Genomic DNA, 72,089 nt, shown 5'->3' with positions numbered 1-72,089 from the left:
CAGAGTCGACTGCGAGCCTCCGGCTCCCTCGACCTCGCGCATGATCCTCCGACCAAGTTCGGGATGCCCTGCTGCGTCGACCGCGAGCCTCCGGCTCCCTCGGCCGCGGGAAGCATCGTAGAGTCGACCGCAAGCCACCGACTTCCTCGACCTCGCGCATAATCCTCCGACCAAGTTCGAGATGCCTCGCTGTGTCGACCGTGAGCCTCCGGCTCCCTCAGCCTCGGGAAGCATCGCAGAGTCAACCGCGAGCCTCCGACTCCCTAGACCTCGCGCATGATCCCCCGACCAAGTTCGGGATGCCCCGTTGCGTCGACCACGAGCCTCCGGCTCCCTCGGCCTCGAAAAGCATCGCAGAGTCGACCGTGAGCCCCCGGCTCCCTCGACCTCGCTCATGATCCTCTGACCAAGTTCGGGATGCCCCGCTACGTCGACCGCGAGCCCCCGGCTCCCTCGACCTCGAAAAGCATCGCAGAGTCGACCGCGAGCCCCTGGCTCCCTCGATCTCGCGCATGATTCTCCGACTAAAGTCAGGATGCCCTGCTGCATCGACCGCAAGCCAAGTCTCCCTCAGCCTCAGAAAGCACTGCGAAGACCCCGCTGTGTCGACCACGAGCCAAGTCTTCCTCGACCTCGGGATGCCCTGCTGCGTCGACCGCAGGCCCAAGCCCCCTCAACCTCGGGAAGCACTGCAAAGCCCCCGCTGCGTCGACTGTAAGCCAAGTCTCCCTCGACCTCGGGATGCCCCACTGAGTAGACCGTAGGCCCAAGCGCCCTCGACCTCGGAAAGCACTGCTGGGCGCTGCTGAGTCGACCATGAGCCGAGTCTTCCTCAAACTCATGGCGACCTCTCCATGACTTTTCGATGACATTCAGTGCCCCTGTTGAATGTCATCAGAAAATCATGGAGAGGTACCTTGCTGAGTCGACCACAGGTCACCGAAGTCGATCTCGGAGCAGAGTCGCTTAGCTCGACTCAGACAACTCGACCCGAGACACTTAGCCCCAACTGCACGAGAGGTATATCCTACTCGGCACATGCGTCATTCTATGCTTATTTGGTTATATTACAGAACGGTCAACGAATGAAGTTTGCCTCCTACATGTATCTCTGATGAAGCCCCGACCAGGCTCGGGACCTCCTGACCAAGGTCGGGATGCTTTGCTGAATCGACCATGAACCGGGTCTCAATCGATCTCGGGAGGCATCGCAGAGTCGACCGCGATGTTAGGAATTGTATCCTAAGAGTCAATCGTCAGTGCGCTGATGATTAAATTTTGTAAATAAATTAACAAATTAATAAAATGTTATTTGGCATTGTTCATCATTTCATTGTACATCTTAAAATGAACTCTTATATAATGAAGTCTATAGGACTTGTTTTATGATAAAGAAGGATTTATCTTCAAGTCTTTAAAACTGTTCGCGATCAAATGATATGCTGTTACTAGGATGACAGCATTACCGAGATTAGGTCGTTATGTGACATATACGTTAGTTGTCCTCTTAACCAAGAAGTGTGGAGACACTGATATGTCACACAGGTGAATTGTAGGAGTACATTTTACTGAACGTGACCAATTTCGGAACGCTCTACTGTCAAGAGATGTTCCGAATGGATATGGGTATAAGTTTGGCCATTTGACCTGAGACTGCAACCTGTGACTAGCAAGCAACTCACTGTACTTTGGTACCGGACTACCTGAATTTCTAATTCAGTGACGGAAGGTCACTGGGTATAGTCAAGTACTTGCGTAGTCAGTTGTGAGTCAAGATGGAATTGACCCCTCCTGGAAACAGGAGAAAATGCCTTGTGTTTAATTTAGCAAAACCTTGGCCAGGGTAATCCTTGTGAGAAGTCACAAGATTTCTAAAGTTGAATCACATCATGGATGCACTTATTACAGAGTTGACAGAACTTTGAAGTCATCCTGGCATTTAGGAGTCATAGGGATAAATTATACGGTAATCATAGTCCAAGGATTCTTGAATGTTGCTTTGCGATCATTCGGCCTATCCGAACGTCGGGTACCATTGCTAGATGGTCATTTCGATTAGTACAAGAAGTTGTTCTTGTGCTACCGACTTAGGTTCGAACCTATGGGGTCACACGCATAGAAGTTTCTAGGTTGATCAAATGGCTGAATAATGATTAAGAATCATTTAGGGGTAATTTGGTCAATTCGATTAACAAATTATCCTAAGTAAAAGTTGCATTAAAATAATTATTGAATTATTGGAGGGTTAATTAGTAATTGGATTACTAATAAATTCAATTTGATTGAATTATTGGACTTTAATTAAGCCAAATTGAATTAGATTCAATTTGGGCTAAATTAGGGTTTGACTTAATTCGATCGGGTTCGACCCGAGCAGATTGGGCATAACCTAATTGATCGGACTTGACCCAATTGGATTGGGATTGACTCTAGTCAATTAAGAGTCATTATTATGAAGAATTAAGTGGAATTAATTGCAATTGGATTGCAATTGGGCTGATTTAATGAGTCAAATCAAATTGCGTTCGACCCAAATTAATTTGGATTCATGATTGGGTCAATTTGATTAAACCAAGGTTTGTGCGAATTTTAAAGACCACATGTCGTTATAGGATGAATATGACTTAAGTCATGTTCACACTATGCATATTTTAAAGTCCATATGGCGTCGTAGGATGCATGCTCCCAAATCAATTAATTCTCCTAATGAGATTAGGAATCCTAATGTGATTAGAAAATTAATCAATTGATTAAGTGGACACATGTCATGCATCTATGAGCATAAGGATTGGATACTTGGCATTAATCCAAGGGTGGGTTATAGTTCCATACTCCTAATAAGATTAGGAGAAGCCCTAAACCCAATCTATAAAAGGGTAGCAAGAGAGACATTATGAATTAATTCTCTCCTCTTCCTCGCCACGCCAAGGGTTTAGTGATTATGATTTTTTAAGAACTTAGAATTCTAAAAAAATCAGAAAAGGGTTATTTCATTACTTCTCCTCTTCTCCTTCTTCATCTTCTTCCTTCATCTCATAAGATCAATCAAAGGTTGATTGATTTTAGGAAGAACAAAATCAGCCACAGCAGGGTTCCGAGCAAGCTAGCACTTCCGTGGGATCAGATCAACCCGGAGCTTCGCGTGGATCATCCGTAGAGGCTAGACACGTGTGTGGCTACGAGGCTCGACTTTCAGATCTTCAAATCCAACCTCTTCATCATAAGGTATGAGATTTATTTTATCTTAGTTAGGTTTAGAACTTAACAAGGATTGCTGATTTTCTAATTCTATGATTAATCATGCTTATAGTTATTTTTACATAAATAGTTTAAACATTTCTGTAATTTATTTTTGAGATATGATCTCCCTTGCATGCTTGGAATGAAAGAGTTTAATTCTATCTTTCCGCTGCATTTTTTTGAAAATTTTTAAAATTACATGGATGCAAAAACCAGCTTTTTCCTTTCACGCGAGCCCAGGCTCCCTCGACCTCGTGCGCGATCTTCCGACCGAGTCCAAGATGTCCCGACCAAGCTCGGAATGCTTCGTCTCGCCAATCTCCAGCTCGATCTCTGCCCACTTCAAACTTCTCCAAACAAGGGCAGCCAAGTTCGAACGCCAACCTAGGTCAAGATGTCCTGCAACAACGACCTCGAGCTCTGCCCGATAATGTCCTAGCCGGGCTTGGGGACGCCAAGTCACTGGCCGCAAACTCAAGTTCCGCCTGATGGCGCCCCGACCAAGCTCGAGATCAAAGAGCATGAAAGCTCTGACGGCAGCTCAACCGCGGCCTACGCTGCCATTAAGCCCGAGCTCAAAGTTTTAACAAGGTTCCTCTGGAAGCCGAGCCCAAGGACTCGGCGGAATTTTTACGGAAGATACGCCTAAATGCCTAGCGGGACTTCTTCGGAGCCTGAGCTCAAGGACTTGGCGAGTTCTTCTAAAGTCTAGGCCTAGAGCCTTAGCATAATTCTTCTGTGAGCTGAGCCTAAAGACATAGCGAATTCTACTGGAACCTAGGTCTAAAGACTTAGCCGAGCTCGAAAACTTGGTGAAATTTGCCAAATAGGAGTTTAACTCAAGCAGCCGGGATAAAAGTTCATCAATTATGCAAATAGAAGCAAACACAAATACACACAGAGTTTGAAAGGAAGATACTTCATTAATTGAAAGCCCGAAGGCTATGTACAAGGTTTGATTTTGAGGCCGACTCGTCTGGCTGTACAGTGGCCGCAAAGGCCGACCTCATTTACAAAAGAAAAAGAAAGAAAAAAGGAGGTTAAATCCTAAGGGGAAACAGCCGCTTCGGCTTCGACCTCAGGGTCATCCACAACAATCACGTGGGCATCCTCGGCGAAAGTTGCCTCAGAACCATCTGCAGTGGCCTTGGACGGGGCTTCACTAGTAGCCTCGGGAGCACCCCCAGCGGCTTCCCTAGAGAGAGCCTCCCGCGCCGTCTGCTCGGCCGCATTAGTCTCGGCCTCAACAGTCTCCTGCTCGGCCTCGAGGCTTGCGGCGGCGTTGTCGGTCCCATTGTCAGAGCTTCCAAGCTCGCTCTCGTCTTCGGAGATCCCCATCTTGGGTCGAATGCCCTTGAGGTCAAATTGGGGACAAAACTGTTGCATTTGTCGCCAGAAGTTCTCGAAGCCGCGGATGAAACCGTCCACGGCCTCCTCCTCCATCAAATTTCAGAACTTTTCCGACTCCTGGAAGAGTTGCACGACATCTCAGGTCTGCTCCAGCGCCCTTCTTTCTCAAGCCATGAGCTACTCGATCTTCAGGCGGAGGACCCCCTCCTCATACTTACGGCCATCAATCTCGGAGCGGGCCTCGACTAGACGCGCCTCGGAGGCGCACAGCTCCGACCTCGCTGAAGCATGCGAGGCCTTCTCCTCTTCAAGCTGGTCGACCGCCGCTCGGCCTCGACAGCCTCCATCCTCGCGATGGCCTCCCTCCACGCGGCCTCGGATTCGGCAAGCCTCCTCTCGGCCTCCTCCTGCTGCCTTTGGCTTCTTCGAGCCTTACCCTGGCACTCCGATGCTATGAGCACCAGCATGTCGATCTCATGAAGATGCTGTAAAAAAAAAAGAGAGATGACGATGAGTAAAGGTCAAGGAGATGCCAACAATCGAGGCAAGAAAACAAAAACAAGGAGACGGCTTACTCGGATGGCAGTACAGTAGGTTTGATCGACAAGGCTGCCGGGATCGATGACCTTGAACTCGGCCCGGTTAGCTGGGAGCAATACGTGGCAAAATATCTCGCGCGCGACATTGCTATCACGGAGGGCCGAATCGCCCTCGCTGGTCGGAGACTCTGGGCCATCAGGCCCCCTCTCGGAGCGGTCTCCGACCCCGGACGAGCTCGGGACGTTGGCCCTCGACGAACTTGGCCTGCCCGAGCTCAAAACTGCAGGACGAGACGAGCTCGGGACCCCAGAGCCCCTGCTCGGCTCAGGGCCTGAGTGCAGCTGCCCTTACCCTCGTGGTGCGCCGAGCTCAGGTCAACATTCACCAGGGCCTCCTCGCTCAGGAGGTCGTTCAGAAGAATGTCTCCTCCGAGGCCAGGAAGAGCGTCGACGACTCTCTGCTTGTCTGCCGAAAGTGTGGAGAGCTTGTTAATGGCCCTGAGCTGGGGATGCCCCCATCTCGGGTCAAATCCCCACGAGCGCTCGGAGAAAAGAAAGAAAAATTTTCCCTTCCACCCACGAATGGAGGAAGAGGCACCTCGGAAGAACAGCCTACCGCCCTGAAGGGCGAAGTAGAGCCATTCCCTATCCACCGGGCTGGACTTCAGCATGAAGCACCGGTGGAAAACATTTACCGAGGTCGGTATCCTGTGTTAGATGTATGCCCTAGAAGCCAATCTGGCTGACACATTGTTAATTCTAGGGACATAATTTTGTACTTGACTATTTATTATTGAATAAATAAAAGGCATCTTTTTATTCATATTGTTTATGTGTCTATGAATCGTCCAAGAATTAATAAGATGATGATGCGTATTCTTAAGAGTTAAGAATTTGAGCCATGCATCATTGGTGATTAATTTCTGAATGCTCCTGATCAATGGATCATCACAAGGACGGTGATCGATCCGATCAGTGCACACATTGCTTTCCTTATGGATGGACGAGACTCGAGTCCATAGTATGGCGACACTGAAGTAATAGTGCAGGTGCTTGTTAAGAACAAGGATACTGAGCGTGACCAAGACAAGAAGTCACTTGGATGTCTATCCACTCGTCAGTGACTTGCTTGATGTTGCAGTAGTGTGACTGGTCCTTTGACTTGCGATGCTTCGGCTACTCACAGTGAGGTTATTGTAGTTTGATTGCACATATACATGGTCTCTAGCCATATGGGTCCATGCAGTGTAGATTGGCTGCAGTAGGTTCACTGTAGGAGTAGGGTATGCACCTATAAGGAATCTATCGACCTTTAGATAAGAAGAGATCCTATGTGATTTATAAGACTGAGTTTGTAAGACCTCGACCAGGGTAGATTGCACAGTGGAGAAAGAGTTCTCCGCTCTCGAACTTAAGTCGAATAAATCCTGACATATGACAGACGAAGGGGTTTGACGAGTTATCCATGACCTCTGTTTTGTAGGGATCCACGATAGAAGGACTGTATCACATAATAACTGCACCTAGAGGTTCATCATTCTATTCTACTGGGTAGCCACTACATGCTGCTAGGTGTCATTGGTGGATGGTGGGACTCACAGGGATTATCTCGATGATCGATAAACCCTAATGAGTTGGAATCGTTCCAATCCATTGAAAGGAGTTTTCAATGATATTGTGATAGAGATCACAATATATCTCACTACCAGTCAGAGTAGAACCTATGGGGTCACACACACTAGAGGCATTGACCGATCCGATGGTTGAATCGTGATTAAGAATCACAAGTAATCAATTCGATTGATAATAAGTTGAAGAAGGAACAAAGGGAATTAATTAATTGGACTTAAAACAAGAATCCTACTTGGAGTAGGATTCCTAGAGTCCTAATTGGATTAAGACTAGGATTCCTACTTGGACTGAAATTTCTACTTGGACTGAAAATCCTATTTGGAGTAGGACTAGGATTTCTACTTGGAGTAGGATTCCTAGAGTCCTAATCGGATTAGGACTTTGAATTCAAATTAGAGTCCTAATTAGATTAGGACTAGAATTAAACAAGTCCTAATTGGATTAGGATTTCTTAAGTCCTAATTAATTATTAATCTAATGAATCAACATAACTCCTAATTGGATTAGGATTGAAGAGTTCAATTGAGTCATGGTTCATTCAAGTTCTAATTAGATTAGGACTAGCATAGATTGAACCCAATTGATTCATGATTTGGTTAAGACCTAATTGGATTAGGACTAAGTCATAAGAGGAACACCTAATCCTCCTTAGGGCATCACAAGAAGGAGGGGATCACGCCCCTCCTCCTTGATTCCTTTGGTGCAGCAAGAAGAAAGGGAGGCGCCCCACATGGCATAACAACAAGGGCTCCTAATTTGTAGGAGCCCTAGATGCTTTAAAAGGGGGTAAAGAGGAGGCGCCCTAATTCATTGAAGCCTTCTCCCTTTCCAGCCGTGAGACACCCTCCTCTCCTCTCTTTTCAGCCGCAAGCAAGAAGGGATCAACAAGAGTGGTGGCGGCCTTCTTCCTCCCTCCATCCTGGTTCCAACGCAAGGAAGAAAAAGAAGGCTGCGGGGCTTTGTTCCTCTTCTTCTCTTCATCCTTCTTTTTCCTCCTCCCAAGCACAATCAAGGGTTGATTAAAAGGGAAGACATCAGCCATCAAAGTTATCTCTGCAAGAGAGCTAGCACCCCGTGGAGATAGAAAGCTTGGATCGGTTCCTGCTTCGTGTGGATACCCGTAGAGGCCGGGCACTTGAACGGCTTCAAGCAAACCTTCATCCAAAAACCACGATCATTAGTTTGCGGTGATCATCTACCCGCACAAGGTGAAGATCTGATCTTCTAATGTTTTTAAAAAGTTTAATCCTTATCTATCTACGAACGATTTTAAACAATGTTCATGCGATGAACGGTTGATCCCGCGCATGCCTCTTCTACTGCATCTGAAATTTTGAAATTTTTCTGCGGCATGGGCGGGTTCCTACCATCCCGTGCGTGAGGTAAAGGGACAGGAACCCGATGATGGTTCTCCACGAGTTCGGAGCAAACTGTGCTGGGATGAGCTGATATGCCACCAGGAGCTCATTCACGAACTCATGTAAGGGGAACCACAGGCCGGCCCAGAGTGTCTCTATGTACACCCTGATCCGACTTGGAGGAGGTCTCGTCACTCGGTCCTCTGACCCTGCGGGCTCAAGATGAAATCCGCTTTGGAAGAAGAACCGGGAGCGGATCAATTCAAACTCCTCCTCGGTCAAGCTGGACCCAACTTCGTCCGGACCGTGACCCATCCCCGGGAGAAAAATGGAAAGAAAAAGGGGGGGAAACAGAAAAACAAAAGCCCTTCGAGCGAACGCGGGTAGAAGACCTACTATGGATTTCACTGGGGATGCCGACGGCCGAAAGAAAAGGAACAGGACGATCACAGGCAATCGCCTTGGAACACCGCCGGGAAGACTGAGTAATAGCTGAAAGAAGAAGGAAGGAAGAAAACTCCAAAAGAAGAAAACAACAGCTGCAGCGGCCAAATAAGAGCTTTTAGAGCCAGGTCAGAGGTTTATATAGACCCCCCTGACGGTCCAAATCGACAGAGCCAAGTCCCGCTCTCCATCCAAATCGCGCCACTTGTCGGCCTCGAAAACCAAAGCGACGAATCAACTTGGATCTGCGCTTTAAATGCAGAATCAAAGCAGCATCTTGTCGAATCCTGGAGCCTCATCATGAGTCCGCGCCTCAAAACCGCCTTGAAAAGCAAAGGGGCGTCACCTCGTACCCTCGAGCCTCCATTAAAGACGCCCCAAAGTGCGCGGAACGGTAGGGCAATTTAAAGCTGCCTGGCCCCACCAGCGTAATAAAGGTAACTACATCCTTCGTCCGAGCTCGTAAGCGGCTCGAACTCGGAAGTCGGAGGATAGTGTAGGGGGAAAAGTGGATTGCCCTGAAGTATGCGAACACATTGCCGGCACGTGATGACAGGCGTCCGACCTCGGCGCATCCGACCGCAAGGTGCCCGACCTCGGCGCGCCCGACCCCAAGGCGCCCGACCTCAGAGCTCGAAGCCTTGCGGCCCTGGTCTCGGCCAAGCCGACCCCGATCGACTTCAACCCCGAAGAAGACCCGGTCAAAGGACAAAGCAAACTCCCTCACTTTACCGGGAACCAAGCCCCTCTCCTCCTCATCCGGGACCCAATCCCGCGATCTCCGCCTGAACGACTGTCAATAATTAATGCGCATGGTCTCCACTGATGATAAGTGCTTAATAATTTATAATTTAGTTATCTTTCCATAGCACTTATCAATGTTTTTAAACTGATAAATACATATTTTACCATGAAATTGAATAAACATTGAAATAAATTTAAAATATGGTAAGAGGTAAATAATTCTTTTCTCAAAACAGACTCTAAACTTGTCTCTCTCCTAGTTGTAATCTTTCATGAAAACATATAAGGAGGAGATGGTGTTGATCCGGTTTAGTAACCTGATGGAGTTGTAATCAAGCTAAGGCTCTGATTAAATAGGTTTTGATCCTGATTAGATAATTATTTTTGTATGAGGAAAAAGGTTTGATTAACCCTTTTTATTAAGTCACGGGCCTGCTTTTAGCCTTGTTGAGTTCGGTCTGAAGCAGTTTAGCAAAAATTAAATTTAAACGACATTGGGCTCGAGAGTAAGTTCAAGCAAATCAACGATCATGACCCACCTCAAATCCAAAGTCAATTTCCAACCAATTCCTAACCTGCCTTCATATAAAATTTATAAATTTAAAAAAAAAAAAGAAAATAATGAATATAATAAAATAAATAAAAATAATTTCGGAAAGAATCACTGGATTCACGGTTCATATGAATAGTGTCCCGTGAAAACACTATTCATATGAACAGTGTTACAAAAAAATATATAAAATAATAATAATAATAACAATAATAATAATAAACTATCTCACTGTTTATCTCCTTCCTCCCGCTGTCTATCCTTCCCAGTTTTCCAACCGCGTGCCCACCGCGTTCATGCTGTCTTCCTAGCAGCGGAGATCCAGCTCCTCCGCCATCAACCGCGTGCGGCATCTCCTCTTCCGGATTTTCAGCTCCACGCCGTGATCAGCTCCTCCCAAGCATCTCGCCCCAGCTGCTCGTGAAATCAGCAAACCTTTCGCATCAGCCCTCTTCCTCTTCTTCCGCAATGTAATCCTTCCAGCGTCCGCGAGTCAAGCACCATCTTCCCAAAGAATTCCTCCCAGCATCTTTCGGGACCCCTCTCTTAGCCGTGAACACCGACATTCCAACCATTCCCAGCATCCCACTGATTTGCAAGGAGAATCATCCACATGAACCCAGCGTCTACGGATCTCGCCCAGCATTCAACCACGTTCGCGATCAGTATTCCCGGATTTCCTCCCAATTCGGTAACAGCCAGCTCCATTAATCCAGCCATTCAACCTGGTGTTCACAGATCATGCTTTAATCCCGATATCCAGCCATTCGTCGTCCGCGATCTGCCCTCCGGCATCATGCCCCAGAATCAGGCCCGTGACCTCTTCTCCCTTCTCGAAGGAGCACCCCAAACGAGTATAAAGAGAGGAGGTTGGCCATCGGCTGGAGGAGAGCTCGGTTGAGGAAAAACAGGGGAGACCCCCTGTTTTGATGAAAAGAAGAAGAAAGCCGAGAGGGAACCAGAGAAAAAAAATAAAAAAAAAAAGAAAGGAGGGTGGGGGAAGAGAATATTTTGTGATATTTTCGGAAGAATGGGAGGGAAAGACTTTCACTTAAAGATGGGAGGTCGTCCGGAAGCCATGCGCTGCTAACCATCTAGTCTAGGGCTGGATGAAGCCCTAGCAATGTATTAGGGCATTGTAGTTCTCATTTTTTTTTTTATTTTGGAGCTTGTTTAAATTCTTATCTTCAATGAAATATTTTTTTTATGATATTTAAACCTTGAGCATGCCATTTCCTATTCATGTTTGCTAAAGTAGTCTAAGATGATCCATGCCTAGGAAGAAGAGATGTACTACACCCTAGGTTAGAATAATTAGGTAGACACTTCTTGCTATATCTAAGATGGATTTTCTTAAAACTCTTTATGCTTTTATTTTAAAAGGCTTGTAGCCAATATTGCATGCCTCTCCAAAAGATAAAAAAAATAAAGGACACAGACCCTGATGCAATGCTATGTGGTGGACTCCAAACCCTAGATCCATTTAATCTGAAAAATTTTAATTTGTACTTATAGTTTAATTTAGTTAATTCAAGTTAGCAAATTCTTCTTCTTGATTTATTTTTAAAAGAAAAATAACTCATTCTTCAATTCCTGTGGACCGACACCCATAATCACTATCCTACAGGATACGTGCTATTGCGTGGTTTATTTTTGAAATTGAAAGAACCGATCAACCGATCTCCGGCTTACTCAATAATTAATGCGCATGGTCAACAATTAATGCGTTGAAAGTTATTCCTAAGTTCTTCGGTGTTTAGCATGCTGAATTTTTTTTTTTTGAAAACCATGGCTGAACCTGATCGGGTTGCCTACGTACCCCTTCACAAGGGAAATTAAGCCACATGTAGTTCTTTTAAAGTTTAAAAAATACAGCAGAAAAATAAATCAAACAATTTAATTCATGCATGCTTACAAGATCAAATCTAGAAATCAGCACATTAAGAACACATAGGATTATGCCGGAATCGTTTAAACAATTATGCTAAAACTTTTATGTATGATTAACTATCAGATCTGAAACTTAAGAACTCTATTCCAATTAATCTCCGAATATCCATCGAATGGATTCTGGAGATATCTCCGTGAGGAGCCCCAAAAGAGGGTAAAACCTCGAGGAATCGAACCTAGACCTTGACACCATAATAAATGATTAATGCTAGATTAATACCTTTTATGATGGATGAAAGTTGTGAATCTGATTTTTGACTTCGCAACCACGCACACGAATGGCCTCTACGAGAAGTACACGCGAAGTCCTGAAGGATCTTCTTCCGCAACAGTGCTAGCAGCTGCAGAACACTTGAAAGCTGAAATCTGCCCGCCGGGATTCAATCAACTTTTGATCAATCGTCTTGAAGCAGATAGAGATGAGGTTTGTAAGAGAAGTAGAGGACTCAGATCTGATCTTGAATCTTCTAGATATTCACCCTGAAAACTCTATCTAAAATGGAGAAGAAGAGGAGGAGGAGGCGGGTGAGGAAGAAGGCTGCAATGGATCTGTTTTCGGCGCCCATGTTTGACCCCTTTTAATGGCCTCCGAATTTTCATTCAAAATTCGAAATTTATTTTCAGAAAACCTCCTTTAGTTGGCGCATGCAAAGGAATAGGAACAACCCAAATCAGATCTCAACCAAATCTGATTTAAATTCAAATTTTAAACACATGTGCAAGAGGGGAGGAATTTGAAATCCATGCACCAGAATTTTCCTACCTCTTGTCGCATATATTTCATTTGAAATTCGAATTTAAATGATTCAGAGGTTCACACGCCAGCTATGGAAGTTATTTGATGTATGAAATCATTTAATATATTGCTTATTGTTTGAATTCAAATTCAAACAACAAACAATGTCGCCATGTGTCAAGCAATGGGTCCATGCGCCATGCAATAATTTTGGTTTATTTCAAATTCATGAAATCCAATTCCATGTCACCACTAATTGCCACATCATCTGAGCCTAATCCTCTTGGGTTGCACCTAATCAAATTTGGTCAAACCCGGATTAAAACAAAGCAATTTGGTTGAACCCAATCTAATTAGGTCAGACCCTGATTGAGCTCAAATTGAATCCAATTCAATTTTTGGCTCATCCAAACTCAATCAAATTGAATTAATTACTTTGTATTGGACCTAATCCAATTAGGTCAATCCCCAATTAAGAACAAATTAATTTAAAATTAATTTGATCAGCTTAAGTCCTTTTTGGTTCTGACCTAATCCAATCAGGTCAAAATCCTGATTGAGCCCAAACTTGAATCCAATTCAATTTGGCTCATCCTTAGCACAATTACTCAATCAAATTGAGTTTATTAGTAATTTAATTACTAATTAATCCTTCAATAATTACTTTAATTATTTTATAAGATAATTTGCCAATCAAATTGACCAAATTATTTCTGAATGATTCTTAATCATTCATCAGCTTTCTTGATCAATCAGGAATCTTCTATGCGTGTGACCTCATAGGTTCGAACCTAAGCCGGTAGTATAGGAATAATTTCCTACACTAATCGATGTGACCATCTAGCAATGGTATCCTGAAAGACACATCATTTAGACCAATATTGGTACATTTTAATGATAAGAAAAGAAATGTTTCGGATGCGTATCGGAGCAATCAAAATAAATTCTGTTTTTCTTACATTAACATTTTATTTAGTAATCATATGGAGTTTAAGCTTTTATACAAAATCAAATTCTGAATTTCATAAAGATTTTCAATAGAGGCCTTTTAAGTCATAATTTGAGATATGTATCTTTCACATTGTGGCTCATCTTAAATTATTATGATTGAAAAATACATATTTCAATACCATTAAAGCACTTTCAGAATCTTTGTGTTTAATTTTGAGTTTCGATACAAAATAAAGGATATTTTAACAAGTATTAGGACATTATGTATCAAAGTTAGGCGAGTAGAAAGATAGATCAAAATCAATTTATTTTTCCTAAATAGAGATATTCTTCTCTTCTCCTTTCTACAATTTTATTTAGCTTTCAGATTTTAACAATGATTGTGAATGACAAATCTGAAATTTCTTTTCAATAAAACTAAACAAAAGATGTTATGTAGCAATTCATGCATTCAATCAAATTGTCCAAGTATGAAACATTACAAAATATTGAGAACCCATAAATCAAGACATCATACTATATGCAAAATATATTAAGTGTTAAGTCATGCATTAAAATAATAATAACAAGCATGTCAAGGATCAAAGTCAATTCTTTTCAAATACACTCCCCCTATTTAAATATCATCTTGCATTGACTTCATCCTTATGGTGTGTTTCCAAGTGACTAATAATTAGACTTGATTCTTCTTATATATTTTCATTTACTTTGTCTTTCTTTTTCAACTTTCTTATGCTTTATATTCTATTTGCTCCCTATCCGGTGGAGTTGGGAAGGGGCACGAGGTACTACCACTAGCCTCCCTCTTGTGCCGTCCCTAATATGCCCTACACCGAATAGTTGGGTCAAATAGTGTCGGGTACTACTACTAGCCTCCCCATTGGCACCATCCCTATGATGAGCAATATAGAAGGATTAAAATGTTTGCTTCGAATTCTTCCTGTTTAAGTGTAATTAATTATGGATTTTATCCCTTCCAAATGTGCCAAATATATTATGCTTGTTTTACTTTTCCTTAAGATTGGAGTATTTGCCTTTGCTTAGATTCTACACCTCTTGAATAATATTCATTTTCTTTTCTTTATCTCTCTCTCTTTTTGTTATTCTCAAGTAATTTACATGAAAGAGCAGAATAAAGAATTAATCTTGTGTATCATATATATGTATATCATGCAAACAACATTTTTATTATGCTCATGGATTCATAACTTCTCACAAGTTATTTTACATCAAACTTTTAAGCATATACTTGTGTATTTCATGGTTATGATATAGGCAAAGAAATCATTTAGTTTAGGCAAACCATGAAACAATTTCTAAGAGCATAAGTCAATCAATATGTATAGAGCCATGATATCAAAAGTTAATAATTAAAGAACTTAATCATGTCGTAATAAGACTTAAGTTATTGACTTTGCTCAATTAATTTATGAGAGAAGTATCTAGAATTACCATTTCATTCTGCATTCTTCAGTCAAATACCTACTAGATTTCTTATGTATGAACTTTTGGCTGAAGAAGGTCCTCTCTCTTGTTTGCATGTGAATGTTTATTGTATCTTACATGGAGATATCCTTCAAGTTGAGATCTCTCATTTTCTTGCTCAAGGATCCTGCATTATTAACAAACTCCTTTTCTTTCTTGAAAGAAGGTCATTAGTTTCTTCAAGATACAAAACATTCAACCAACATATTTTTATTTAAACTAGATGACTCAATCATAAGATATGACAATAATCAAATGTTGAATCACTTTACTCAAGAGATTGCCTAAATATAAGCAAGCACATTTCACTTGAACTAAAGAGATAGTTTCATTAACCAAGATAGTTCAAGGACAAGCATGTGAGGCAATAGAAGATTTATCAAGGTCAATTCAATTTCTTATTTTCAAAAATAATTTAGTTTAGATTCTATTTGTTTAAGATAATTATCAATAAGATATTTTAGCTAAGTTTTAATCAATTTTATCTTAAACAGTTGTTTCTATCAGAAATTCAGATTATGATTTATTTGTTATCAATAAAATAAGATTCATTAAAGTTAGATTGAAGTCTTGCCCAAGTGCACATAATGAGCATACATTCTGGTCTATTAGCTGTATGATGAAATAATTATTCTATCAATCTTCAATACAACTTTAAACAATAGATCTACTTTGCTCATCCTATTCAAATTCTACAAGATGGGGTCTTAGATGTACCTTCTTCATGCCAATCTTCTATAAGAGTGTTCTTGTGGACTAACATTGGTCAATGAAGATCCCCTTTCTTGTTTGTCTTAATTTGGAGTTTGAGAGAAGATGTTAATTCATTCATCACACATATTTCAAACTCACCTTACATGAGCTAAGTAAAATCTTCATATAACTCTTCATTAGTAGAACCAAAACTGATGTCATCAATGCATTCTTTGAGCAAATAAAATATTACAAATTCTTCTTTTTGATCCATAGATTTATCACTATTGCTTTCTATCAAAAAATTTACTTAAGCTTTTATATATTAAGTTTTTGATGCTTGTATCAAATCTCATATTGCTTTATCATATATGTAATGTGTATTTTTAAGTATGGTGGTTATTTTACATAGATCTCCTTTTTAATGAAATAACCACACAAGAGTGTGTTCTACACATTCATTTGATAGAAAATAACGCTCGTAAAGCAAATAAATGATAAAGGTGATTTTTACTTCTAATTATGCAAGAATCTTATCAAGATCTATTTTATCTTTTCTTAATTTAGTCTTTTAATAGTCAAAAATTTTTTTTTTATTAAGAGCATATCTGAAAAATCCAATTTGGTTCTAATTGTTAACAAGTTTTTCAGATTGTTATATGTAAGAGATTAACCATATACATACATAATTTAATTTTAGTATTTTGATAATAAATCAGTAGTCTCATAAAGAATAAGATACCTTGATATTTTTGCACCTAAAAACTTTTCATTGAATACTCTATATGCATTGCTTGATGAATGATATCCAAGGGTAGACATATCTCTATCAGATTTGGCATTATTTTCATAAGAGCATATTAAGCATAACATGTACGACTGAAAAATATGAAATGGTTCATTTTCCATTTTTCAGAAGATCAAAATTTTCATCAAAAATAGATTTAATAGAAGTCATATGTATGACAAGCAGTGATGATAGTCTTTTAAAAATTGTTTGAGTAGATGACTATCATACATAATTGTCTTTTTCATTTCTTCAAGAATTCTATTAATTCTATTTTACTTATGGTGTCCTTGGTGCTGAAATCATTGGATTTAATATTATTTTCTGTATAACTTTTATCAGGATTTTGGTTTTCAACACTGTGTCATGATTCTTCACAGTTTGGAAACCTTTTTCATTTGAAACACTTTTACAGGATTTAGCAAATACAGAAAATACTTCAGTTTTATTTGCCAAGAACAAATCCAATGTAAGCTTTTGAAAACTCAGTGATAGAAACAACATCTTTAGATTTAGAAATTGATTCTTGTTTGTTTCCTTAGTTAACATGCATAGCAAACTTTGACCTTTCAGAAGATACTCTAAGTAAGCCAATGCCAAAGTCTTTTGAAATTAAATCCATACTCGCATGAGTTGATATTATATGCCAAAGATGGTTTCTTTAATCTTGGTATTTATAGTGCAATATTCAAAGGCATACCAAGTACACATTTTCATATCTATGATCAATAAACAATAATGCCATGGATAAAAGCTCTCAATCAAGCATATAGAGAATTCATAGAGTTAATCTTAATAAATTGATTAATCATCTAGCAACTTATCCAACAATAAGTAAAGTATAATATAGAAAGATGGAGAAATTTGAAGTTATTTCTTCTATTTTAATTATTTTTCTTGATTACATTTAAGTTTTATTCTTTAATATATGTCTAGAGCACCCAATGTCCAATTTAACATCTTTTGTTGGAGCCTTGAGTGCTAGACACACCTGCAGAAAATATTTAGATTTTCAACTTAGGAACCCAAGCTCTTTTGGGTCCTTGCAGGTTAGCTATTATTGTTCCTTTTGGAACCCATATTTTCTTAATAGCTATTTTGTCCATAGGCTTGCAGATTTTTGGACTACAAGAAGTGTATTTCTGCATCTTCTTATTAAATTTAACAAACATGGATTTAACATGAGTGGTAGATAATCCTTCAGTTTTCTGTTTTTGCCTTTTAGGTTTATCAAATTTGTAATGTACAGATTTAGGAACAGAAGAGATTTTGCATAACCTTTGTTCCTGTTTATCAGCATTATAAGAATCTATTTTAAAATGATTAGAAACTGTTTTAACAAACATATTCTTGAAAGATTTTTGGGTGTACCAAGGTTGACATCCCAATCCAATATTATCAAATTCAGCTCTTTGATTATTTATCATTAGATTCAACTTTTCAGAGCTCAAAGTAAATCTTTCAACAACAGGTTTTAATTTGTCAACTTCTTTAGTTAATCTTTTGTTATCTTCTGAAAGCAATTCATTATTTTTCTTAAGTTTATCATGGCTTTCAGTGAGAAGTTGGTTTTTCTGATTTAGTTCTTGATTTTCTTTAATTAAGATTTCAGTTTTACTAGTTAGTTTCAGTTTTTCATCTATTAGAATTTGATTTTCATTCTTCAAGTTCTTGTTCTTACAAACAAGTTTCTTATATTCTAAATACAAATCAGAAAAGGCATCGTGGAGTTCATCAAATGTAAAATTGCTTTCAGTTCCAGCATGTACCTCATGTGCCACCAAGCATGGATTTTCAATATGATACTGCTCTCCTTCTACACATGATGTTTCAGATTTGTTAGTGCATTCATATTTGTCTTCAAGCATATTCCATATTCCTTTAGCAGTCATGCAAGAAGATATGCAATTAAACTCATTCCTATCTAATGCACAATATAAAAGGTTCATGGCATCAGCATTCAATTGTGCTAAATCCTTTTCATTAAAAGTTTGAGAGAGTGTGTGAAGATCATTTATTATGATTTTCCATAAATAATAGTTTTGTGATTGAATAAAGATGCGCATGCGTATTTTCCAATGTGTATAGTTTATCCCATTAAATAGTGGTGGTGTATCAATTGATTGTCCTTCTCCTAGAAAACTATCTATTTGAGTTGTCATGATCTTTGGCTCTAGTCGGTTAAGACTACAAATAATATTTGAGCACCTGCTCTGATACCACTTGTTGCCCAAGGTGACAACCCAAGAGGGGGGGTGAATTGGGTCTTTTAAAACTTTTAAACTACTTCTAAAACTTTTTGATTAACTATGCTAAGTTGTCTAGATGCACAGTGAAAGTTAAACTTAGCAAGGGTTTGATGTATAGACTTCGACTTGATTAAATATGCTTGCAACTAAAGGATGTGCGGATAAGAATTAAGCAAGCAATTTATCTAAGTAAGTAAGTGTGTTAGTTAGACAATAACTAGAGGCATTACAAACACAAAGGACATATAGTGGTTCGGTGCACCCCAGCACCTACATCCACTCCCCAAGACCTCTTGGGAATTTCACTATAATCCTACCGATTACAGCCGGTTGTTTTACAAGCTCACAACCCAACTTGTTGTTTTACGAGCGCACAACGAACTCGGTCGGTTTTCCCAGGCTCACCGACTAGAACCACTCCGATTGTTTTCCCGGGCTCACAATCAAACCCTTACACGTTGGTTTTACCCTCGGCTCACCAACAAACCTATACCCCGTTGGTTTTCCCTTTGGCTCACCAACAAACCTTTAACCCCTTGATTCAATCCCTTGATTGAATCAAGTTACAAGATATTAAAACAAAGAATAAAAACAAATCAAAGCTTCTTAAACAAGCAGATATGACAATATAAACAAATAGAGTAAAGAGAAGCCCTCAAACGAGTTTTGAAGATGGAGGAGCTCGGCTTCTTCTTTACTTGATCCTCCTCTGATTTGGCATGAAGTAGAGGATCCCCGAGGCAGCACACGGATGGAGAGGAAGCTTTCGGATTCACTTGGATGCTCTTCTTCTCTCTATTTCGTTTTGGATGGCCCTTTTGTGCTTATGGGAGATTTCCTTTGTAATCTCTTTGAGATCTCTTTCCTAGATGATCTCTCCCACTTCCATAAGTTCTCTCCTAGCTCTCTTCTTGTTTTTATAGCTTTTGATAACGTGGAAACAAGAATATAGCCGTTAGAGACAAAAATAGAGCCGTTGGAACCAGTCTGCACCTCCTGACAATATGACCGTTGGGATCGGAGTCGACTCGCGCGATCAGGAGTCGGCTCGCCTGTTGCAGGAGTCGGCTCGTGTTTTACCGGAGACGACTCGGCCACTGTTCCAAATTTGAATTAATGTGCTTGCCTCGACTGGGAGTCGACTCGTCTTAACCTGGAGTCGACTCGCCAACTTCTGGAGCTGACTTGGCAATTTCGGAGTCGGCTCATCCACTGAAGTCCGTGGATCCAATTTTGAATTTTGTCCTCTCGAGTCGACTCGACTGTCCTGGGAGTCGACTCGAATCTCAGAGCCCGAACTCCCGATCCTCTGTCTTTTGGCTCGTCCAGTCTTGGAGTCGACTCGAACTTTCTTAGAGTCGACTCGGCTCTCAGTTTGCGAAACACAGCCTTCTGCCATCTTGGTGTAGCGCTGCCTTGGAGTCGACTCGAGCTGTCTGGGAGTCGACTCGAATCTCAGAGGCAGTAACTTGGTTTTTCTGTCTGTTGATGGTCGCGGAGTCTCGGAGTCGACTCGTGCAATGCGGGAGTCGACTCGAATCTCAGAGTCCCAAAAATGCTCTCTGACTTTTCTGTCTGTGACTCCTAGGAGTCGACTCATACTTCCCCGGAGTCGACTCGGTAAACATTGGAGTCGACTCGAATTCCTCAGGAGTCGACTCGAAGACTATTCTTTCGAATTTTTCCTTTGATTTTACTCCTCCAATTTGAACCTTTTGAACTTTAAACTTGGGCCAATGAATTGTAGCTTTCTTCTAACTTTTCTTGAGAGCTTTTGGAGGCCTTCTTGTGTTCTTCCAACTTGCTATGTTCCTTGCAAAATAAATATCTTTCTCCTTGCAACATAAACATTAGTATCCATACTTCAAGGTTTTGTGATCATCAAAATCAATCTATGAATCAATCTTTGGGTCATCAATGCCAATATTGGTCTAAATGATGTGTCTTTCAATGATCTTGATTGCGAGTAAATATTTTTAAAATATATGACTTTATTTTAATATTTAAAAATTTATTGAGTTTCATGTATACATTGCTGAAAAATTGTGATTAAGAAATTGAGTTCTATAAATACATATACTTCCATGGTCATCTATATGTTTTTTCTCTCCTATATCATTAAAGACTTTCATCAATAGAGTGAATGATCTAAAAGAAAGAAAATGTAAATGCTTTTGAAAGAAACTAAGCTTCAAATGAATTACTTTTGATTAATATTTTCATACATTTTCTCTAAGATTAGGAGAAAGCATAACTTGTTCTTAAAAGATTAAAAAGAGTGATTACTATAAATTGTGAATATTTCTAGATCACTCTACATTCTTGATATCATAAAGTTTCAGCTCTATTCACGTTTATCATTAAAATCTGAAATTCGACAAAAGAAAAGAAAGATTAAAGAAGAATGCATCTTTTAAGGGGGAGCTTTAGATATTCAGTATCTTATCCTAAAGTCACTTCAATTTGATGCATACCTTGCACTTTATGGATTGATTTTGATGAACCTCCTTATATTGCAAGACATGCTTTAATTACCTTGAGATGAGTTCTATAAAGGTTGTCTTATCTCAAACCTTGAGTCTTGTGAAAATAAGCTGAAACTTATAGAAAATATATTTTTGAGATTGACGATTTTATTGAACATTATCTTCAAATTTTAAAACTCTTAGATGGAATGATCAATTGAGGGGGAGAAAGAAAATTTCAGAAGGAGAGGTCTGATGGAACTTAATTGCATAAATTTATAAAGGAGAGAGAAAGAATACTAAATGAAAAGTGATCCTAATACTCTCCAATATGTATCATCTGAAAACCTTTATGATACACCTTGAGGCGTGTTATTTGGTTAGTATATCTTATGCATAAATCATGAACCAAATTGCAAGTTGATCTTAAGAGCCTTTAACTTAATGACAAAGGGGGAGAATAACGTGTTGAATGGTCTTGAGTATCTCTTAGAAAATTTATTTTGAAATTCACTAATAAGTCCTAATTAGCTTGCTCTTTAGAACGTCAATTCTGTGCCAATTCATATTTTTATATATGTATCAAATTGTGCTTATTTTCTAAAGGAATAAAAGAACTTTGAAGACATTAAAAATTAATGATCCAACATGATGATATGTCTCTCAAATATATAAGTTTTGATCTTTTACTCTGAAAATTAACTAAAATTGCTCTCATGTTTGATAAAATACTTAATAGATTGGGCAAAAGGTCTTAAATGAACAAGCTTTCATACTTATTATTGAAGAGAGGTTAGATTTCCACTCGTGTTTTCATTGAATATCATTTGTGGTACTTCTTGAATTAACCTAAGAGAGATTCCACCCACACTTGATTAGAAAACTATCTGTGGTATCAAATTAGAAAACTTCTTGAAATCACATTCAATGTGTTCTGCTCTGAAATTATCTTAATTGGCTCTGATCTGTGCTCACTAATCTGATTCCAATATTATTGCCTTGAGTTAAATGATTCATATCCTGGCAATAATATAACATTCAAACCAGAGTACAGTAAGGGAAAGAAATATTTGAGTGTTCTGATCTTTGTGCTTAATGTTTCACTATCTTTTTGATGCTGTCAAAAAGGGGGAGAAATATCTAAGTATATGCTCATAATGCCTTTATGCTTTGAATTGAATACAAATCAGCTTAAATTGAAATATGTTGATTGTGTTAAGCTGATTAAATCTAAAGCATTATCATGAAGTATGTTTTTTTTAAATATATATGTTTTCTACTTCATGCAACTTAGCTATGTATTACTTCTAGAAAACAATATCTTTTATATTGCATATACTCCAAGTTTTGTCATCATCAAAAAGGGGGAGATTGATGACCCAAAGATTGATTCATAGATTGATTTTGATGATCACAAAACCTTGAAGTATGGATACTAATGTTTATGTTGCAAGGAGAAAGATATTTATTTTGCAAGGAACATAGCAAGTTGGAAGAACACAAGAAGGCCTCCAAAAGCTCTCAAGAAAAGTTAGAAGAAAGCTACAATTCATTGGCCCAAGTTTAAAGTTCAAAAGGTTCAAATTGGAGGAGTAAAATCAAAGGAAAAATTCGAAAGAATAGTCTTCGAGTCGACTCCTGAGGAATTCGAGTCGACTCCAATGTTTACCGAGTCGACTCCGGGGAAGTATGAGTCGACTCCTAGGAGTCACAGACAGAAAAGTCAGAGAGCATTTTTGGGACTCTGAGATTCGAGTCGACTCCCGCATTGCACGAGTCGACTCCGAGACTCCGCGACCATCAACAGACAGAAAAACCAAGTTACTGCCTCTGAGATTCGAGTCGACTCCCAGACAGCTCGAGTCGACTCCAAGGCAGCGCTACACCAAGATGGCAGAAGGCTGTGTTTCGCAAACTGAGAGCCGAGTCGACTCTAAGGAAGTTCGAGTCGACTCCAAGACTGGACGAGCCAAAAGACAGAGGATCGGGAGTTCGGGCTCTGAGATTCGAGTCGACTCCCAGGACAGTCGAGTCGACTCGAGAGGACAAAATTCAAAATTGGATCCACGGACTTCAGTGGATGAGCCGACTCCGAAATTGCCAAGTCAGCTCCAGAAGTTGGCGAGTCGACTCCAGGTTAAGACGAGTCGACTCCCAGTCGAGGCAAGCACATTAATTCAAATTTGGAACAGTGGCCGAGTCGTCTCCGGTAAAACACGAGCCGACTCCTGCAACAGGCGAGCCGACTCCTGATCGCGCGAGTCGACTCCGATCCCAACGGTCATATTGTCAGGAGGTGCAGACTGGTTCCAACGGCTCTATTTTTGTCTCTAACGGCTATATTCTTGTTTCCACGTTATCAAAAGCTATAAAAACAAGAAGAGAGCTAGGAGAGAACTTATGGAAGTGGGAGAGATCATCTAGGAAAGAGATCTCAAAGAGATTACAAAGGAAATCTCCCATAAGCACAAAAGGGCCATCCAAAACGAAATAGAGAGAAGAAGAGCATCCAAGTGAATCCGAAAGCTTCCTCTCCATCCGTGTGCTGCCTCGGGGATCCTCTACTTCATGCCAAATCAGAGGAGGATCAAGTAAAGAAGAAGCCGAGCTCCTCCATCTTCAAAACTCGTTTGAGGGCTTCTCTTTACTCTATTTGTTTATATTGTCATATCTGCTTGTTTAAGAAGCTTTGATTTGTTTTTATTCTTTGTTTTAATATCTTGTAACTTGATTCAATCAAGGGATTGAATCAAGGGGTTAAAGGTTTGTTGGTGAGCCAAAGGGAAAACCAACGGGGTATAGGTTTGTTGGTGAGCCGAGGGTAAAACCAACGTGTAAGGGTTTGATTGTGAGCCCGGGAAAACAATCGGAGTGGTTCTAGTCGGTGAGCCTGGGAAAACCGACCGAGTTCGTTGTGCGCTCGTAAAACAACAAGTTGGGTTGTGAGCTTGTAAAACAACCGGCTGTAATCGGTAGGATTATAGTGAAATTCCCAAGAGGTCTTGGGGAGTGGATGTAGGTGCTGGGGTGCACCGAACCACTATATGTCCTTTGTGTTTGTAATGCCTCTAGTTATTGTCTAACTAACACACTTACTTACTTAGATAAATTGCTTGCTTAATTCTTATCCGCACATCCTTTAGTTGCAAGCATATTTAATCAAGTCGAAGTCTATACATCAAACCCTTGCTAAGTTTAACTTTCACTGTGCATCTAGACAACTTAGCATAGTTAATCAAAAAGTTTTAGAAGTAGTTTAAAAGTTTTAAAAGACCCAATTCACCCCCCCTCTTGGGTTGTCACCTTGGGCAACATATCCGACGTCCGGATAGGCCGAATATATGCGAAGCAAATATTCTGGAATTCTGAACTATGGTTACTGTATAATTCAATCCCTTTGACTCCTAATGCCAAGATGACTTAGAGCTCACTGTCAACCCTATAATTAGTACATCTATTATGTGATTAACTTTAGATATCCCGTGACTCCTCACTGGGATTACCCTGGCCAAGGTTTTGCTAAATTAATCACAAGACATTATCTTCTGTTTTCAGGAGGGGTCAATTCCATCTTGACTCACAACTGACTACGCAAGTACTTGACTGCACCCAGTGACCTTCCATCACTGAATTAAAAATTCAGGTAGTCCGGTACCAAAGTACAGTGAGTTGCTTGCTAGTCACAGGTTGCGGTCTCAGGTCAGAGGGCCAAACTTATACCCATATCCACTCGGAATATCTCTCGACAGTAGAGCGTTCTGGAATTGATCATATTCAGTGAAATGTACTCTTACACTTCACCTGTGTGGCATACCAGTGTCTCCACACTCCTTGGTTAAGAGGACAACCAACGTATATGTCACACAACGACCTAATCTCGATAATGCTGTCGTCCTAATAACAACATATCATTTGGTCGCGAACAAGTTTAAGGACTCAAACATAAATCCTCCTTTATCATAACATAAGTCCTAAAGACTTCATCATATAAGAGTTCATTTGAAGATGAAATAATGAATAATGCCAAATAACACTTTATTAATTTGTCAATTCATTTACAAAATTCAATCATCAATATGCTGACGATTGACATTTAGGATACAAATCTTGAGGATGATAGTGTTATTTTGATAATTAACAAGCAATAATCGAGAGTATGTTATAAGTTAATTCGATACTTCATTTATAAGTCTATTACTCTCAGTATATTTGTATAACAAGTTAAAGATGCATTTCATTATTTACTTGGATGAATCTAACCTTGAGTTGCAGCAAAGTGTGGATTGAGCCGACCTTAAGGTTGATTGGGTCGACCCCGGCATATCAAGAAAGCATTTGGCACACTTCTGCAAAAATGGCACAGATGAACAGTAAGTTGGGTCGACCCAAGGAAAGCATGAGTCGACCCAAACTTCAAGCTTCTCAACAACTCAGAAAATGGTTCTCTGAAAATACTGAGAGGGTCGACCCAAGATGAAGTTGAGTCGACCCAAGCTTGAGTCGACCCAAAGGCAAGACAGAACAGATGACAGAAAAGGTTCTCTGAAAACCCTGAGAGGGTCGACCCAAGAAGAAGTTGAGTCGACCCAACTGAACCTTGAGTCGACCCAAAGAAATGTTGGGTCGACCCAAGTGAAGGAAGGCTGAATTGCAAGTTTCTGTTGTTCTGAGAGGGTCGACCCAAGGAAAGTTTGAGTCGACCCAAGTGAAAGTTGGGTCGACCCAAGGACAGGTTGAGCCGACCCAAATACGGGCAGAAGCATAACGGCTAGTTCTGCAGAAGTACTTTTTCTCCTTCCAATAGTGAGTAACAGCTAGTTTTTGAATTCTAACTATTGGGGCTTGTCCAATGGATGAAGAAAACTATTTAAAGTGGCACTATTCATCAGAGACAACATCCTTTCCAAAGAATATCAAAGTGTACACAAGAAAGAGAAAGTGCCCTAATCTTCTTCATCCAAGTGCTTCATTCAAGAGTCAAAAGAAAGTGGTTGAGCAGATTCAAAGAGTCATTAAGAGCTCCATCCACCCTTGAAGAGTGAAGCATCCTTGACAAAGAAGAGAGAAGTCACATCAAGCGATAACTATTCTCTAAACTCTTCTTTGTAGATTATAATGTTATATTTGCTCATCTAGGAGCTTAAATCTTCTTTCTTTGTTTATTAAACTCATTGTAAAGGTTAGTTGGTTAGCCCGCAAAACCAACGGTATAGGTTGATTGGTGAACCCGTAAAACCAATTGTAAAGGTTCGTTGGTGAGCCCGAAAAACCAACATAGGTTTGTTGGTGAGCCCGTAAAACCAACATAGATTTTTGGTGAACCCGGAAAACCAAAGTATAAAGGTTTTTGGATTGTGAGCCCGGAAAACAATCCAACTGTAATCCGCGGGATTATAGTGAATTCCTAAGGGGTCGCTTGGGGAGTGGACGTAGGTGCCAAGGAGAGCACCAAACCACTATACTTCTTGTTGTTTGTATTGTGATTTGTTTATTTCACTAACTCATCAATTAACATAAGTAAGATAGTTAAAATTTAAGAAAAACCAATTCATTTTGTATTTAATCCCAAATAGTAACTTCTGTCTAGCCATTTTGGATGAGGTTCTGGGTTGTTACATTTCTTTTCTCTCTCTACCATCCAAGAGGGGAGAAGAAACAGAGAGAAGAAAATTAAAAGAATCTCGACCCTCCAAGAAGTCCATCTCCAATCCCCCAATCTTTCGTCCTCTACCCCTCGGTGCTTGACCTTTTGGGGCCAAATTTTTATAGAAATAAAGTCCTCCCAAGCCTACAGTTGTGGGAAATCTTGACAAAGTAAGGAAATTAGAAAAAATCTTTTGGTCAGAGTTAATAAACCTGCCGGTCATTTTCGCCCGATCGAAGTTATCACGCGCGAGAGGCCTAAGTCGAAGCCCCTCGAGCGAGCGAGTGAGTGGGCGCTCTACGCCAGAAGTGACGCCCCTGAGTCGTACCAACCCCGGGGCAGCTATTAAATCAATGACGTATCCACCCCACCTTTCCTTTAAAAAAAAATAAAAAAAAAAATTTCCATCAATATCACAGCTCTGTTCATGATTGATGCACGCAAAAAAAAACAAAGAAGGACGCACCTAATCACTCCCATATCCGAGCATGGTTGATGGGACATTAATAATTTACATGCTGCTGCGCAAGACAAGTGCGTGGTTGTTGGCATTCTTATCATCCTGCTTAAAAATATACATAATCTAGTCGAATGATATAAGACTAAAGGATCCATCTGACATCCACTGATAAATTGATTTCCCTTTGCTTAAGCAATACCCGTAAAATGACAGTCGCAATTACAAAAAAATTATGCAGCAATAAATAAAAGATATTAGGGGAGCAATCAAGGTTTGGTGGAGGAATCCTCTAGGATCTAATTAAATAGGAACCTAATTTTTACATAGGACGTGACCTTGTCCTCCTATTGTTTCAGTAATTATTTAAATAGTTAAAAATTAATTAGTTAGTTGTGACTTAAAGCAGCAGCACCGGTGAAGCGTTCTAAAAAAACTCACAAGCATGAACAAAAAAAATCCTATGATAGGCGCACCAAAAGCCACCTGGGAACAGCTTCCTTTTTTTTCTCTGCAGACCTTTTACACGGCAAAAGTGGAAGCTATCCCCAGGTGACCTTCTTGGGCGCACATTTTAGAAGGTTTTTGTTCTACAAGCAGACCTATTACTAATATCTTTACTCTTTTAACAACCTTTAAAAAAAACGGTCGGTAATAAAAACTGATAAAGTTACTTCTGCAGTAGCCTGTGATTTTTTTTTTTTCTTGCGTAAATTATGGGTAGCGAACTCCTTTCCATAATTATCCACGTGCAGCAAATGACAAAGGGTGCCCACCTACGAAGCCTTGACAAGATTTTAAATTATTGAAGTTTCTTAAAGGGGGACCACAAATTATCCTTGCTTAGACAGTGAGGGCCTTCAGATTTTTTTTCCCAGCATTTCAGATTTTTTTCCCACCATGGCTCTTGGATTTGGTATTCTTCCTCCTCTCCTCCTCCTCCTCCTCCTCGTGGCCTTATTGAAGAATTCTGCTGCATCGCTCGACCGGAGTAGTTTCCCCGCTGGTTTCATTTTTGGGACGTCCTCCTCGGCTTACCAGGTTAGCTTCGATTTTAAAATTAATGAATCCAAAGGAAAAAAAAAAATCTAGAAGGATTTGTTTGATGGCGTGCTAGCTTTCATTTTAGTACGAAGGTGGAGCTAGAGAAGGGGGCAGGGGGCCTAGCATATGGGATGCCTTCACCCACAAGCACCCAGGTTTCTCTCTTTCTCTCTCTCACAAATTAGCAACAAATAAATTTCTAATAGATTGATGAGAAACCAATTTCTTTTTTAGCTGTTTAGGCTAACGCCTCGGTAGTTCAAGGTTCCATGTGCGGATAATTTAACAATATATGCAAACGGGTAGAAGCTAGAAAGATAGCTTATAGATTCAAAAGCCTTGCTCCACTGCAATTGTTTTCCAATTTGGACATGGTGCGTTTTGAGGCAACTACTGTCCGCCAAATATATTCACCAACCTTTTCAAAGAAAAAATGCAGGGAGTTTTCTTTGGAAGTTATACAATTGAAGGAAATGAATAGAAATGAAAGAAATGATTTAATGGCTTCACACACAATTTTACAGAGAAGATTCTGGACCGAAGCAACGGTGATGTAGCAGTGGATTCCTTTCATCGTTACAAGGTAGCTCCCAGCAGCCTCTTTCCATTTTATCATTTTTCTCTCTAACATTTTCTCCTATTCAGGCTTGGTCTTTAATCATTTTACTTTAAAAGCTTCTGACAAAGTAAAACACAGGAAGATGTAGACATTATGAGGGACATCGGCATGGACGCTTACAGGTTTTCCATCTCATGGTCAAGAATCCTACCTAGTAAGTTAAACCTCTTACCCGAATGTATTTGGGAAACAAATCTCATACAATTCGTCCAACTTGTGAATAAACATGTTTGATGTCTAATAATTTCCTTTTCCAGCAACAAATACATAGTAAGTGCAATGAAAGTTGTACAGGTCCTATGGTTTCTTCTGCTTTGTATGTATGTGAGGATTCGTGCTGATTAAACACTCTGATTATCTGCTGGATAGATTTTGGGTACTTATACATGATCAAAAAATTTAAATAATACTTCTGGCTAGCCTTTTTGAGTAAGGTCCTGAGTTGTTACAAAATGGTATCAAGCAAATCCAACCTATAAACTATGTGGACTAGGGAACACTGCAGCACGAATTTATTGGGGTTGATTATTAGCCGATCATGGTGTTTGTAATTAGATTTGAATCTTTAGGTTGACAAGGATATCAGGGCTTAAACGAAGGAGTATGTTAGGATCTATGAGGACGTGCGTATAATTCCACATTAGTTATTCACTGGGTAGATCTTAGGTATTTATATAGGACCAAAGAATCCAAAAAATACCTTTCGGCTAGCCTTTTTGAGTGAAGTCCTGGGTTGCTACAGTATAGGACTTGGACATGCAATACGAGAGGGCTTTCACTTGCTCAATTTCCAAAAAATTATTAATAAAATGATTGGGCGGGACTGGTCGCATACCTTTTCTCTAAAGAAAAGAAACTCCTTTGATTATTTTCCCTCAAATAAACTCCTTTATTCATGGCTAATATTATCGTCTAACGGCAGATGGCAGCCTAAGTGGAGGAATCAACCGAGAAGGTATCGTGTACTACAGGAAGCTTATCAATGAGCTCATATCCAATGGTATTGGTTCAACCATCTCCATTTCTTGCCTTTGATTATTAGGCCATTTCGTTGTCAACCTTATTATTCTACAGTTGAAAATTTGGGCAGGTGTGCAACCATTCGTGACCCTCCTCCATTTTGACCCTCCCCAAGCTTTGGAAGAGAAATATGGAGGTTTCTTGAGCCATCATATCGTGTGAGTTGTTAATTACAAGCCTCACTCCTAGTGTTCATACACAGGGCTGCTACTGTGCTGCCGTTGCTGTCCAAATCTTGCATCTTTTTTGACTTTAGGATTTGCTCTGCCCAAGCTTAGCTCGAGACAGTGGAAGAAAGACCTATAAAGATTTATAGTATGGTACCATATTTTACTGTGATATAGTCATTAAAACAAATCGAATTCAACGAAATAAAATTTAGGCCCCTCCATTCTTGATAGCAAAACCAAGAGAGCATTGCAAAAAACTTAGAAGCTATGCGCTAGTATCTTGAGATGTGCTACGAAGTGTCACCTTCTAATGTGTCCTACCTATTTTCTTTAAGGAAATTGAACACATACACACGTCCTTTGCTTGACTACTATTTGATGGTTATTCCTTACAAAGTTCGTTACTTTACTTTAGTCCTTTGCCAAATACCATATTAATTTGTGCTGGTTCTAGTCTGGACCATTCAAAGATTTGGATTTCTCATTCGAAGCCCAGCTGTGTCTCCTTTTTATATAAAATGAATCCTGACCCAGCTAAACTTCCTTTCAAGTTGAATGTAAAAATTGGGATCCGACAACTTATCTGGGCCGTTGATGGACCTTAAGCTCTACGTGTTTGTTTGTTTCTGGCTCTAATACTTCTGAAACATATAGGGTATATTTCTGAAACGGCCCATTTCATTTTTCCCATTTCATTTTCATTTTTTGATATTTGGGCCATTTTTTAAAATTTAATTTGGAAGAATAACTTCATTTTGATAATATTGAATGTTTTTAACTCTATTCCTGCAAATACTCTGCATCTATTTTAATATAAAAATATATGAACCCAATAATTAATATATACGTTCAGCCTATAAAAAGTATGTGACGGCAAATCATCCTATAAGATATTTACATGCACTTCTGTTAGACGCAAATATAGAAACTAAAAAATTATTTTAAATTTTATTTTTTTGAAAATTAGAGGATTTTATTTTTATTTGGCTAGAATTGTATAAGGATTCTAGTTCTTTCGTTTTATTGGACTCCTATTATGATTTTGAGTCCGTATAAATCCATTGCTATGTACTTAAAAACACAAGTTTGCATTACTAAGATTAGAGAATATTAAGTTGCATTCTCCTCCTCCTTTCTTTCTTTGTTCTTCTTCTTGTTTTCTCCTTCTTCTCCCTATATCCTCCAGTAGTTTGGTATTGGAGCACCCTATGTTCTCTGCCTCTTAAGCCTTTCCTGAGCCAGTATGTATGGAAAATATAAGCATCCGACTCTGCTTAAAAATACAATCAATCGTATCTGCTTATGGAAAAAGACAAAAGCCTTCAAAAATTTTGAAATTGCATAAGCTAGCAAGCTATGATAATTTTCTTTCCAAAGACAAATGCATTGAACTTGAGGTCACATATGGTCATTTCATAAGGATAATTTTGAAATTCCATAAGCTAGCAAGCTATGATAATTTTTTATTTTTTGCCCTCAAAAATAAAGAATTTGGGCGCAAAAACTAATTCAAAAAATAAAATGTATATTCTTGCACCAATGTTTGGCAGCCCTGGCTTGGTTACTTCAAAGAGATATCTTGACCCTACTTTTCCCTTTTGTTTTTTGTCCAAATTGTGATATTTATGCAGGCGGGACTTCAAGATCTATGCCGAGATTTGCTTTGGGGAATTTGGCAATCAGGTGAAGAATTGGATCACAGTCAATGAACCATGGACATTTTGCGCCGATGGGTACGGGGACGGCACGAAGGCACCAGGCCGGTGTTCCCCATGGAAGGAGGAAAAGTGTGATGTTGGTGATTCGGGAACGGAGCCATACATGGCCTGCCATCACATGATACTAGCTCATGCCGCTGCCGTACGGCTATACAAAGACAAGTATCAGGTGACAACTCGGAGCCCATGATCGCCATTTCGATTTTGATGTTATTTTTATAACTCCACACAACGCAATATACTGGGTTATATATTCTCAAAAACAAACAAACAAAAAGAAAAGGCCAATATTAATATCCTAATGGCCTTAGCACTAAGATTTCCAATTTGTGAGTTGGGTCTTGTCTCCAAGTGATACCTGAAGTCATAGGTTAAAGTCTTGGATTATCCAACCGTACTTTGGCCTAGATAATTATAGTACAGATGGATTGATCTTCCTTGTTTTTCTCTCCAATAAATATTAAAATTTTTTGGTTCAACAAAAATTAAGATTTTTATTTTGTGCAAGATTTTCATTAGGATGCTCAATATGGCTTCATAATCATTATGCGGCTTTCTGATTAAGATTTTCATCGTGTTAAAGGTAATGATATGGGATTTTCAAACTCTTGATCTTCATTACTATTATTTCTTTTTTTGAGAAAAATGAGTGTACGTTGCGACCCATTTCAAGTTATCATAAGATTATATAATACAATAAGATATAATACGATGGCCAATATTTTTGAACTCTTCTTTCAGTTTACCGAATGTGCTTTTCTAGTAAGTAATTGTCAAAATGAACTTTATTATATAATATATTGGCTGAGATCTTGGATTATCTTGATTTTGATACGAACAATGCTTAAGGGTCGCGTAGCAGTACTCTTTCGATATCAGTCACTAGCTAAGATGAGTAGTATCTCAGATTTGAGATTTCAACAAACTTGCTTCTGATAATAATAAGATAAAGCGCAATTACATGTATTGCCTTGACGCAGGCTACGCAAAATGGAAAAATAGGTATATCATTGGACTCCCGCTGGTTTGTCCCTCTCTCTGATTCGGAGTCCGACGAGGATGCAGCCAACAGGGCCTTAGATTTCAGGCTTGGATGGTGAGTCATTGACAAATCCTACACCAGTAATCTGCTTAAGAGCGCATGTGAATCGTTACGGCTTTACCGCTAGATATGTTTTCTGAAACTCCTATAGGTTCATGGACCCCTTGACTCGAGGAGATTATCCATTGAGTATGAGGATATTGGTTGGAAACCGTTTGCCCAAATTTACCAAACAGCAGTCAAGAATGCTTAATGGATCATTTGATTTTATCGGAGTTAATTACTACACCGCACGATATGTTTCTGAACTTCCTGCGTCCGAGAATGTTAGCGCAAGCTATGATACCGATATGCAGGCTCAAGCGACAGGTAAACAAATATAAACTTCACTGTCATTTTTTCAGTCAATCAACAAGCTATTGCATTATGTCTCTGATTAAAAATCTTCGTAACCGTGTGATTCGTTTGCGATAGAGATGCGTAATGGAATTCAAATAGGTCCTAAGGTAAGAATCCTTCTTTTAGAACTTCCCCATATGTCATAACTATTTATGTGCTCATTATCTGTATGTTTTTGCATGCATATAATACATATAATGAATGACCTGAGTTGCGTTGACATATCTTGTTACGGAGGCCTGATTGCATGCCTTTTATCATTTCAAAAAGATCGGCATATGGGGTTGCCAAGTCGTGTGCATGTACATAATACGATGACCACTTGGGTTTACTTAGTGATTTACGAGAGAAGATGCATCACAGGCTGGTTCGGACTGGCTGTACATCTACCCGCGAGGAATAGGAGATCTCTTACTCCATTTAAAGACCAAATACGACAACCCAATTATCTACATCACGGAGAATGGTAAGATGGTCCTTTAAGGTTCAGCTATTTTCAACATTTTGCACGCAGAACTGCAATATTTATCACTGATCTACGTACAGATGTAGCATCTTGGTAGATTGGAATTGTCTCGCATTGAACACGGTTCCCATGTTTTGTAGGTGTAGATGAGTTCAACAACAAGAGCGTATCGCTTGAAGAAGCCTTGAAGGATGACGCCAGAATAAACTTCCATAGAGAGCATCTTTTAAATGTTCTGAGAGCCATCAGGTCTGTCAATCCCTGCATACATGGAATGTTATCGTAGGGAATCTCAAAAAACCTACATAAATGATTAGGATGAGATATGAGTGGGCATGGCTATGGCTGTGGCCATGAGCCACAGATATAACTCGATCTATTCTTCACGACTATGATTTCTTTTCTCGACAGGAAAGGAGCAAATGTGAGAGGATACTTTGCTTGGTCATTGTTAGATAACTTTGAATGGGCGGAAGGCTACACGGTGAGGTTTGGTATTGTTTTCGTGGATTTTGAAAATGGTCTTAAGAGATACCCCAAAAGTTCTGCTCAATGGTTCCACAAATTCCTCAAAGGAAAGATCCATCAAAGTGTAAAAATGTATTCCCTTGTGATGTAGTTGGTAATACTTTGTTTTGGGGGATTTAGTATAATACAAAGCACATAGTAATAGATGCTTATTATATATATACTAGACCTTTAAATTTCCATTGCTTTTCTTTAACGAGAAGGATATTAAGTGTACATGCCTACAAAAATAACTTGTTATTTGGTTGTTATTTGCACTATATGTAATCAAATAGAATTTTTTATTCGCAAACTTGGGCTTGCACCAGTGGGCATATATCTCTGTGGAGCAACTACTGGGTCCGATTTCAATTTTTTAGCTGCTTTCATCACCGAAAATCTTGAACTAGATAATAACAAAGCTGGCTGTTTTCCCTCATTTTCTATTGAAAAAGAAGAACCATCTTTTATGTAAGAGATTAGTTTTATGTTTAAATTCTTTCTTAATGCATGGATCTCCGGTTCCTTGCAAGGAGGAAGTTGCTGACCGAACCAAGAAAATATGATGCATAATTTGCAAGGTCTTCCTTGTCAATCCTCATGTCTTAACTGATCCACCTAATTAAAATTTGTAAGACATTCAAGTTAATGCTAGTAGCAACAATGTGACAAGAACGACTGTCACGCCCCGAGCCCGAAGCGCGACAGACGCCGTACGCCCACACGGCGGGCCGTACAGGCGTGCAAGGCAACTAATCATATCGAAGCAAATACAAATACTTAAAACTGACATAAATATTTAAGTTGTTCAAAGGCAGTCTTACAAAATTTCAAAATAACATATGCTGACGTAAGTCAAATACTCTAACTAATCTAACTAAAATACCAATAATCAAATAAAATCTCTAGAATCTAGCGCACTTCCCAATCCCGTGCGATTAAGTCTCAAGATCTGAAAAAGAGAGAAAACATGATAATGAGCTACACTAGCCCAGTAAGTAACAAAATACCCCAGAGTGGGGTCAAGGTATATCAAATCAAAATACAAAATAATGACTGGGAATTAAATCATAAATAACATCATTTTTCATTTTTTTCAAAACTTATTTGTTGGACATATTCTACCGCTGTGCGGGCCATACCTTGCGGGGTCCCTGAGTAGCACAGGGAGGGTCACTGTCAGCATGTCCTGCCGCCTGCCAACGGCTATGGCTTGGTTAGTAGGTGGGTTATACCCGAGGGTCCCTGAACCTATGGCGAGGCCAGGTCGGAGTCCGGGGTGGGCGAGGCCTGGTCGGAGTCGACTCGTGGCGCTGCCTTTGGTGGGGTTTAAGGAAATAGAGTTGCGCCTTCACTAACACCGGTCGGTTTTGGTGTAATGGTAGCGCTTGATCCTGACAACTGGTATCAGAGCCAGAGGTCTCGAGTTCGAAACCCAGGCATCGCGTTGGGGGGGAATGTTGGACATATTCTACCGCTGTGCGGGCCATACCTTGTGGGGTCCCTGAGCAGCACAGGGAGGGTCACTGTCAGCATGTCCTGCCGCCTGCCAACGGCGATAGCTTGGTTAGTAGGTGGGTTATACCCGAGGGTCCCTGAACCCATGGCGAGGCCAGGTCGAAGTCCGGGGTGGGCGAGGTCTGGTCGGAGTCGACTCGTGGCGCTGCCTTTGGTGGGGTTTAAGGAAATAGAGTTGCGCCTTCACTAACACCGGTCGGTTTTGGTGTAATGATAGCACTTGATCCTGACATTATTTTTATTTTTACCAAAATCTCAACATAATAGGCTACGGCCACGTAACCCAGTGGCATGGGTTGCACAAGGTGCCAAATCCACTATTTTTATCCATCGATGGCAGCCGGTGTTGCACAAAAATGCCAAATCCACTATATTTACCCACTGATGGCAGCCGATGTCCAAATCTACTATTCTAATCACCGGTGGCGCGGTGTCGAAACCGGTTTCTCACAGATTATAAGTTGACAGGTCTAACATATAATCCCCATTGGCGGGGCCAGAACAGAACAGATCATAGCAATGCTGAGAATGCATATATATAAAAACAGATTTTCATGAATTGCCGAGTCATAGTTTACGGATTTCAGAGCATATAACATAATTTTCAAATAAAATTTAACATGCTAGACCCATTTTACTAAATACAAAACATATTTCAAAATTTGATCCACTAATAATTATTTTAGAAAAATGCACTTTGAAGCATTAAATTACTTACCTCTTCTCGCTTAACTCCTACCTGAATAAGCGGATCCGGTTCACCTGTTTAAATTTAATTAATCTTTGTGTTAATTTTAGAGCTAAGCAAAACCAAAAATAATACTATTGGACACGGCCCATAGTTGGCCCATAATGAGCATGGCCCGATAGGGCCCACATCGGACACGGTCCAATGGGCCCGCATAGACCTGGCCGAATAGGGCCTCCAAAGTTGGCCTCTAAATGGATCATTTATGCAATAAAATTCATTGCAGGGACTAATACTTAATTAGAGGGTACTGTTGTATAATAAAAATTGAGTGAAGGGACTAAATAAATATATTTGAGGACTTTAGGTAATAAATATTTTCTATAGGGATCAAACATAAATTGCAGAAGGCTCTTTTGTGAATAAATATACTGTCAAGGGCTTAACTGCAAAATTTCATTTTATTGGCCAATCGAATTCGAGTATCGGGTTTCGGGTTTCGAATTTGAACTAGGCCCAAGTTAGGCCCACAAAGGGTATGACCCAAATAGGACCAACTAGGCTGAACTGGGCCCAAGTTGGGCCCCCGGCGAATAGGGCCCGAGGCCCAGTTTGGCCCATGATGGGCCTCCTCCTTCCCCAAACCCCCACGGACAGGGGAAGAAGGGAAAACAAGAGAGGAAGGGGGCCGACGGGGTGGCCGGCCTGGGTGACCGGAGGCCATCCCCCAATCGACGGCCAGCCATTGCGGCCGGCGGCCGTTGCGGTGGCCGAGGTTGAGAAACAACCGAGAAGGTCTCGGTTTATGAGGTCGAAACAGGGAAAATATAGCATGATTAAGCTTGAAATCGAAGAGCGGATGGAGCTTACCAGCGGTGGCAGAGGCGGTGGAAGGGAGATCTCGACCGTGGCTGCTCGATCCAGCGATCAAGCGGCGGCGGTGGCGGCGTTTGGTGGGTGCTTCCAACAGCGAAACAAATCTTAGAACATGGCTTGAAAGAAACAGAGAGAGAGAAGGGAAAGAGAGCTTATCAGATGTCAAGGCGGTGGCCGGAGGTGAGGAAGGAGGAGGATGAAAGGGAGGAGAAGAAGAAGGCTTGGTAATCAACAGTATTCACCTTCTCTTATTAACAAAAATCTTCATTATTAAAAAATCTAATCTTCCATCATAACATATTACAAATCACAGTCAATATTTTTGACCAATTTAAATTGACTCGGTCCACTATACTTTCGCTATGCAACTCTGATCAATATTCTCCAAAATTTCTTAATGATCCCAAATCATCATTATTCAATCATTTTTTTAATAATATCCAAGCAATTTTTTTTTATTCTTACTTTCCATATATGCTTATCAAGATTAACTCTCGAGATAATTGCCATATTTGCATCGTTCTATGATCAAGCAATCATATTCTAGATCCAATATAAACTAAACCAACTCTAGATTTTCTTGACAATAAACAATTTGCTATTGACTTCCCTTTTAAGAATATCAATTCTATGCCCCGATGAATTAAAAGATTCTAGATTAACTTACTCATGAGCATATTCAACCATCTCAAACTTTTCTTTTTGAACAACCCAAAAACATTTAAATCCACCAATATTCTCAGAATTTATTAATTGATTTTCTATCAAAATACCACTCTTGATTGTAAACTGAAAATATATAAAATTTTAAGTCTCAAGTAGAGCCAAAAAAAAAAAGAATTCTTAAGTCTCATCACCAAATATATTTTCCTTCTATATAAGACTTTCATGCATGATCCACATACAAATTTCAATCCTCGAAAAATATTCCAATGAAAATTATAAAATATTTTCTAGTCCAAACTTTAAACAACTTTTTATAAATGAACCTTAACTTGCCACCAAAATAATTAACTTCAACTAGAAGCAATATCCAGAGTGCCTGATATCAAGTAAAACTTCTAAAATAATTACATTGCACGATAATATCCCATGACTAATATTCCTTCACTTAACTTAGTCAAAATTTAATTAATCATAACTTGAAATACAAATTGCTCCACCAAAAAAACTCTCATAATAGCTTATTCATACTTTGGTTACGACCATAATTAGGTTGCATTCTAATTTCAGCATTTCAAAATTTAGATAAAATAACATAAATTTATCATTAGCAAAAGCAAATAAATACCTTCGTCTAATGGCCTAATGTCTACCCATCTCTCAAACTTTCTAATGAATCCTAAAGATCCTAAAACTTAAGCTCCATCTCACTATTTCAAACAAAATTCCTAGGAATCTGAAACCTAGCTTTGATACCAGTAAATATGTCACGCCCCGAGCTCGGAACGCGATAGACGCTGCACGCCCGCACGGCGGGCTGCACAGACGTGCAAGGCAGCTGATCATATCAAAGCAAATACAAATACTTAAAACTGACATAAATATTTGAGTTGTTCAAAGGCAGTCTTACAAAATTTCAAAATAACATATGCTGACGTAAGTCAAATATTCTAACTAATCTAACTAAAATACCAATAATCAAATAAAATCTCCAGAATCTAGCGCACTCCCCAATCCCGTGCGATCAAGTCTCAAGATCTGAAAAAGAAAAAACATGATAATGAGCTACACTAGCCCAGTAAATAACAAAATACTCCAGAGTGGAGTCAAAGCGTATCAAATCAAAATACAAAATTGACTGAAAATTAAATCATACATAACATTATTTTTCTTTTTTTTTCAAAATTTATTTTTATTTCTACCAAAATCTCAACATAATAGGCTACGGCCACGTAGCCCAGTGGCATGGGTTGCACAAGGTGCCAAATTCACTATTTTTATCCACCTATGGCAGCCGGTGTCGCACAAAAATGCCAAATCTACTATATTTACCCACTGATGGCAGCCGATGTCCAAATCCACTATTCTAATCACCGATGGCGCGATGTCGAAATTGATTCCTCACAAATTATAAGTTGACAGGTCTAACGTATAATCCCCATTGGCGGGGCCAGAACAGAACAGAACAGATCATAGCCATGCTAAGAATGCATATATATAAAAACAGATTTTCATAAATTACCAAGTCATAGTTTACGGATTTCAGAGCATATAACATAATTTTCAAATGAAATTTAACATGCCAGACCTATTTTACTAAATACAAAATATATTTTGAAATTTAATCCACTAATAATTATTTTAGAAAAATGCACTTTGAAGCATTAAATTACTTACCTCTTCTCGCTTAACTCTTGCTTCAGATAAGCGGATCAGGTTCACTTGTTTAAATTTAATTAATCTCTATGTTAATTTTAGAGCTAAACAAAACCAAAAATAATACTATTGGACGCTGTTAAAAGTGTGCCCTAGAAGCCAACGTGGCTTACGTATATTTGTAATCTAGGGCACAAATTTGTAATTTGACTCTTATCAATAAATAAGATTGGGCAATTTGTTTTTCATTCATGTTTGTATGTGTCCATAAATCGTTCAAGAAATTAATAGATAATGACACATATTCTCAAAGAGTTTAGAATTTGAGACATGTGTCATTAAGGATTAATTTCTAAATGCACCTGATCGATGGATCCATCATAAGGGACGGTGATTGATCCACTGAGATTAGTGCACAGATCACTTAGTCAGATGGATGAGTCTCGAGTCCATAGTGTAGAGACACTGGAGTGATTATGTGAGTACTTGTTAGAGAACAAGGTACTGAGCGTGACTAAAAATAGTAGTCACATGGATGTCTATCCACTAGTCAGTGACTACTTATGCTGCAGTTGTATGACTGGTCCTTTGACCTGCGATGCCTCAGCTATTCACTATGAGGTTGTTGTAGTTTGACGAGCATGGAAACTTGGGCCCTAGCCATTCGGGTCCTTGTAGTGCAAATTGGCTGTAGTAGGTTCATTTTGGAATAGGGTTGCATCTAGATGGGATTTATCGATCTTGATAGATTAGGAGTGATCCTATGTGATTTATAAGATTGAGTTTGATAAATTTCTGGCCAGGTATTTTGGAAAAAGAGTTTTCCATATCTCGAACTGAAAGTCGAATAAATTAGACATATGACAGACGATGGGGTTTGACGAGTTATCCATAACCTCCGTCATGCTAGGATCTATGATAGAGGGACTGTATCATACGCTAACTGCACCAAGAGATTCAGATATTCCATTCTGTTGGGTTGCCACCATATACTGCTAGGTGTCACTAGTGGATTGTGAGACTCGAAGGCATTCACTTAGTGATCAGTGAACCCTAAGAGTAGAACTGAAATTGTTTCAGTCCACTAAAAGGAGTTTTAGTGATATTGAGATGGAGATCTCAATATGTCTCACCACCAGTCTATATAGAACCTACGGGGTCACACACATAGAGGATTTAATTAGTCAGACTATCATAATTGTGATTTGGAATTACAATAGAAATCAATCATCAATATGATTGGTGATTGAATTAACCCACAAAGTGTTAGTGAGTTAATGGAAGAAGAATTAAGTGAAATTGATTGCAATTGGATTGCAATTGGGCTGATTTAATGAGCCAAATTAAATTGGATTCGACCCAAATTGATTTGGATTCATGATTGGGTTAATTTGATTAAACCAGGATTTGTGCGGATTTTAAAGTCCACATATCATCGTAGGATGAATATGACGTAAGTCATGTTCACATTATGCGGACTTTAAAGTCCATATGGCGTCGTAGGATGCATGCTCCCAAATTAATTATCCTAATGTGATTAGGAGTTAGCCTAAGTTCTAATTTGATTAGGAATTAGGCTTATCTAGGAAATTGATCAAGATCTAATGTGATTAGAAAATTGATTAAGTGGACATATGTCATGCATCTATTTGATGGCGCCATGAGAACAAGAATTGGACACTTGGCATTAATCCAAGGGCGAGTTATTATCCCATACTCCTAATAAGATTAGGAGAAGCCCTAAACCCAATCTATAAAAGGGTAGCAAGGGAGACATCATGAAGAAATTCTCTCCTCTTCCTCTCCACGCCTCCCTTTCTCTTTTCTTCTCCCTTCCCACGGCAGCAAGAGGCTTCTCCTCTTCCTCCCATGGCAGCAAGGGTTATCTTCCTCTTCCTTCTCCAAAGTGTTGAAAGAAAGAAGAAGAAGCAAGGGAAGAGAAGAGATCAACTCGCCAAGGAAGAAAGGGTTCTTCCTTCACGCCTCAAGCCCTCTCTTCTTCCTTCCTTCTCCATGGCAGCAAGGGGACTTCGTCTTCCTCTTCATCCACAGGAGAAAGGCAAGGAAGATCCATGCTTAAAGCTTCATCCCTCATCTTCCTCCATTGCGAGCAAGGTTGAAGAAGAAAGGGTTCTTCTTCAAAGAGGTATGTTGTTGTTTTTCTTCCAATATCATGATAGTCAAGAGAGGTCTTTGCAAGGAGCTAGTACTCCGGTAAAACCTATCTTAGATGATTAGATCCTCGTGTGGATATCTGTAGAGGTCAGACACATGTGCGGCTTAACCAGAAACCTAGAAAAATCATTAGGCTGCGGTGTTCTACACCTGCAGAATTTTTGAAGATGAGATCTTCAAATTTATAACTTCTGATTTTTGTTTCAGTTTTATGAATCTTAATCAACCCTTCTTAGATCCTCTTCTTCCCTTTCTAATGAGTTCAAAGATCTTCTAGATTTGGATCCAGAAAAATTTTTGAATTCATAGACGTCTTGTTCGAATTCCGCTGCGAACGTCGCATCGAACGTGGCGTATCTTAGCAGTGGTATCAGAGCCATGGTTCTAGGGAGCATGATTAGGACCTAAGGATTGGTTACCACATTTTTAATCTGATTTTTAAAAGAATTATGCTTGCTGGATTTTCTGCGTGCTGAAATTTTAAGTTGCTGAAATTTTCAGCATGCAGTTTTTTATTTACTATGATCTTGCAAATTATTTTAGAATTGCAATTAGATTACAATGTTTTAAACCAAGTAATACATGATCTGAAATTTAGAGAATAGCATAATAGGTTTAAAGTTTCAGATCTGAAAATATACATGAGATGTATGTGGTAATCATAATGTTCATATTTGTTTAAGGTTATGTTTAAAAAGATATATACATAAAATGTATGTATTAGTTAAACAAAATTTATTTGCATGAGATGTAAATAAAATGCTCAAACAATAAGACATTTACATAATATGTAAATTGAAACAATTATGTCATTTACAGAAGATATAATTACATAATATATGAAATGGTTTCATAATTACATAGGATGTAAACCTGAACCAATGTAACATTTACATAAGATGTAAATCGAATGACATATGATATGGGGTAGATGGTTACATTAGATGTAAATCTCAAGAGACCTAAAACCTTCCTAAATTAATCGACAATGAACGATACATTGAGCTAGCCATATTTGATTAATTGATCTAATTATTGTCTAGGAAAGCTTAAAGGTGGTTACTTAATTAGGACCTTACTCTCTGAGTAAGGGGAGCCTCCCACCTGCTTACCTGGCCAATTGATCGATTACCTTCTATGGAAAGCTCAAAGTTGGAATCACTAAGATCTAATTACCCAATATTAAGTCGATTGGTCTTCTACCATAGTAGAGTTGCTAAGATCTTTCCGGCGTTGATTAGTCTCGGCTGGATACAGTGGGCTAGTTGCATCAGAGGATTGGACCTCTCTATTAACATGAGATGTTGTGGGGTAAAGGTGGGGTTGGGCTTCAATAACTGGTAGGTGAGGACCCAATTACAGCTTTATTTTCACGGGATATACGGTGGGTCTGGCTTAACCAAGGAACGGGTCCAATAACTGTTAGGTGAAGTCCTTATAACTTGGAGACTAGGTTAGCTCAATATGCTTATACAAGAGTTGTACATTCATCGTCTATGTGTCTCCAATAACTGTTATGTGAAGTGACATGTAGATTGGTGGGACTGCAGTACCCCACTCGAAATTCTAAGTCGCCGGTTTTCGTATCTTTACCAGGGAAGTATGAGAGATCTGAGAAATAGTGGGAGGATTTGATCCAATATTGTTTTAGAAGTCCCTAAAACTAATTAATGTCAAATACAAATTTCTAATTAGAATCTTTACTCTCTGCAGATGTCAATGGCTTCCAACCCGATAGTTCGAATTCTAGATAACAATATGTTGACTGGACCAAACTACAAAGATTGGCTCTACAACTTAAAGATTGTCTTGAGTTACGAAAAGATAACTTATGTTCTTGACCATGAACTTCCGGTGTTACCAGCCCGTACAACCAATGAGCAGCGTGAGACGTATGCAAAATGGTTGGATGACGACAATAAGATTAGGTGCTATATTTTGGCATCCATGTCCAACGAATTGCAATGCCAGCATGAGAGTATGAAGACTGCTAAGGACATACTTGATCACCTACAAGAGTTATATGGTGAACAGTGTCACGCAGCGAGGTTTGAAGTGTCCAAGCGGCTCTTCTGAGCCATGATGCACGATAGGCAGTTCATCTATGAACATGGTTTGACCATGATCAAGGATCTTGAGGAGCTTGAGAAGCTTGGCATTACCATGCACAAGGATTTGCAAACGGATTTGATCCTACAATCGTTGCCATCTTCATATGGGCAGTTTATTGTAAACTACCATATGAATAAAATTGAAAGCACCAAGCTTGAATTGTTGAATATGTTAGTGACAACTGAGGGAGCCTTGAAAGGCTCAAGGGGAACAATTCTTGCTACTGAGCTAGCTTTTACTTCTAAGAGAAAGTCTACTAGGAAGAAAAAGAAGCCTGCGAAGAAGCAGAAGACTGAGAAAAAGATGAAGAAGGAAGTTCCTAAGAAAAAGGCCGAACCCAAAGGAAAGTGTTTCCATTGCAATGAAGACGGCCATTGGAAGAGGAACTGTCCTATCAACATGGAAAACATAAAGAGCTAGAAGGGTGACACGCCTTCTAAAAGTATGTCTAATATGCTTATTATTGAAACTAATCTAACGATTTCTTCTATTTCCAGTTGGGTTATAGACTCTAATTCTAGTGTTCACTTGTGCACTACCATGCAGGGTCTAAAGGAAAGTAAAAGGCTTACGGAAGGTGCGGTAACCCTACGGGTTGGCAATGGAGCAAGAGTTGTTGCTATTGCTGTGGGCACATTTCCTTTGCATTTATCGTCAGAATTTAGTTTGATACTTAGAGATTGTTATTTTGTACCTAGTGCTAGCAGAAATCTAATTTCTGTATCTTGTCTAGCACAGGAACATTATGAATTCAATTTCAATAAAGACTATGTTTTTATTTATTTGCAAAATAAACTGTTTGGACGTGGTTTTATGATTGACGGTCTCTATCACTTACATATGGATGTATTTGTGAACGTGTCTGAGCATACAGTGAGTACCATATGATCTAAAAGATCTAGAGATGAGATAAATCAAAAGTATTTGTGGCACCTCAAACTTAGTCATATAGGAGAAGACAGAATTAACAAATTAGAGAAACATGGGCTTTTGAGTTCATTGACTTCTAAGTCATATCCGATTTGTGAATCCTACCTTTAAGGAAAAATGACCAAATTACCCTTTGTAGGACACGAGGAGAGGTCCACTGAAATACTTGCCCTAGTACATACAAGATGGAAATGGGTTTGGGTCATCACTGGAACCAAACTAGTGGGCTATCTTTGATTCATTTGCTTCAGGCTCAAAACAGGATTGGATTCCAATTTTCAGAAGCTCAGTCAAGAGAGTTTTTGTTTCGGTCTAAGTGACTGGGTAACCCAAACTGAAACTGACCTGATCCCCAGCACATATATAATTAATTTATAGTAATTTGTTAATTTGAAGAAACCCATACTTTATTCAAAAACAATTATTTATTTTTTAAAAAAATAATAATCTATTTGGTCATTTGTTGTTAACTTTTGGATAATCCAAGAACCGATTTCCATTGGGTCGGTCTGGATTGGTTTTGATATTCCATTCAGTGGGAATTAGATAGGGTTTGGCTTAGTCTGAACAATGTACATAATGAATTTCAAGGAACCCCCGTGAATAATTGGGTCAGATATTCGGTTGATATAACTCGATCTGTTGTTCACTATTTATGATTTCTTTTTAAAAGGAAAGTAGCAGATGTGAGAGAGGATATTTTGCTTGATGGAACAGATGGCTTCGCGGTTAGGTATGGTAGTAATTTGTGAATTTTGAAGATCTGAAGAGATACCCCAAAAGCTCTGCTCATTGGTTCTGCAAGTTTCTCATGTAAAAGATCCATCCAAGTGGAAAAAGTGATTCCATTCTTATCTTGTTGTTAAGACTTAATAATTTTTTTCAATGTAGCATTTGGAACCCCATATTTGTCTTCTAGATCCTCACTTCTAGCTCAACCATTCTCTTTTCGTCCTCCTCTTGCTTTTACTTCTCCTCCTGCTTGACCCCCTGTTGCTCCTCTAGCCTGAGGCCTTTCAGCCCATTCGTCCTCGACACCTTGGTGCTTAAGCTTTTGGGGCCAAATTTTTATAGAAATAAAGTCCTCTCAAGACTAGAGTTGTGCAAAATCTTCACGAAGGAAATTAGAACAACCTTTTGGTCAGAATCAATAAACCTTTTGGTCCTTTTCGTCCTATCGAATTAGAAACAACGTCCATCGTTCTCACGTGCGAAAAGTCTAATTCGAAGCCCTTCGAGTGAATCGTAGCAACCCTGGAGCACCTATTAAATCAATGACGTATCTTCCCCACCTTACCCTTCAAAAAAAAAAAAAAAAAAACAATGACGTCTCCTATTAATATAACAAGTCTGTGCATGATTGATGCACCAAAAAGAATAAAAAGAAAAACAAAGACATACCTGCTCGCTCCCAGATCCGAGCATGATTAATGGGACATTAATATATAATTAACTTGCTGCTGCGCAAGACTAGGACATGGTAGCTAGCATTCTTTATCATTTTGTTTAAAAAAATGAAAACGAGAGATAGAACAGCCCATGCGCATAATCTAGTCTAATTATATAAGACTAGAGGAAGCCCCACGCGCATAATCTAGTCTAATAATATAAGACTAGAGAATCCATCTGATCACAGCCACCGGTAAATTTTTTTTTTTAAACTCCTAAATTGATAGCTATAGTTATTAGATGTATTCGTGCACGTAATGTATGAAATATCTATTTTAATAAAAAATAAAAAAAATATTAGAAGAGCAATCAAGTTTTGGTGCAGAAATCTTCTACGATCTAATTAAATAGAACCGAATTTTTACATAGGACATGACCTTGTCCTCCAAGGGTTTCAGTAATTATTTAAATAGTTTAAAATTAATTAGTTACTTGTGACTTAAAGCAGTAGCACCAGTGAATGGGAAAGAACAAGGTAAAGCGTTCTAAAAAACTTCACAAGCGGGAAGAAAACAAAATCCTATGATAGGCGCACCAAAAGCGAGCACCTGGGAACAGCTTCGGTGTGGTCCCTCCTCACGTCGGACCCACCTTATTTGAATTTAAAAAAAAAAAGAACGAAACACTGCTTGGGTGAGTTAATTGCAGAGAACCCTAGTGCGGGCGTGGGGCTCTACGGAAAACACGAAAAAAAAAAAAAAAAAAAAAAAAAGGAGGGAGGAGAAGCTATTATCTTAGATGATCGAATGGTTGATTATATTCAGATTTAATTGAAATTTTAGTATATTATTTTTGGTATTAAGAGCTACAGATTAAATGGTTTGGATATTTGAAAAGCCTTTTCTATTAATTATTTCAAGCATTAACACCTAATGAGATTTATTTTTTATTATTGAAATCCTTCTCAAGATGAATATTCTTGTTGTGGAAGGCAAGATTAAATTTTGTTGCTGTTTGTGCAGCCTCTAGTTGATCTAGAGAGGATTTATTGCAATCATATTATCCTATATAGTAAAAGTTTTTGGCTGGATTAGGTCCCGTAGTTTTTTTACTTTATATAGAAGGATTTTTCACGTTAAAAATTATGCTCTCTTATTTCTGAATTGATCAATTATTTTTCCTATTAATTGTTTAAGTAGATTGAAGAGATTATTGTTGCTCGGTGAGTGATATCCTATTTAATTACACAAAGAGAGAAAGAAGTTTGCGGCATCATTATATCTTGATTGTATTTTTTTCAATAAAGTGGTATCAGAGCAAGTTGCTAATAGCTAAATTTTTCTTGTGTTGATTAAATGGGAGAGCATTTAGATGACAGTATGGTTAAACTCACATCTTCCAATTATTCAATTTGGAAGCTCCGAATGGAAGATTTATTATTTTGTAAAGATTTGTATGATCCTATTGAATGAGATAGTGCCAAACAAAATAACAAAACTCTGCAAGAGTGGGAGAAAATAAATAGGAAGACAGTTAGTTTAATCAGGCACAGGATAGATGATAGTGTTTTTCATCATGTTGCTATGGAGACTAATGCCCATAGTTTATGAAAGAAATTAGAAAGTCTTTATGAGTAGAAGACCGCATAGAACAAGGCATTCATGATCAAAAAGGTTGTGAATATAAAATATAAGGAGAGAAGTTCAGTGGCATAGCATTTGAGTAGATTTTTAGGATGTGGTAAATTAGCTAAATACCAAGAAAATGATGTTAGATGATGAGTTGCAAACATTATTGTTGCCTAGCTCCTTGTCTAATAGATGAAAAACTTTGGTTGTATCACTTAGTAATATAGCGTCTAATGGTGTGGTAACATTGGGATTGGTAAAAGATATTATGTTTAATGAGGAGACCAGAAGAAGAGAACATAGTGCGACTACACAGTCAGAGGCATTGGTTACAGAAAGGTGAGGAAGGAGAAAAACTAGAATTTTACAAAATTCTGACAATCATAATAAGTCAAGAAAAATGTCCAAAATCAGAAAAAAGATAAAATGCTTTTATTGTGGCAAGGCATGGCACATTAAAAGAAAGTGCAGAAAATTTAAAAGAGAGCAATCAAGGGAAAGAGGTGAAGAAAGAAGGAAGGAAATGAGACAACAACAGTTGCATCTGATGGTGATATTGGTATTATTTGTGATGATGCTTGTGTAAACCTTACATGCCAGGATTGTACTTAGGTTGTTGACTCAGATGCCTCTTTTCATGTTACTCCTCGACAGGATTTCTTCACATCCTATACTAGTGGTGATTTTGGCAGTGTCAGTATGGAAAATGATGGAGTAACTAAAATTATGGGCATGGGAGATATTTGCTTGAAAACCGGCATAAGGTGTGAACTATTGCTGAAAAATGTGAAACATGTTTAGATATCCGCCTCCACCAGATCTCTACTGGAGTATTTGATGATGAAGGTTACCACAACTACTTCGGTGAAGAAAAATGAAAGCTTACCAAAGGTTCTCTAGTGGTAGCAGGAGGAAAGAAATCAAGCATACTTAACAAGATGCAAGCAAAATTGTGAAGGGAGAGGTGATGCAGTTAAAGACTTCTCTATTGAATTATGGCATAAGCGGCTTGGACACAAAAGTGAGAAGGAACTTAATATTCTGGCCAAAAAAAAATTCCTTTGTATAAAAGGTACACCCCTAAAGACTTGTACTCATTGTTTAGCTGGCAAACAATATAGAGTTGAATTTTATAAATTCTCTCCATTTAAAAGATCACATGTTATGGATTTAATTCACACTTTATGGATTTAATTCACACTGATGTTTGCACTATAGATGCTAGAACTCTTGGTGGTGGTTTATATTTTGATACTTTTATTTATGATCATTCTGGAAAGGTATGGGCCTTTGGGTTAAAATTTAAATATCAGGTGCTTGATATATTTAAACATTTTTATGCTAGTGTTAAAAGAGAAATGGAAAGACAACTAAAGTACTATTCCTAAAATATTGTCGAGATCATGGCATCAGGCTTGAGAAAATTATTCCTAAAATACCTCAACATCATGAAGTTGCTAAGAGAATGAATCGTATTATTTGTGAAAGAATTTGGAGTATGCTCGCTCATGTTAAATTGCCTAAATCCTTTTGGGGTGAAGCAATAAGAACTGCAGTGGATTTAATTAACCTTTCTCCTTCAGTTCCTCTTCAAGGTGATATACCAGAAAGAGTATAGATTGAGAAAGATGTGTTATATGATCGCTTGAGAGGGTTTGGTTGTAGGGCATTTATTCACATTTCTAAAGATGACAGATCCAAGCTTGATAGCAAGTCTAAACATTGTATCTTTTTCGGTTATGCATATGAAGAGTTTGGTTACAGATTATGAGATTTAGTTGATAAAATTGTTATCAGAAGCAGAGATGTTGTGTTTTTAGAAAATCAAACTATTAAAGATTTTGAAAAGGTTGAAAAGCTAAAGTCTGTCAGTAGAAATTATATTGATCTAGGTCAAGTACCTCCAACCATGATGAATGATGACAATAGAAAATATGTACAGGAAGATGATGGTGACACAGTTGATGAGCACACACCTGACAATGATGTGCCAGATGAGCATGCTGAGCAAGCCTCTCCAGAACTACCAGCTGACCTCAGTTGAGAAGATCTACTAGAGAGCACCGTCCTTTCCAGAGATATTCTCCTTATGAGTATGTGATGATCACTGATAGGAAAGAACCAGAATGCTACCAAGAGGCTATAAATCATGAATAAAAGAGAGAGTGGTTAAAAGCTATGCAAGAGGAAATAAAGTCCTTGCATGAGAATCGCACATATGAGTTGACAAAACTATCGAAGGATAAGAGAACACTTAAAAATAAGTGGGTGTTCAAGTTGAAGACTGAAGAGAAGAGCTCACAGCCAAGGTACAAGGCATGGTTGGTTGTGAAAGGTTTTGGTCAGATAATGGGTATAGACTTTGAAGAAATTTTCTCACCTGTGGTCAAGATGTCTTTATCCGAGTTATTCTTGGTTTATCTGCAAGTATGAATTTGGAGATTGAACAACTTGATGCAAAAACTGCCTTACTTCATGGTGACTTAGAGAAGAAAATTTACATGGAGCAGCCAGAAAGGTTTACAGTTAAAAGCAAAGAGCATCTCATGTACAAAATAAAAAAGAGCTTATATGGGCTCAAGCAGGCACCTCGGCAGTGGTATAAAAGGTTTGATTCATTTATGATGGACCATGGGTATAGTAAAATTGCTTCTGATCATCGTGTGTTTATTAAACGATTCTCTGATAAATATTTTATTATTCTCTTGTTCTATGTGGATGACTTGTTGATTGTTGGCCATGATGCTAAGAAGATTGAAAGCTTCAAAAGAGAGTGAAGCAAGTTATTTGCCATGAAGGACTTAAGGCCGGCTAAACAAATTTATGGCATTAGAATTACTCATGATAGGAAGAATGGAAAACTTTGGTTATCTCAAGAGAGATATATCAAAAAAGTGTTAGAAAGCTTCAACATGAGCAAGTCCAAATCAGTTCGCTTTCCACTTTCAGGTCACTTTAAGTTAAGTTCTAAGCAATGTTCTACAAGTCAGAAAGATAAAGAAAAAATTAAGAAGATTCCTTATACATTTGCAGTTGACAGTTAAGTGTATGCCATAGTTTCCATAAGGCTGGATATTGCTCATTCAGTTGGTGTTGTAAGTTAGTTTCTTTCTAACGCTAGTAAGAAACATTGGACAGTTGTCAAATGGATTCTCAAGTATCTTAGAGGCACTTCTAGAGTCTGTTTATGTTTTGGTAATGGTAAACCTTTGTTGGATATGTATATAGATGCAGATATAGCTGGTGACAGATTTTAGAAAGTCCACATCAAAGTATTTGATGATTTTTTCAAGGGCAGCAGTATCATAGCAATATAAGTTACAAAAATGTGTTGCTTTGTCCACTACAGAGACCGAGTATATTGCAGTTATGGAAGCTTGTAAAAAACTTTTATGGATTAAAAATTTTCTAAAAGAGTTGGGCCAAGAACAAGAGAAATATATGCTTTATTGTGACAGTCAAAGTGTCATCCATTTCTTAAAGAATCCAACATTTCATTCGAAATCTAAGCATATTGATGTGAGATATCATTGGGTTTGGGATGCTTTGGGGATGAAGTTATTATGTCTTGAAAAAATCTATACTAATGATTATGGGTTAGATATGATAACTAAAATTTTGTCCATAGAAAAAATTATTGCTTGTAAAAAAAAAGCGGGCTTAGTGAAACCCCCCATTGGGGCGCGAAGCTCTACGAAAAATAGGACCAAAGAAAAAAAAAGAAGAAAAATAGAGAAGGAGAAAGAAAGAAAAAAGTACTACTTTGTCGGGTGATCGGATGGATGATTGTATTCAGATTTGGTTAAAATTTCAATATATTGTTTTCGGTATTCAGAGCTACAGATTGAACGGTTTTGATCTTCAAAAAGTCTTCTTTATTGATTATTTCAAGCATCAATAATTGATAAGATCTATTTTCTATTTTACTGTTTATCGTTGAAATCCGCATTATTGATGATGAATGTTCTTATTGTGGAAACCAAGATTAAATTCTATTGATATTTGTGCAGCCTCTTCTCATTATTCTATATAGTGAAAGTTTTTGGCTAAATTAAGTTCCGTGATTTTTTTTCTTTATATAGAAGAATTTTTTACGTTAAAAATTATGTTGTCTCTTATTTCTAAATTACTCGATTATTTTGTTTATTAATTACTTGAATAGATTGTAGAGATTATTGTTGCTTAGTGAGTGATATTCAATTTAATTACATAAAGAGGAAAAAAAATTGTGGCATCATTATGTCTTTATTGTATTTTTCCCCCTACACATGCTGACCTTTTGACTTTCTCGGGCGCACATTTTTGAAGGTTTTTGTTCTACAAGCAGACCTTCAATTACTAATATTTTTACTCTTTTAACAACCTTAAAAAAAAAAAAAGACGGCCGTAACGAAAACTGATAAAGTTACTTTGCGTAAATCATGGGCAGCAAACTCTTGGGGCCAAGCAACCTCCTTTCCATAATTCTCCACGCGCAGCAAATGTCAAAGGGTGCCCACCCATACGAACCCTTGACAAGATTTTAAATATTGTGTATGGAGGAGATTGGGGTTTCTTAAAGGGGGACCGGAAATTATCCCAGCATTTCAGATTTCGTTCCCACCATGGCTCTGGGATTTGGTATGCTTCCTCCTCTCCTCCTCCTCGTGGCTATATTGAAGAATGCTGCTGCGTCGCTCGACCGGAGTAGTTTCCCGGCTGGTTTCATTTTTGGGACGTCCTCCTCGGCTTACCAGGTTATCTTCGATTTTAAAATTAATGAATCTAAGGGGAAAAAAAAATCTAGAAGGATTTGTTTGATGTCGTGGTAGCTTCCATTTTAGTACGAAGGTGGAGCTAGAGATGGTGGCAGGGGGCCTAGCATATGGGATGCCTTCACCCACAAGCACCCAGGTTTCTCTCTCTCTCTCTCTCTCTCGCAAATTACCAAGAAATAAATTTCTAATAGATTGATGAGAAACAAATTTATTTTTTAGCTGTTTAGGCTAACCTTAAGTAGTTCAACGTTTGATGTGCGGATAATTTAACAATATATTCAAACGGGTAGAAGAAAGATAGCTTATAGATTCAAAAGCGTTGCTCGACCACGTGTTTTCTAACTTGGACATGCATAAGCAATTATGCTGGGGCTGAGTTAACTACCGTCCACCACATATGTAGTCCACTCGCCAACCTTTTCAAAGAAAAAATGCTGTGAGTTTTCTTTGAAAGTTATAAAAATGAAAGAACTGACCTAATTAATGGCTTCATACACAATTTTACAGAGAAGATTCTGGACCGAAGCAACGGGGATGTAGCAGTGGATTCTTTTCATCGTTACAAGGTAGCTCCCAGCAGTCTCTTTCCATTATATCATTTTTCCTCTTTTAACATTTTCTCCTATTCAGGCTTGGTCTTTAATCATTTTACTTTAAAAAGCTTCTAACAAAGCTAAACACAGGAAGATGTAAACATTATGAGGGACATTGGCATGGACGCTTACAGGTTTTCCATCTCATGGTCTCGAATCCTACCTAGTAAGTTAAACCTCTTACCCGAATGTATTTGGGAAAAAATCTCTTAGGATTTGTCCAACTTGTGAATAAACATGTTTGATGTCTAATAATTTCGTTTCCCACAGACAAATACATAGTAAGTGCAATGAAAGTTGTACAGGTCTCGTGGTTCCTTCCAGTTTGTGTATAGGACTTAGACATGCAATAAAAGGATTGGGTGGGACTGGTCCCATCCCTTTTCGATCTCTAAAGAAAAGAAACTCCTTCGATTATTTTCCCTCAAATAAACTCCTTTATTCATGGCTAATATTATCGTCTAACGGCAGATGGCAGCCTAAGTGGAGGAATCAACAGAGAAGGTATCATGTACTACAGCGAGCTTATCAATGAGCTCATATCCAATGGTATTGGTTCGATCATCTCCATTTCTTTCCTTTGATTATTAGGCCATTTCGTTGTCAACCTTATTATTCTATAGTTGAAAATTTGGACAGGTGTGCAACCATTCGTGACCCTCCTCCATTTTGACCCTCCCCAAGCCTTGGAAGAGAAATATGGAGGTTTCTTGAGCCATCATATCGTGTGAGTTGTTAATTATAAGCCTCACTCCGACTGTTCATAGACAGGGCTAGCTGCTACTGTGCTGCTTTTGCTGTCCAAATCTTGCATCTTTTTGACTTTAGGATTTGCTCTGCCCAAGCATAGAAGCTATGCACCAGTATCTTGAGATGTGCTACGAAGTATCACTTTCCAATGTGTCCTACTTATTTTCTTTAAGGAAATTTAACACGTCCTTTGCTCGACCACTACTTTGTGATTATTCCTTACAAAGCTCGTCATTTTACTTTAGTCCTTTACCAAATACCATATTAATATGTGCTGGTTCTAGTATGGACCATTCAAAATTTTGGATTTCTCATTCGAAGCCCAGCTCTTTGTACCCTTTTTATATAAAATCATGACCCAACTAAACCTTCCTTCCAAGCTGAATGGACGACTTCTTTAGGCCCTTGACAGGCCTTAATCTCTATGCGCTTGTTTGTTTCAGGTCCCTGATGCTACAGTATACAAAAGATCAATAGTATATGTAACAACTCAGGATCTTACCCAAAATGGCTAGCCCGAAGGTATTTTTTGGGTTCCTTGATCCTGTATAAGTACCCAAGATCTACCCAGCGAATAATCGATGTGGGACTAAACACACGTCCGTACGGATCCTCACATGCTCCCTCCGTTCAAGCCCTGACGTCCTCGTCAGGCTAAGGGTTCAAATCTATTCAAATCTAATCACAAATATCACGATTGGCTCGTAGTCAGCCCCAATGGATCCGTGCTGCAGTGTCCCCTAGTCCACATAGGTTATAGGCCGGGTCCACTCTGATACCATTTGTAACAACCCAGGATCTCATCCAAAATGGCTAGCCGGAAGGTATTATTTGGGTTCCTTGATCCTGTATAAGTACCCAAGATTTATCCAGCGAATAATCGATATGGGACTAAACACACGCCCGCACGGATCCTCACAATATATTTCTGAAACGGCCCATTTCATTTTCATTTTGGATATTTGGGCCATTTTTCAAAATTTATTTTGCAAGAATAACTTCATTTTGATAATTTTGAATGAATTTAACTCTGTCGTTGCAAACACTCTGCATCTATTTTAATATAAAGACATATGAACTGAATAATTAATATATACATTCAGCCTATAAAAAGTATGTGATGGCGAATCATCTTATAAGATATCTACATGCACTTCTATTAGGCACAAATATAGAAATTAAAAAAAATATTTTAAATTTTCTTTTTTAAGAAATTAGAGGATTTTATTTTTATTTGGACTCTAGGGCTAGAATTGTATAAGGATGCTAGTATTGTTGTTTTATGTGGACTCCTATTAGGATTTGGAGTCCATATAAATCCATTGCTATGTACTTAAAAGAACAAGTTTGCATTACTAAGATTTGAGAATATTAAATTGCATTCTCCTCCTTCTTATTCTCTTTCTTCCTCTTCTTCTCTACTTCTTCTCCATCTATCCTCTGTCTATGTTCCGTGCCTCTTAAGCTTGTCATGAGTCAGTATGTGCTGCAAATATGAACATCCAACTCTACTTAAAAAATACAATCAATTTTATCTGCCTATGGAAAAGGACAAAAGCCTTCAAAAAGTTTGAAATTTTATAAGCTAGCAAGCTATCATAATTTTCTCCCCAAAGACAAATGTAACAACCCAGGACCTCACCCAAAATGGCTAGCCGGAAGGTATTATTTGGGTTCCTTGATCCTGTATAAGTACCCACAAGATCTACCCAACGAAAACCGATGTGGGTCCTCACATACTCCCCCCGTTCAAGTCCTGACGTCCTCGTCAGGCTAAGGGTTCATATCTATTCAAATCAAATTACAAACACCACGATTGATCCGTGGTCAACCCTAATGGATCCGTGCTGCAGTGTCTCCTAGGCCACATAGGTTATGAGCTGGGTCCGCTCTGAATCCATTTGTAACAACCCAGGACCTCACCCAAAATGGCTAGCCGGAAGGTATTATTTGGGTTCCTTGATCCTGTATAAGTATCCAAGATCTACCCAACGAATAACCGATGTGGGACTAAACACACGCCCGCACAGGTCCTCACATACTCCCCCCGTTCAAGCCCTGACGTCCTCGTCAGGCTAAGGGTTCAAATCCATTCAAATATAATCACAAACACCACGATCGGTCCGTGGTCAACCCCAATGAATCTGTGCTGCAGTGTCCCCTAGTCTACATAAGTTATGGGCCGGGTTCGCTCTGATACCATTTGTAACAACCCAGGACCTCACCCAAAATGACTAGTCGGAAGGTATTATTTGGGTTCCTTGATCCTGTATAAGTATCCAAGATCTACCCAGTGAATAACCGATGTGGGACTAAACACACGCCCGCATGGGTCCTCACAACAAATGCCCTGAACTTAAGGTCACATATGGTCCTTCCATAAGCTAGCAAGCTTTTATAATTTGGCAGTTCTTTTAATTTTTTCCCTCAAAAATAAAGAATTTGGGTGTCAAAACTAATTTGAAAAATAAAATGTATTTTCCTACACCGATGTTGGGCAGCCATCAGTGCTAGGCCATATCTCTATGCTTCAAAGAGAGATTTTGACCCTTCTTTTCCGTTTTGTTTTTTGTCCTTTATTATGACAATTATGCAGGCAGGACTTCAAGATCTATGCTGAGATTTGCTTCAAGGAATTTGGCAATCAGGTCAAGAATTGGATCACAGTCAATGAACCATCGACATTTTGCACCAAAGGGTACGAGGATGGCACGAATGCACCAGGCCGGTGTTCCCCATGGAAGAAGGAAAAGTGTGATGTTGGAGATTCGGGAAGGGAGCCATACATGGCCTGCCATCACATGCTACTAGCTCATGCTGCTTCCGTACGGGAAAGACAAGTATCAGGTGATCACTCGGAGCCCATGATCGCCACTTCGATTTCGATGCTATTTTTATAAGTCAACATAGTGCAATAGAATGGGTTATATTTTCTCAAAAACAAAAAAAACAAAAAAAAAGAGACCGACATTAATATCCTAATGGCCTTAGCACTAAGATTTTCATTTTGTGAGTTGGGCCTTATCTCCAAGCTAGCCATATCTTTCTACCAAAGAACCACAAGTTCTAGGTTAAAGTCTTGGATTATCCAACTCTCGGTATTTTGGCCTAGGTAATTATAGTACATATGGATCTTCATCTTTTTTCTCTCAAAGAAATATTAATTTTTTTTTGGTTCAACAAAAATTAAGATTTTTATTTTGTACAAGATTTTCATTAGGATGCTCAATATGGCTTCATAATCGTTATGCGACTTTTTGATTAAGATTTTTATCTGGGTAGAGATAATGATATGATCGATATTTTCAAACTCTTGATCTTCATTACTATTATTTCTTTTTTCGAGAAAAATTGAGTGTTGTGACCCATTTCAAGTTATCGTAAGATTATATAATATAACAAGATATAATATGATGGCCAATATTTTCAAACTCTTCCTTCAGTTTACCAAATGTGCTTTTCTAATAAGTAATTGTCAAAATGAACTTTATTATATAATATACTGGCCAAGATCTTAGATTATCTTGATTTCGATACGGACAGTGCTTAAGGGACACGTAGCCGTACTCTTTTGATATCAGTCACTAGCTAAGATGAGTAGTATCTCAGATTTGAGATTTCAACAAACTTGCTTCTGATGATAATTAGATAAAGCGCAATTACATGTATTGCCTTGATGCAGGCTGCGCAAAATGGCAAAATTGGTATATCATTGAACTCCTGCTGGTTTGTCCCTCTCTCTGATTTGGAGTCCGACAAGGATGCAGCCAACAGGGCCTTAGATTTCATTCTTGGATGGTGAGTCATCGACAAATCCTACACAAGTAATCTTACTTAAGAACACAAGTTAATGGTTCAAGCTTTACTACTAGATATATTTTCTGAAACTCCTATAGGTTCATGGACCCCTTGACTCGAGGAGATTATCCATCGAGTATGAGGACATCGGTAGGAAACCGTTTGCCCAAATTTACCAAACAGCAGTCAAGAATGCTTAATGGATCATTTGATTTTATTGGAGTTAATTACTACACCGCGCGATATGTTTCTGAACCTCCTATGTCCGAGAATGTTAACGCAAGCTATGGTACTGATATGCAGGCTCAAACGACAGGTAAACAAATATGAACTTCACTGTCTTCTTTTCAGTCACTCAACAAGCTATTGCATTCTGTCTCTGATTAAAAATCTTCATAACCGTGTGATTCTTATGCAATAGAGATGCGTAATGGAATTCAAATAGGTCCTAAGGTAAGAGTCCTCCTTTAAGAACTTCCCCATATGTCATAACTATATATGTTCTCATTATCTGTATGTTTTTGCATGCATGTTCGCAGTATGCATACAGCTCCATGCATATAAATCATATAATGAATGACCTGAGTTGCATTAACATATCTTTTTATGGAGGCCTGATTGCATGCCTTTTATCATTTCAAAAAGATCTGCATATGGGGTTGCCAAGTTGTGTGCATGTACGTAATACGATGACCACTTGGGTTTACTTAGTGATTTAAGATAGAAGATGCATCACAGGCTGCTTCGGACTGGCTGTACATCTACCCGCGAGGAATAGGAGATCTCTTACTCCATTTAAAGACCAAATACGACAACCCAATTATCTACATCACGGAGAATGGTAAGATGGTCCTTTAAGGTTCAGCTACTTTCAACATTTTGCACGCAGAACTGCAAGATTTATCACTGATCTTCGTACAGATGTAGCATCTTGGTAGATAGGAATTGTCTCGCATTAAACACGGCTTCCATGTTTTGTAGGTGTAGATGAGTTCAACAACAAGAGCGTATCGCTTGAAGAAGCCTTGAAGGATGACACCAGAAAAAACTTCCATAGCGAGCATCTTTTAAATGTTCTGAGAGCCATCAGGTCTGTGATCAATCCATGCATACATGCAATGTTATCGTAGGGAATCACAAAAAACCTACATAAAATTGGGATGAGACATGAGTGGGCATGGCTATGTCTGTGGCCGTGAGCCACTGATATAACTCAGTTCCATTCTTCACGACTATGATTTCTTTTCTCGACAGGAAAGGAGCAAATGTGAGAGGGTACTTTGCTTGGTCATTGTTAGATAACTTTGAATGGGCGGATGGCTACACGGTTAGATTTGGTATTGTTTTCGTGGATTTTGAAAATGGTCTTAAGAGATACCCCAAAAGCTCTGCTCAATGGTTCCACAATTTCCTCAAAGGAAAGATCCATCAAAGTGTGAAAATGTATTCCCTTGTGATGTAGTTGGTAATACTTTGTTTTGGGGGATTTAGTATAACACAAAGCATCATAGTAATAGATGCTTACTATATATACTAGCCCTTTAAATTTCCATCGCTTTTCTTTAACGAGAAGGATATTTAAGTACATGCCTACAGAAATAACTTATTATGTTGTTGTGATTTGTACTTGTAATACCCCTAAAAATAAAAAAATAAAAATAAAAAGGAGAGAGAGGGGTGGACGGGCCGGCCCGAAAAGACCGGGCCCATCCACTATATACGATCGTGCCTAGGGCACGATCGTGGGAGAAGAAACCAAAAAAAAAAAAAAAAAGAGGGAGACGGCGGCGGCGTTAGAGGCGACTCGCCGGAGAGACGAGCGCCGGAGGGAGGAACCGGCCGGCCGCGGAGGAAGCCGGAAGCTTTTCCCTCCCTCGGTGAAGATCAAATCGGGAGAAGAGGTCTCGGATCCGTGCGGGAAAACCCAAGACCCCTCCTCCGATTCCTCGCCGGAAAGTCGCCGGAACACCCTCATCGGGCCGAGGTAAGCATGGCTTCGTCCTTTGCATTTTATTTGCCTGACTTTGGTTGGGTTTCCTGGGTTATGGCCGACGGAATCACCGAAGAAGGATCCGAAACAGGGTACCCCTGTTTCGGCTTCTCTCCTCTGGATTTTTGGCCGCCGTCGGCCGCCGAGATGGCCGGGATTCATGGCGGTTGGAGTTGGTCGGATCTGTGAGGGGGTCAGAGAGGGTTTTCTAGGTTATGTATGTGATGAGGGAGGGTGGATCCGAGGTCTTCTTCCTCGGGATCCCATCCTCTCCTCCTCTTCCCCTCGTCGGTTGGCCACCGGCGGCGGCGACGGCGGCTGGGTGTCGTCGGTTGGGGGCCGAGCCACCATCACGGTGGCCTTTTCGTGGAAGAAATGGAGGAAGGGGGAGGGGTCTGTGTCGGTTGGAAAGAAGAAGAAGGAGAAGAAGAAGAAGAAGAAAAAGGAGGAAAAATAATAATATAATAATAATAATAAGAGAAGAAGAAAAAGAAGAAGAGGAAGAGACTTCTTCCTCTCTCTTTCTCTTAGCCGGTTACCATCGCCGGCGACTGCAGCAGGGGCGGCCGGCGATGGTTCGGCCAATGGTGGCCGAGGGTGGGGAGGTGAGGGCGCAGCCACCCTGGCTGTTGCCCTTGGACCAAGGAGGTGGAGGAAGAACCCTTCTCTATCATCCACCCTTCTTTTGGTCTTTTCATCGGGACCGGCCATCGTCGCCGGCTTGGCAGCGGCCACGGCTAGCGACGACATGGGCCGGTGGTACAAGGGTGGGAGTCGGGCCACCCCGACTGCCCTAGATTTGGAGAGATTGAAATGTTTGGGGACCTGGTGATGGACCCCATAGTAGATGTGAATTATGGTTTAGAATATTTAAATATTAAATGATTTAATTTGTGATTTGTAATTGATGTTGTAGAGGAAGGGTCGGCGGAGCCAGGAGGTTTTGATCAGGGTACTGAGCACCCCAGCGCGTAGGTTGTGATTTGGACTGTGTTTGAGTCACTCTACAATTTCTGTAAGAATTCCTACATCTGAGCACTTCTATGCATATATTGATTTATCGTTGGATTTATTTTACGGTTGTGTTGTTATTGCTTGTGAGCTGATATGACACATATGAGATGAATGTTTGTCAACATATTTTCATTATTATGTTGTTATTGTTTATGTGTTGATGCGGCACCTATGAGGCGTGCATGTTGTTTTAATGAATATATTGAGATAAATTCATTTGGGAAGAAATAACATATTTTTGAAAATTTATGAAAATATGTGATGTGATGGGAATGTGATTGAACATGTAAAACTAGACATGTAATATGGGTTGGACTAACCTTGTCATGAGATAGCGGCCACGAGCTGATGCGTGGGATAGCCTCTACGGGCTTACGGATAGCGGCCACGAGCTGATGCGTGGGATAGCCTCCACGGGCTTACGCGTGGGATAGCCTCCACGGGCTTACGGATAGCGGCCACGAGCTGATGCGTGGGATAGCCTCCACGGGCTTACGCGTGGGATAGCCTCCACGGGCTTACGGATAGCGGCCACGAGCTGATGCGTGGGATAGCCTCCACGGGCTTACGCGTGGGATAGCCTCCACGGGCTTACGGATAGCGGCCACGAGCTGATGCGTGGGATAGCCTCCACGGGCTTACGGATAGCGGCCACGAGCTGATGCGTGGGATAGCCTCCACGGGCTTACGCGTGGGATAGCCTCTACGAGCTTATGCGTAGGATAGCGGCCACGAGCTGATGCGTGGGATAGCCTCTACGGGCTTACGCGTGGGATAGCTGCCACGAGCTTATGCGTGGGATTTGTGCAGTCTTGGACTGGGACATGATCTTGGTTAGTCCAACGCCAGAAATGAAAAGTTTGAAAACTTGGAATCTGAGTAATACGGGAATGGATCACATAATATGAAAAAGGATTGGTGTATATGTACTGATTACATATATTTGTTGTTTGTTGAGCTTTTGAAATGATGAAATGATATGTATATTTTGATACTTGATTATTTTATGATTTTGTTGTGTGTGGCTGTTGGGATTCTTACTGGGCTGGAAAAGCTCATACTACACTTCCATTTTTTTTTCAGAGGCACTGAATTCGTAGAATCTGTCGGATGGGACAAGAAGTGAGCTCGATCTGAGTCAGACTGCTAGATAGTTAGAAGTCAATTTATCTCTTATTTATGGATATTTGAATTTATGTAATCATTCAGTACATTTTGGTTGGATCTGATTGAATTCCATTAATTATTGATTTTGGCATTTATTGGAATTATTGGAATTATTGGAATTGTTGTTTATCTTAGGCCTTGCATGATCTTTAGGGCATTGCTCTAGGGATCATGCGGCCGGTCGCGTGCCGGACCCGGGTGATGGGTTCGGGGGCGTGACAGAGTGGTATCAGAGCTTAAGGTTATGGTATCCTAAGGTTTAGGAATCATAGGATTTAGGCTCGAGTAAGCCTGAGTGGGGGAAAATTACTAAACATGCAAGATATTGAAATGGTGTGTTTAACATATTAGGGAGGCCAATTCTGTCCCATTCTGATAATCTTGATGCTGGAAAAAAATTTGTAGGTTGACATGGTGCGAGGGCGTGGTCGAGGGCGTGCCCGAAAGCCGACCCGATTTGCAGATGGCTCCACGGCTTGGGCACCCTCTGGACAGCAGGAAGATACCTCATCCACGCCGACTCGGTGTGTGCCACAGCAGGAGCACACTATGGACCCTACTGGTAGTACTCCAGAGATGGGAGCTCCGGAGATTGGGACATCCGAAGGACCAAGTATTCAGCTTGAGGAGACGATAAATGCTTCACAGTTGATGCAAATGTTTTATTTGACTCTGGTGCTACCCACTCATTCATATCGGCCAATTTTGTTAGAAAGAATACTGAAATATCACCAGTGCCATTAGAATTTGATCTTTGTGTCTCAACGCCAAGTGGAGATGTTATATTAGTTAATTCAGTTTGCAAGAACTGTATATTGGGCGTTGAGGACAGGGAAATGAATGCAGACTTGTTGGTCTTAGAGATGAATGACTTTGATTTGATTCTTGGAATGGACTGGTTGGCAGCATACCATGCTACTGTTGATTGTTTTGAGAAAACGATCAAGTTTCAGATCCCTGGTCAGCCAGTGTTTGGGTTGGTGGGTAGCAAGTCACCTCATCAAATGAAATTAATCTCAGCTTTACAGGCTAAGAAGCTTCTCGCAAAAGGTTGTGAAGGATTCTTAGCTGCTGTGTTAGATACCCAGAAAGAGGAGCCCAAGTTAGAGAATATCCCTGTGGTGGCAGAATTTCCAGATGTGTTTCCAGATGAATTGCCAGAATTACCCCCTGATAGGGAGATTGAATTCTCCATCGACTTGATTCCTGGCAATGGACCAATTTCAAAAGCTCCATATCGAATGGCTCCAGCTGAATTGAAAGAGCTGAAGGAACAACTACAGGAGTTACTGGATAAGGATTTTATCAGGCCTAGTGTATCCCCTTGGGGCGCTCCTGTATTATTTGTGAAAAAGAAAGACGGTAGCCTCCGACTCTGCATAGACTACCGAGAATTAAACAGGGTGACAGTACGGAATAAATACCCACTACCAAGAATTGATGACTTGTTTGATCAGTTGCAAGGGGCTCAGATTTTCTCGAAGATTGATCTTCGTTCTGGCTATCACCAATTGAAAATAAAGGCAGAGGATGTACCTAAGACAGCTTTCAGGACCAGATACGGGCATTATGAATTTTTGGTCATGCCTTTTGGTTTGACAAATGCACCGGCTGCCTTCATGGATCTTATGAATCGGATATTTAAACCTTATTTGGATCAGTTTGTAGTGGTGTTCATTGATGATATTTTGGTGTATTCAAAGAGCTCACAGGAACATGAAGAACATCTAAGGGTAGTATTGCAAATTCTTAGAGAAAAGAAGTTGTATGCAAAGCTATCAAAGTGTGAGTTCTGGTTGGATAGTATTTCTTTTCTTGGGCATGTGATCTCCAAAGAAGGTGTCTCTATTGATCCAATGAAAGTGGAGGCAGTGGTTGGGTGGTGTAGACCTACCAATGTAACTGAGGTGCGCAGCTTCTTGGGATTGGCTGGATATTACAGAAGATTTGTTGAGGGATTCTCCCGTATTGCCATGCCTTTAAGTCGCTTGACTCAGAAGCGAGTAAAGTTTGAATGGACAGATGACTGTGAACAGAGTTTTCAAGAACTGAAAAAGCGTCTGGTGACAGCCCCAGTGCTAGCTATTCCATCTGGAACAGAAGGCTTCACCATATACAGTGATGCATCTCGTAAAGGACTAGGATGCGTTCTGATGCAGAATGGGAAGGTGATAGCTTATGCCTCTAGACAGTTAAAGTCATATGAACAGAATTACCTACACATGATTTGGAATTGGCAGCGGTAGTTTTTGCTCTGAAGATATGGAGGCATTATTTGTATGGGGAACACTGTGAGGTTTTCACAGACCATAAAAGTTTGAAGTATATCTTCACACAGAAAGAGTTGAATTTGAGGCAAAGGAGATGGCTAGAACTACTGAAAGATTATGACCTGACTATTAGTTACCATCCAGGGAAAGCAAATGTAGTGGCTGATGCTTTGAGCAGAAAATCCTCAAGTGGACTGGCAACATTGATCACTACACAGAAGCATATTGTATTAGACTTGGAGAGATCAGGGATTGAGATACGGTTACATGATCCTAAGATACATTTGGCTACCCTCACAGTGCAACCTACTCTGATTGAAAGGATCAGGATGTCTCAGAGAGAGGATCCAGAGTTACAGAAGATCAGAGAAACAGTAGAGTCAGGTGTGCAGTCAGAATTCCGGGTGCATGAAGATGGCTCTTTAAGATTCGGGAGCAGGGTATGTGTGCCAAACGTACCAGAAATGAAGAAAGAGATTCTTGATGAGGCCCATAACTCAGCTTATACAGTGCACCCAGGAGGTACTAAAATATACCGGGACTTGAAGGAAAATTTTTGGTGGAGTGGCATGAAGCGAGATATAGCTCAATATGTTGCACAGTGCTTAGTGTGTCAGCAAGTGAAAGCTGAGCATCAGAGGCCTGCTGGACCACTACAGTCTCTTCTCATTCCTCAGTGGAAGTGGGAACATATCACCATGGATTTTGTGACTGCTTTGCCTAAGACTCCTCGGGGTAATGATGCAGTGTGGGTGATTGTTGACCGACTAACCAAGTCAGCACATTTCTTGCCTTTTAGAGTTGGTTTTTCTTTGGAGAAATTGGCAAGTATGTACACTCTATATAAATTGAGGACAAAAAGATCTAGAGGTTTTGCTCTAGTTCTACTTGGAAATTTGAAATTTGGAGTTTCTTAGTCTTAATGCAAAGTGATACGTTAGTCAGAAATCATTTTGTGACTTTAAAGAATTAAATGAATTAAATCAGAGTGTGCAGCGGAAGTGTGGTGGTTTGACTTATTTTGAAACTGGTTAAGATCATTAATATTTGATCTAAAAGGCATTATGGTGAAATACTTGAGTTAGTTTCAGGAGAATGTTGTTGATTCTATGGATCTCTTATTTGTTGGAATGATGTGGGAGAAAGAAAAGAAAAATGATTATAGAATATTAAGAGCATTTGATACTAAAGATTTCTCCTATTTCTGTCAAGTCAATTATGATCTCTGTGTAGAATCAAGAGAAATTAATTTCCTGGGATATAATTATGGCATTTTAATCCAAGGTTGGGAGTTTGGAATTCTTTTGAAGGATATCAAAAGAACTTACTATGTGTGGTAAATAGAAAGGATCAAGTTTTGAGATGATGTAATTTTTGTATGTCAAAACCTTGTGGGTAGGTACTCCGAGAGGGAGACTATTTGAAATCTCAGGGATGATATAATGGATGCAATTTTTTTAAAAAAATTTGAGGCTTCAAGTAAGTTAATTTCGAGGACGAAATTTTTTTAAGGGGGAGAGTATGTAATACCCCTAAAAATAAAAAAATAAAAATAAAAAGGAGAGAGAGGGGTGGACGGGCCGGCCCGAAAAGACCGGGCCCATCCACTATATACGATCGTGCCTAGGGCACGATCGTGGGAGAAGAAACCAAAAAAAAAAAAAAAAAGAGGGAGACGGCGGCGGCGTTAGAGGCGACTCGCCGGAGAGACGAGCGCCGGAGGGAGGAACCGGCCGGCCGCGGAGGAAGCCGGAAGCTTTTCCCTCCCTCGGTGAAGATCAAATCGGGAGAAGAGGTCTCGGATCCGTGCGGGAAAACCCAAGACCCCTCCTCCGATTCCTCGCCGGAAAGTCGCCGGAACACCCTCATCGGGCCGAGGTAAGCATGGCTTCGTCCTTTGCATTTTATTTGCCTGACTTTGGTTGGGTTTCCTGGGTTATGGCCGACGGAATCACCGAAGAAGGATCCGAAACAGGGTACCCCTGTTTCGGTTTCTCTCCTCTGGATTTTTGGCCGCCGTCGGCCGCCGAGATGGCCGGGATTCATGGCGGTTGGAGTTGGTCGGATCTGTGAGGGGGTCAGAGAGGGTTTTCTAGGTTATGTATGTGATGAGGGAGGGTGGATCCGAGGTCTTCTTCCTCGGGATCCCATCCTCTCCTCCTCTTCCCCTCGTCGGTTGGCCACCGGCGGCGGCGACGGCGGCTGGGTGTCGTCGGTTGGGGGCCGAGCCACCATCACGGTGGCCTTTCCGTGGAAGAAATGGAGGAAGGGGGAGGGGTCTGTGTCGGTTGGAAAGAAGAAGAAGGAGAAGAAGAAGAAGAAGAAAAAGGAGGGAAAATAATAATATAATAATAATAATAAGAGAAGAAGAAAAAGAAGAAGAGGAAGAGACTTCTTCCTCTCTCTTTCTCTTAGCCGGTTACCATCGCCGGCGACTGCAGCAGGGGCGGCCGGCGATGGTTCGGCCAATGGTGGCCGAGGGTGGGGAGGTGAGGGCGCAGCCACCCTGGCTGTTGCCCTTGGACCAAGGAGGTGGAGGAAGAACCCTTCTCTATCATCCACCCTTCTTTTGGTCTTTTCATCGGGACCGGCCATCGTCGCCGGCTTGGCAGCGGCCACGGCTAGCGACGACATGGGCCGGTGGTACAAGGGTGGGAGTCGGGCCACCCCGACTGCCTTAGATTTGGAGAGATTGAAATGTTTGGGGACCTGGTGATGGACCCCATAGTAGATGTGAATTATGGTTTAGAATATTTAAATATTAAATGATTTAATTTGTGATTTGTAATTGATGTTGTAGAGGAAGGGTCGGCGGAGCCAGGAGGTTTTGATCAGGGGACTGAGCACCCCAGCGCGTAGGTTGTGATTTGGACTGTGTTTGAGTCACTCTACAATTTCTGTAAGAATCCCTACATCTGAGCACTTCTATGCATATATTGATTTATCGTTGGATTTATTTTACGGTTGTGTTGTTATTGCTTGTGAGCTGATATGACACATATGAGATGAATGTTTGTCAACATATTTTCATTATTATGTTGTTATTGTTTATGTGTTGATGCGGCACCTATGAGGCGTGCATGTTGTTTTAATGAATATATTGAGATAAATTCATTTGGGAAGAAATAACATATTTTTGAAAATTTATGAAAATATGTGATGTGATGGGAATGTGATTGAACATGTAAAACTAGACATGTAATATGGGTTGGACTAACCTTGTCATGAGATAGCGGCCACGAGCTGATGCGTGGGATAGCCTCCACGGGCTTACGCGTGGGATAGCCTCCACGGGCTTACGGATAGCGGCCACGAGCTGATGCGCGGGATAGCCTCCACGGGCTTACGCGTGGGATAGCCTCCACGGGCTTACGGATAGCGGCCACGAGCTGATGCGTGAGATAGCCTCCACGGGCTTACGGATAGCGGCCACGAGCTGATGCGTGGGATAGCCTCCACGGGCTTACGCGTGGGATAGCCTCCACGGGCTTACGGATAGCGGCCACGAGCTGATGCGTGGGATAGCCTCCACGGGCTTACGGATAGCGGCCACGAGCTGATGCGTGGGATAGCCTCCACGGGCTTACGCGTGGGATAGCCTCTACGAGCTTATGCGTAGGATAGCGGCCACGAGCTGATGCGTGGGATAGCCTCCACGGGCTTACGCGTGGGATAGCTGCCACGAGCTTATGCGTGGGATTTGTGCAGTCTTGGACTGGGACATGATCTTGGTTAGTCCAACGCCAGAAATGAAAAGTTTGAAAACTTGGAATCTGAGTAATACGGGAATGGATCACATAATATGAAAAAGGATTGGTGTATATGTACTGATTACATATATTTGTTGTTTGTTGAGCTTTTGAAATGATGAAATGATATGTATATTTTGATACTTGATTATTTTATGATTTTGTTGTGTGTGGCTGTTGGGATTCTTACTGGGCTGGAAAAGCTCATACTACACTTCCATTTTTTTTTCAGAGGCACTGAATTCGTAGAATCTGTCGGATGGGACAAGAAGTGAGCTCGATCTGAGTCAGACTGCTAGATAGTTAGAAGTCAATTTATCTCTTATTTATGGACATTTGAATTTATGTAATCATTCAGTACATTTTGGTTGGATCTGATTGAATTCCATTAATTATTGATTTTGGCATTTATTGGAATTATTGGAATTATTGGAATTGTTGTTTATCTTAGGCCTTGCATGATCTTTAGGGCATTGCTCTAGGGATCATGCGGCCGGTCGCGTGCCGGACCCGGGTGATGGGTTCGGGGGCGTGACAGAACTATATTTAATCTAATAGAATTTTTTATACGTGAAGTTGGGCTTGTACCAGTGGTTATATATCTCGAATTTTTAGCTGGTTCCGTCACCGCAAAACTTAAATAGATAATAACAAAGCTGGCTGTTTTCCCTCATTTTCTATTGAAAAAGTAGACCATCTTTTATGTAAGAGATATGAGTTTTATGTTTTCTTTCTTTCTTAATGCATGGATCTCCGAATCAAGGAGGAAGTTGATGACCGAACCAAGAGAATATGCTGCATAATTTGCAAGGTCTTCCTTGTCAATCATCATGTCTTAACTGACCCACCTAATTAGTATTTCAAGTTATTAATATTTGTAAAGCATTCAAGTTAATGCTAGTAGCAACAATGTGACAAGAACGACCCTCGTCAGGAAAGATACACGTCACATGCCTGCCAGTTTCTCGAGTCAGCAACTAGTCAACAAAACTTGCAGCTCGAGTTGCTTTAAACAGATAGAAGCCTGGGCTTCCTACTAATGGACGCTGAACGCTGCATCTATAGGTTCGAATCATCCATTTCCTGCGATACCAGCATATGCTTTAAGTCGCTGTACAACTAATTATGGTTCTCTCCTTTTTCTATTCAAGAAAAACTGCTGACATTTCTTTTTCGAATGGGAAAAAGTAACGAGAGGCCACCGAACAATTTATGTTCTTTTTTACTTTTTGCCATGAGAAAAAATTGATTCATCTTTTTTTTTTTTTTTTTTTTTTTTTTGCTTAAACGGGCATTTCATACATCACGGGTACGAATACACCCTAAAGAGTTAGAATACAAAATGTCCCGAAGTGCTCCGGGCATCTCTCTCTCCCCAGCCCATAGGGTGCCTCCAGAGTGGCTCGCAACAAACGCGGCCACCCAATCGGCCGCCCCATTGGCCTCACGATATACATGCATAGCCTGTAGCGTAACACCCTCTCTCACCATCATCCAAATGTCACGAAGCAGAGGATGAGCACCTCCGTGACCAACCGGCCCCCTGCGAATCCAGCTAATCACCGTAGCCGAGTCGCCCTCCAGAAGAACCGAACTCGCTCGAAGTACACGCCGCACGTAGGACAAGCCCATCCAGGCCGCTCGCAACTCTGCCCCTGGGACCGAAATATCAAAAATCTGACGGCCCCCTGCAGCCACCACATCCGACGTCGGGCCCCTAACAACAAAACCGGCCCCTCCCCTCCTACCACCGTCCAAGACAGAGCCATCAAAATTGACCTTGAGGAAACTCGGGGGTGGGGGCTCCCAGGTAAAGAATACCCTATGTGGAGCTGCCGAAGCACTGTGGGATCCCCAGATGTCCCGAGCTATCAAAGGTCTATGAGCTGGCTCTGCCTGGATAATCTCGGTCGCCTGAGCACAGGCCCGCTCCATCACGAAACGTAGGGACAGCCGACGCTCACCAAACACCCGGGCGTTCCTGGCCAACCATATCTGATACGCTGTGCAGGACGCCCTAATAGCCAATCCCCGCATCCAAGCAGAACCAGCCCAAAGCCGAACCTCCTCCAAATAAAACTCCCTACTCCTCCAGGTATCCTCCGGGATCCCAGTCAGACTCCAAACACCTCTCGCCCATGCGCAGTGGAATAGAACATGATCCACCGACTCGTCCACCCCACAGTCCGGGCATGAGGGGGAAAGGCCCATACCGCGTCTACACAGCTCTAAGCATGTCGGCAATCGCGCCCAGGCCACCTTCCAGAGAAAAAGAGCAACCCTCTGGTGTAGCCCAAACCTCCACACCCAGCCACAGTCTAGCTCCGGCTGTGTACCTGGCTGAATAAGCCGGGCAACATCACCGACCCCAATGCTCGCTCTACTGGTGGTGCTCCAGACTCTGACATCTGGACCTCCGGACCCCGGAAGGGGAATCGACCAAACCCGCTCTACTAGATGCTCTCCAAACAGCTGGCCCAGCCTGTCGCTATCCCACTCGGCCCCTCCTGGTCGGAGCAGATCGGAAACTCGGAGACCCTCCCCCGCCTCAGTGCTGAGAGTAGTCGGCCATAGTCTCAAGGGAAGTGCATCCACCCATGGGTCCGTGATAAGTGCTTAATAATCTATAATTTAGTTATCTTTCCATAGCACTTATCAATGTTTTTAAACTGATAAATATATATTTTACGATAAAATTAAATAAACATTGAAATGAATTTAAAATATGGTAAGAGGTAAATAATTCTTTTCTCAAAACAGACTCTAAACTTGTCTCTCTCCTGGTTATAATCTTTCATGAAAACATATAAGGAGGAGATTGTGTTGATCCGATTTGGTAACCTGATGGAGTTGTAATCAAGCTAAGGTTATAATTAAATGGGTTTTGGTCCTGATTCGATCGAAAGTTATAATTAATTATGTATGGGGCAAAGGTTTGATTAACCCTTTTTATTAGGTCACGGTCCGGTTTTTAGTCTTGTCTGGTCGAGTTCGATCTGAAGCAGCTCAACAAGAATTAAATTTAAATAACATTGGGCTCGAGAACAATTTCAAGCAAATCAACGATCATGACCCACCTCAAATCCAAAGCCAATTCCCAACCAATTCCTTACCTACCTTCATATAAAATTTATAATTTTAAAACAACAATAATAATAATAATAATAATTGAATATCCATGATTCACTGTTCATATGAACAGTGTCCCGTGAAAACACTGTTCATATGAACAGTGTTACAAAAAAAAAAAATAAAACTAATCCCACTGTTCATCTTCTTCCTCCCTCCTTGCATCAGGGCCGTCCACCTTCCTCCCGTCGATCCCGCGAGCAGATCCGCCGCCCGTGCCAGCCGCATCAGCCGCGTGCCATCCGCCCGTGATGCAGCCCGTTCCACCTCCCAGCAGCCGAGATCCAGCTCCTCCGCCATCAGCCTCCCGTCGTTCCTGCAGCCAGCGAATCAGGCGTTCGTCCGAAGCGTCTTCAACGCGTTCATGGCACGATTCAAGGCTGCAGCGAATCTCCGGCCATCCTTCCATTTCGAACACAGCCGAGGCATCCCAGATTTCAGCTCCCAATCGCGACCAGCATCCTGTTTTTCGCCATCACCATCCGCATCTTCTCCGGATTCAAAACCCCCAAATCACGGATTGACGCCCTTCACCCGAGATCCAGCCATTCTCCCAGCATCACGCCCTCGCGTGCAACAGGAATCAAGCCTCCGCGAGATCGAAGACCTCAGACCACGCCCTGAATCCATCGCTGGGTCTTCAGCGGTCTATAAGAAGAGCTCGGTTGGGAAGAACGAGGGAGAGCACGGTTCCAAGAAAAAAGCAGAGCTTGCTCTGTTTTGAAGAAAAAAAAAAGAAAACAAAAAAAAAAGAGAAGAGAATAAAAAAATAGAGAGGGTTTGAGGCGGATGGCAAAGGAGTTCTTCAGCCAACCAATGGAGATGACAAGCACCATGAGCAGCTGAGCCTCGGTTTAGGGGTTTGATGAAGCCATAGAGGAGTATTCGTTTCATTTTTATTGATTTGAGTTTGTATTGTAAGATGGTTGCATGATGAAGAATTTATCAATTGATCTTATGATTTATCCAATTTATGTG

At 40.1% G+C, this 72,089-nt stretch overlaps 1 protein-coding gene and 1 pseudogene across 8 annotated transcripts; both read left to right on the top strand.

Annotated features, from left to right (window-relative positions):
* Positions 1 to 28,044: 28,044 nt before the first annotated feature.
* LOC103698047 (beta-glucosidase 12-like) lies at positions 28,045 to 34,572 on the top strand. Of its 7 annotated transcripts, XM_088715777.1 has the most exons (14): positions 28,149 to 28,315; positions 28,404 to 28,473; positions 28,553 to 28,692; positions 28,843 to 28,901; positions 29,016 to 29,091; positions 29,860 to 29,937; positions 30,028 to 30,115; positions 31,759 to 32,014; positions 32,826 to 32,941; positions 33,039 to 33,256; positions 33,362 to 33,393; positions 33,650 to 33,752; positions 33,893 to 34,001; positions 34,164 to 34,572. In XM_088715777.1, the coding sequence occupies exons 5-14, from the start codon at positions 29,031 to 29,033 to the stop codon at positions 34,369 to 34,371; spliced, it is 1,269 nt and encodes a 422-aa protein (XP_088571903.1). In that variant the 5' UTR covers positions 28,149 to 28,315; positions 28,404 to 28,473; positions 28,553 to 28,692; positions 28,843 to 28,901; positions 29,016 to 29,030; the 3' UTR covers positions 34,372 to 34,572. The 7 variants fall into 7 exon arrangements, with proteins under 7 accessions (XP_008778225.2, XP_088571903.1, XP_088571902.1 ...); XM_008780003.5 differs by lacking the exon at positions 28,553 to 28,692 and having other exon boundaries at positions 28,045 to 28,315; XM_088715776.1 differs by having other exon boundaries at positions 28,561 to 28,901.
* Positions 34,573 to 52,467: 17,895 nt separating this feature from the next.
* Positions 52,468 to 59,420, top strand: LOC103695789 (beta-glucosidase 12-like; annotated as a pseudogene). Its single transcript, XR_015975245.2, has 13 exons — positions 52,468 to 52,630; positions 52,718 to 52,787; positions 53,159 to 53,217; positions 53,335 to 53,410; positions 53,716 to 53,793; positions 53,884 to 53,971; positions 56,591 to 56,841; positions 57,677 to 57,792; positions 57,891 to 58,108; positions 58,214 to 58,245; positions 58,531 to 58,633; positions 58,774 to 58,882; positions 59,047 to 59,420. The product of XR_015975245.2 is annotated as a beta-glucosidase 12-like (transcript).
* Positions 59,421 to 72,089: the final 12,669 nt, after the last annotated feature.

Source organism: Phoenix dactylifera, chromosome 2 (genome assembly GCF_051530095.1).
Source record: "Phoenix dactylifera cultivar Ajwa chromosome 2, Ajwa_hap1_PhDact_Kaust_v1.1, whole genome shotgun sequence".
Lineage (NCBI taxonomy): Eukaryota > Viridiplantae > Streptophyta > Magnoliopsida > Arecales > Arecaceae > Phoenix > Phoenix dactylifera.
Note: the sequence above shows the minus strand (reverse complement) of the source record. Positions and strands in the feature narration are given on the sequence as shown.

Bases quoted from the DNA above. Each gene is read 5' to 3' on its own strand.
- LOC103698047 (XM_008780003.5), top strand. From the start codon at position 28,175: ATGGCTCTTGGATTTGGTATTCTTCCTCCTCTCCTCCTCCTCCTCCTC. The intron at 28,474-28,842 runs GTTTCTCTCTTT...ACAATTTTACAG, and splicing joins CTTCACCCACAAGCACCCAG to AGAAGATTCTGGACCGAAGC. The intron at 29,938-30,027 runs GTATTGGTTCAA...AAATTTGGGCAG, and splicing joins CAATGAGCTCATATCCAATG to GTGTGCAACCATTCGTGACC.